Source organism: Phyllobates terribilis, unplaced genomic scaffold (assembly GCF_046119375.1).
Source record: "Phyllobates terribilis strain yellow unplaced genomic scaffold, ASM4611937v1 Scaffold_11__3_contigs__length_659146591, whole genome shotgun sequence".
Classification (NCBI taxonomy): Eukaryota; Metazoa; Chordata; class Amphibia; order Anura; family Dendrobatidae; genus Phyllobates; species Phyllobates terribilis.
This window is the reverse complement of record NW_027362771.1, coordinates 398,366,529-398,438,617: the sequence shown is the minus strand read 5'-3', so window position 1 is coordinate 398,438,617 and position 72,089 is coordinate 398,366,529. Positions and strand designations below refer to the sequence as shown.

At 43.1% G+C, this 72,089-nt stretch overlaps 1 protein-coding gene across 2 annotated transcripts; it reads left to right on the top strand.

Moving 5' to 3' along the window:
- Window positions 1-13,774: 13,774 nt before the first annotated feature.
- On the top strand, window positions 13,775-69,297 carry GLDN (gliomedin). Of its 2 annotated transcripts, none has more exons than XM_073653049.1 (10): window positions 13,775-14,358; window positions 18,591-18,642; window positions 27,547-27,564; window positions 30,438-30,545; window positions 48,081-48,197; window positions 48,434-48,565; window positions 66,632-66,715; window positions 66,790-66,918; window positions 67,245-67,395; window positions 68,667-69,297. In XM_073653049.1, the coding sequence occupies exons 1-10, from the start codon at window positions 13,984-13,986 to the stop codon at window positions 69,130-69,132; spliced, it is 1,632 nt and encodes a 543-aa protein (XP_073509150.1). In that variant the 5' UTR covers window positions 13,775-13,983; the 3' UTR covers window positions 69,133-69,297. The 2 variants fall into 2 exon arrangements, with proteins under 2 accessions (XP_073509150.1, XP_073509149.1); XM_073653048.1 differs by having other exon boundaries at window positions 13,776-14,358; window positions 48,081-48,227.
- The last annotated feature ends 2,792 nt before the right edge of the window (window positions 69,298-72,089 follow it).

Genomic DNA, 72,089 nt, shown 5'->3' with positions numbered 1-72,089 from the left:
ATGTTGTTGAGAAGGCTTAGAAATATCCCACAGAGAGAAAATCATCTCCTCTCCTATCATCTGGTAGTTCAAGTGGCTGCTGTGCGTCTGTTTTTTGGGTTGTTTGTGTCACTCTGTTTTTCACTAGAGCACAGCTTGTTCCCTTGGCTGCCTGAATCACATGTGTCACAGACAAAGGAAGCCAGAAAGATCATAATGAAAAGCAACTGTATAATGAAATATTGCAACCATCCGACGAGCTTTTATTGACATAGATCAGACCGAGCTGCTCCTGTGCAGAAAGCATTATAAACTTCTATCCATTTTAATAGTATAAAAACTAGACAATGTCATGACTCATTATGAAAGGGAATGCCATTAAAATAAAAGTGGGTTGTTTTTTTATGATGCTCTACTGCAAAATAAGAATAAAAAAAATATACTCTTATTAGATATAGAGCTTATCTGTATCATATTATTTCTCTAAAAATAGACTAAATTGGAGCAAGTATAATCAAAATGGGAACAAAATGTTCTGTTCATGTATATAAACTGTTTATAAATAATTTACAGATAGGATAAAAAGCAGTACAAATACTTTTACTTGGAAAAATAAAAAAAAAGTTATAGAAACATTAGACTTTATAAAAATATTAAAAATAAATGCCTTCAAATAATTGAATTAATGTATGAAGTTTTATATTTTAATTTTTTTTATTGAAAAAAAAAATAAAATTGCATACTGGGGTTGTCTTTGCTGTGATATTTTGCTCTATTCACATATAAAGATAGCAATTGAAAAACAAAAAGATAATTTTTTTTTTTACACCATGTAGCATGAAGATGCCGTTTACCATAGAATTAGAGCTCAAAATAGTTCTCATGCTGTAAAGAAAAAACATAAATGTGGGTGCTATTTCTATTACTGGTGTCAAACCAAGCTCCAATTAATACGTGGAACTACTGGAAAAAAAAAGATGATATTTTATTCATTTTTATCAATATGCGGAAAAATATTGCAAGTGAACTTGTGCTATACCGCTGTATAGGCGAGCCATTCATGTCTATTGTGAAAAAACTGTATACCATAATACTTTTTGTATAGTATTGATGTATTTCAATACAATGATGATGAAATATTATACTACAATGCACATAACAAGCGCAAACATCACTGTAAGTATTACCATTGATGTTCCAAAATACACCTTGGGTTTCTGCTTTATGTATAATTTGTGACTATTAAGTTATTAAGGGTATTGCTACCTTAGGACCGCTTTCTGCTCCAAATTTATTTTGAAGTTTGTAAAAAACATGGCTTGTTATTGTTCATTTACAATATAGAAACTGGGTCAGATGTACGGCTGGGGAGAACCCTAAGGCAGAGTGGGCTTTAGCCGTAATCCAATAATTGCTCATTCCTCTTAGACATCTGTCAAGTGCAATCATTTAAGGTGTCTGTATATAAACATTCATTGGCAGCGTCATATAAAGCCAAACCCCACATAGGGCCATGTAATAACAAATTACAGTGCTGCTGAAATATATTGTGATTATTACATTTATTGGTTTCTTTAACTATAGCATCTCCCAGAGCGATGCACAGAAGAGCAAGTAGGATAGGACAGTAAAATAACATGTATAGGATAGTTACTGGATTCCCCATAGACACATAGCTAATGGACATGTGCGCTTAACAGTAGTATGAGATATATTTTTTGCATCTAATTTTTATAAATTTCAATAATTCCTACGCAAATTGCCTCTTCAGAGAAAAAGAGGACTTGTACTCTATAGCGCCACCTATTGGAAGCAGCAATCCTATAAGTCACAATCAACCCTTTAACGAGTCGTGCAATATGACTTAGGATAAAAGCCAAATCAGAATCTCAATTTGCAGACACGGTGTTTCGGGCTGTAGGCCCTCGTCAGTGCAAAGCATGAGATCTGATTTGGCTAGGTGATAATAATAATAATTCCTACTAAATATTATGCTCTCCTTTATGCCAATCCAAAGGGCAAAATCATTTAAATACAATTATTCTATAAGTGTCCCAGGAGGAGTCTCCCTTAGGATCAGTGCATGTGAGCAATAGGTTTATGAAAGTTGAAGGCCTGTAACGGAAAATCAGCTAACAATATCGGTGGTAGCTGATTAACTGACTTTTAAGGCTATGTTTACACACGTGTTTTTTTATGCTGAAAATCTGCTGCTAACTTTTCGGCTATGTTCAGACACATGTTTTTTTTCTGCTGCAAATCTGCTGACAACTTTTCTCTGGCAGGAAAACAGCTGTGTCAAAAAAGCAGGCTTTCCTGCGTTTTTTTCTGCGTTTTTGCAGCATTTTTTCACTTTCCTTCTGTCTCTATTTAGGCATGTACATAAAGTTCTGTGAAAAAAAAAGAATCCCATTCTATTTTGCCATCAAAAACGCTGAAAATACGCATCAAAAAACGCATGTGCGTTTTTCGCTGCGTTTTTGGTGCATATTTGCAGCATTTTTTTCACCACCCATTACTTCCTATGGGTGAAAAACGCTGAAAAAACGGTGACGGAAGTGACATGCTCTATTTTCCAAATACGCAAGCAAGGCAGAAAACAAATACGCAGCAAACAAAAAGCAACAAGTGTGAACAGTGAATTCTGGTTTCTCATAGACTTTGCTGGTACTGCAAAACGCAGCTGAAATTTGCATAAAAATCTGCTGCAATTACGCAGCAAAACACAACGTGTGTGAACATAGCCTTGTCTGGCAGGAAAACAGCTGCGTACAAAACGCAGGTTTTGTTGCATTTTTTATTGCATATTTTGCTGCATTTTTGCTGCGTTTTTTGACCACCCATTACTTCCTATGGCTATCTTTACACACGTTGTGTTTTGCTGCAGATTTTGCAGGAGATTTTTATGCAAATTTTCAGCTGCGCTTTGCAGTACCAGCAAAGTCTATGAGAAACCAGAATTCTCTGTTCACACATGTTGCTTTTTGTTTGCTGCATACATTCTGCCTTGCTTGCGTATTTGCAAAATAGAGCAGGTCACTTCTTTCACCGTTTTTGCAGCAGAAAATGCACCTGCATTTTTGGTGCATATTTGCAGCATTTTTTCACTTATAGGAAGTAATGGGTGGTCAAAAAAATGCAGCAAAAAACGCACCCGAACCTGCATTTTTAATGCATCTGTTTTCCTGAAAAAGAATAGTTAGCAGCAGATTCGCAGCAGAAAAAAAACACAACATGTGCGAACATAGCCTTAGGGTGAAAAAACGCAGTAAATATGCAGCAAAAACGCAGGCGCGTTTTTTGATGCAAAAACGCTGAAAGAAGTGACATGCTGTATTTTCCAAATACGCAAGCAAGGCAAAAAGTGCGCAGCAAACAAAAAGCAACATGTGTGAACAGAGAATTCTGCTTATTCCAAGACGCAGCTGAAAATTTGCATAAAAATCTGCTGCAACATACGCAGCAAACACAACGTGTGTGAACATAGCCTAATTTTTCTCTGGCAGGAAAACACAACCAAGTCACAAAATACGCAGCAAAAAAAAAAACAACATGTGTGAACAGAGAATTCTGGTTTCTCATACACTTTGCTGGTACTGCAAAACACAGCTGAAAATTTAAATAAAGATCTGCAGCAAAATATGCTGCAAAACCCAACGTGTGTGAACATAGCCTAAGAGCTAATAAAGAACCCCAATCAAAAAAGCCCATAATGCAGAGAATTTTCTCAATGTAAACACAATTTGGTATTACCCTGACCACTTCAAATCTCAATCCTGGTTGTAATGTCAAAACAGTATAATACTGTGTTCTTTGATTGCTTAATATTAGTAACAGCATTGACTCTGTTACATTTTATCAATTGTTCTGAAGCCAAAATACAGCTTCATTAGTGATGTGAGCTTTTAAATATTCCATTGCAAGATACAGTGAAGGCACAACACTACCACCCATACTTAAATGCCCAAAGCATTAAGTTCTCATAAAGAATTACCTATAAAAAACAAAGAAATGCCTATAATGTAGGAACGGAACTATGACAGCTGAGCCCATTGAAAGACATAATGGTCTTTTGAAGGGAACTTATCACATTGAACTTGGTGTCTAAATTGCAAGCAGCATGTTACAGAGTGGAAAAAGATTTAGGTTTGTATTTTCTTCATTTAAACCCAAGCTCTTTCTCGGCTTAGGAGTCCAAAAGGTAGTCCTACTCAGGGCTGCCACCAAGAATTTCAGGGCCCCATACTGGAAACATTTTTGTGCCCCCTTGAGACTCCACCTCCACCCCAGAACCGTTTCCACCCCTTGAACCTTCCACAGTCTCACCGCCCACTCTTGGAAAAACTCCACTTCTGCACCACGTCCTCACCAATCACACATTAACAGTTCCCACCGAACACCATATCACATAGCCAGCAGCTTTTGTTTTGGCCAAAAGATTTTTTAAGCTGCCAACACGACAAGGTAGACTCTTCTGGCCGGGCCCTACTCTACTCTAACCTATTAAACATTTCTTAAAATATCCAGTACTCTTTTTAGGTATATTTTTATTCATTTTTTTTTTAGGTAATGAGTCACATAAATGTTTTAAAATGACCAATAATATCACATACAAGAGATAAATACTGCCACACCATGATCCGACCACATATTACCACCACATAGTGACCAAATAATACCACATACAAGGAACAAATACCGCCACACCTTGACCAGACTACATATTGCCACCACATAGTGACCAAATAATGCCACATACAAGGAACAAACACCGCCACACCATGACCAGACCACATATTATCACCACATAGTGACCGTATACTACAATACTGATCATTAATAAAAAACAAAACAGAATACTAATATTACCATAAGTGGCATTAAACACAGGAGCTCTGTAAATAGTATACAGTATATAGGTTCACAGGAGCTCTGTATATGGTGTCAGTGTACAGATAATACAGGGATCACCAGTAACATTATACAGAGGAGCCCTGTGTATAGTGTCAGTGTACAGGTAATACAGTGATCACCAGTGACATTATACACAGGAGCTCTGTTTATAGTGTCAGTGTACAGATAATACAGGGATCACCAGTGACATTATACACAGGAGCCCTGTGTATAGTGTCAGTGTACAGGTAATACAGTGATCATCAGTGACATTAAACACAGGAGCTCTGTAAATAGTGTACAGGTAATACAGTGATCACCAGTGACATTATACACAGGATCTCTGTGTATAGTGTCAGTGTACAGATAATACAGGGATCATCAGTGACATTATACACAGGAGCCCTGTGTATAGTATATAGTGTATAGTGTCAGTGTACAGGTAACACACTGACTCACCGGTGATGTCTCTAGATGAAGTCCTTCATCTTCGCTTTTCCTCTTCATCCAGCGCAAGACTGCCATCACTTCTTTCAGCCAGGACTCGTCTCTGCATAAAATAAGACACAGTTATCTAGAACAACTTCTACACTACGCAGCTGAATACAGATGTGCACCCACCATTAATATATAATTATCTATTATGCAACCCACCATTCCAAATATAAATTGTAATCCACCATTGTGCCCCCAGTAACTGTAAATAGCCACTTTCCCTACCCAATAAATATATCAATTAATTAGCACCTGTACTCTTTCCCCCAATTCATTACCAGTCACACTCCATCATCCTCAACGCCCCCTCTCCCAATTCATTATATTTACATGTTCCCCTCCGCCCCAATTCATTTTGTCATGTCCTCTCTTTCTCCTACCCCCACTGCATCATCAATTACTCTCCCCCATCCCAATTCATCATCATTTGTCGTCCCGCTCCGTCAATTCATTATCATTTGCTCTCCCCACCCCCACACTCAATTCATCATTATTTGTGCTACCCCACCCTCAACTTCAATTCATTATTTGCTCTCCCCATCCCCACTCCCAATTAATTTTCTATCCCCATCCCCCATTTATTATTTGCTGTCCCCACCTCCCACTTCCAGTTCACCATAAGCTCTGCCCACTCCCCAGTCCCAGTTCATCAGATGCTCTGCCCACCCCCCAGTCCCAGTTGATAATATGCTCTGCCCACTCCCCAGTCCCAGTTCATCATATGCTCTGCCCACTCCCCAGTCCCAGTTCATCATATGCTCTGCCCACCCCCCACTCCCAGTTCATCATATGCTTTGGCCTCCTCCCACTCCCAGTTCATCATATGCACTGTCCTCCCCCACTCCCAGGTCATCATATGCTCTGTCCACTCCCCAGTCCCAGTTCATCATATGCTCTGCCCACACTCCAGTCCCAGTTCATCATATGTTCTTCCCACACCCCAGTCCCAGTTCATAATATTCTCTGCCCACACCCCAGTCCCAGTTCATTATATGCTCTTCCCACTCCCCAGTACCAGATCACCATATGCTCTACCCCACTCCCCAGTCCCAGGTCACCATATGCTCTGCCCACTTCCCAGTCCCCATATGCTCTGCCACTCTCCAGTCCCAGGTCATCATATGCTCTGCCCACTCCCCAGTCACCATATGCTCTGCCCACTCCCAGTCCCAGGTCATCATATGCTCTGCCCACTCCGTAAGTCACCATTTGCTCTGCCCACTCCCCAGTCTGAGGTCATCATATGCTCTGCCCACTCCCCAGACACCATATGCTCTGCCCACTCCCCAGTCACCATATGCTCTTCTCACTCCCCAGTCCCAGGTCACCATATTCTCTGCCCACTCCCCAGTCTCAGGTAACCATATGCTCTGTCCACTCCCCAGTCCCAGGTCACCATATTCTCTGCCACTCCCCAGTCCCAGTTCATCATATGCTTTGCCCACTCCCCAGTCCCAGGTCGCTATATGCTCTGCCCAATCCCCAGTCCCAGGTCATCATATGCTCTGCCCGCTCCCCAGTCTCAGGTCACCATATGCTCTGCCCACTCCCCAGTCCCAGTTCATCATATGCTCTGCCCACTCCCCAGTCCCAGGTCACCATATTCTCTGCTCATTCCCCAGTCCCAGGTCACCATATGATCTGCCCACTTCCCAGTCCATTTAATTCTATTAAAAAAAATAAAAAAAAAGGTTTTTCATACTTACGGCTCATAGGATCCCTGCAGCTCCACTTCCGGACTGGCATCCCGGTGCTGGATGCCAGTGGGAATGTGATGACGTCATTGCATACGCGCCGACTCCAGCGCTTCAGAGGCAGAGGGACTGCCTTGGAGCTGCACACGTGAGAGCTCCAAGGGAGACGCTACCTGCGGCGAGATATACGGTGGCGGTGGCAGTATGCCAGCACGCGATACCCAGGTCCCGGTGAGCAGAAGCACAAGAGGGGGGGCCCCTGCTCTTTACTGTTGTTCACCGGGCCCCATACAGCAGTAAGGGCAGTAATTGCCTGATGGCGGCCCTGGTCCTACATATTGATTGACATTCTGCCCACTGTAGTAGTACATGCAGACCAGATATAGTTGACAGTCATTAAGTCACTGCACTGTCACAAGATCGCTTGGAGACAGAGTGCTCGAAGCAAACAAGCAGTGCCTGTCCAGGAGAAAAGTATGCTTTTTTCTTATTTCATTAAGCACACTGGGGGCATTTAAAAGGGGTTGTCCAGTGATTTACAACACCCTTATACCATTAATGTCATTGAGAAAAATTAAAATCCTTACAGATATCTCTTGGGAGGGGAAATATCACCCTCATATTAAACATATGGGATTAATTATAACTGGGGAAGTGAGAAAGATTCCATTGAAGATTCCATTGAGAAATTCTTCCATTGATGAAGGACTTCACTCTGAACATATTGGATTAATTATAACTGGGGAAGAGATAAACTAATTATAACTGAAGAAGTGAGAGGGAGCTGACACGTCAACCTCCTTTGCATAGGGACCCTCCTGCAGTGACCAGATAATTAACACAGGAGATCGTCTCTGGTAACCAGCCACCAGGACAGGAATTCTTTTATGCATAGGTGGGTAAGTACACTTCCCAAGAAAGCGCTCCCTCTGATCAAATCACTGTTCTGAGACTTTTTAGAGCCAGCAGTCTGATGAATATTGGGGTTTGCATAGATCTGATATCATTGGTCATCCTTTTTTCATGTTAATTTTGTTATTATTCTGCACAGTTGGGGCTATGAGATTGTCCAAATTTTGTGCTTTACGAAAGACAAATTTGGGTTTACTTGGAACCAAATCCCCAATTACAGGATCGTGCCTCAATATTGGCCAAAACCTATTCACAATTTTTCTAACGGGACCTATTTGTGAGTTGTATTGAGTGATTATGGGAATATTCACACTAGGTCTCGCATGGTTGACAAATGTCTACTCTGATTCTGTCATAGCCGTGGTCTGTCGCACTCTTGTATTGCTTTATAAGATGGTTCCAATAAAAATGTATCTCTAGGTTGGAATATAATCTCTAGGACCACCGCATCTAGGGGTCCTTGTTCATAACCTCTATTCTGGAATTGTTGCTTGAGAAAGTGAACCTCATCATAGAAGTCCTTATCATGGGTACAGTTACGACAGACCCTAGTAAACTGACTTTTGGGTATATTAGCCAGCCATGCCGGTAAATGACAGCTGGTAGTATTGATGTAACTGTTTGAATCAACAGGCTTTCAGTAACACCTAGTACAGAGCACATTCTTGTCAATAAAAATGTTCAAGTCTAAAAAATTAACCTCTGAAAAACTGTATGTTGGGGTGAATTTAAGATGAAATTCATTATTATTGATCTCTACTTGAAACTGCTTGAGTGTCTCTTACGAGCCTTTCTATACAAAAATGTCATCTATAAAACACCGCCACAAGGCCAGGTCGCCCCGAAGCATGCCCCCGGGTAGATGATATCGTGTTCCCACACCCCTCATGCCCCAATATACAGGTTGGCATAACTCAGGGAGAACCTGGTCCCCATGGCAGTCCCGCACACCTGGCAATACACCTGTTTATCATAAATAAAGTGATTGTGTGATAATATGAATTGTATGCTCTGAGTTATAAATTCAATTTCTTTAGGCACATACTTTCCACAGGCTGAAAGAAAATATTGCGCCACTTCGTATCCTTTGTCATGCTCAATGACTGTGCAAAGTGAGCAGACATCAAGGGTACCCAGGATATAATTTTCTTTCCATTCCAATGTTTGCAAAATCTGGATAATATGTTTTGTAGATGTTAATCCTTTTTGGAAATTATAGATTGCCCGGGAGGATTTTTACTGTCCTTATGTAATTTTAGAATACAGTAAAATATTGCCATCCTTGGTGTTTTATTATAAATATACTCAAATTAGTTTTTGTTCAAAATGCCGCTGCAACATCCTACTGAGTCCAGATTTCCTACTTCTGCAACATAAATCCTGGTAGAGTCATTCTGCAATTTCTCATATCTTCGTCCATCATTTAATAGTTGTAGACATTTCGCATGGTACAGTATCGTCCAAGACTACAATACTGCCACCTTTATCCGCTGGATGGATAACGATCTCATGGTTCTCTTGTAATGAGACAATAGCGCTGCGCCACCTCTCAATTCATTACAAGTCCCTGACAGCATCTTCTCCCATCTTTCAATTCATTACAAATTGTCCTATCCACCTTACCCCCTTTCAAATAAATTTTAAGTCTCTGATAGTGTCATAATGCATTGTAAGATGGGGAGGATGCTATCAGGGACTTAGCACCCTCCTCCACCACCTACTTAATTTTACATCCATATCTAATGTCCTCCTCCCCCTCCCCCTGTTCATAAGTCCATTATAAGTCCCCCTTACTCCCATTCCAATCCCCCACCCCCTCATTGTCATCCCCCCACCCCCTCATTGTCCTCTCCCCCACATCCATCATTGTCCTCTCCCCCACCCCATCATCATCCTCTCCCCCACATTCCTCATTGTCCTCTCCTCCACCACATCATTGACCTCTCCCCCACATCCATCATTTTCCTTACCCCCACCCCATTAATGTATTTTCCGCACCCCATCAGTGTCCTCTCCCCAACCTCATCATTGTCCTCTCCACCACCCCATGATTGTTCTCTCCATCACACCTCAGTGTACTCTCCACCACCCCATCATTGTTCTTCCTACCACACCTCACTGTCCTCTCCACAAAACGCATCATTTTCTCCCTCACCACACCTCAGTGTCCTCTCCATCACACCCATCATTTTCTCTCCCACCACACCTCAGAGTTCTCTCCACCACCCATCATTGTTATCCCCACCACACCTCAGTGTCCTCTCTACCACCCCATCATTGTTCTCCCCACCACACCTCAGTGTCCTCTCTACCACCCCATCATTGTTCTCCCCCACCACACCTCACTGTCCTCTCCACCAACCCCATCATTGTTCTCCCCCACCACACCTCAATGTCCTCTCCACCACCCCCATCATTGTCCTCTCCACCACCCACTTCATTGTTCTCCCCACCACACCTGTGTCCTCTCTGTCACCCCCATCATTGTTCTCTATCATCACACCTAAGTGTCCTCTCCACCACCCCATCATTGTTCTCCCCCACCACACCTCAGCGTCCTCTCCACCGCCAATCTTTATTCTCCCCCAGCACACTTCAGTGTCCTCTCCACCATTCTCATCATTGTTCTCCCCCACCATGCCTGTGTCCTCTCCACCACCCCATCATTGTTCTCCCCCACCACTCCTCAGTGGCCTCTCCACCACCCCTATCATTGTTCTCCCCCACCACACCTCAGTGTCCTCTCCACCACCCTCATCATTGTTCTCCCCACCACATCTCAGTGTTCCCTCCCCCACCCTCATCATTGTTCTCCCCCATCACCCCTCAGTGTCTTCCCCCAGTCTTCCCAGTGTATTGGTTAAAAAAAACACCCCCATCATTGTCCTCTCCACCACCCACTTCATTGTTCTCCCCACCACACCTGTGTCCTCTCTATCACCCCCATCATTGTTCTCCATCATCACACCTAAGTGTCCTCTCCACCACCCCATTATTGTTCTTCCCCACCACACCTCAGTGTCCTCTCCACGGCCAATCTTTATTCTCCTCCACCACACTTCAGTGTCCTCTCTACCACTCTCATCATTGTTCTCCCCACCACACCTGTGTCCTCTCCACCATCCCTATCATTGTTCTCCCACACCACACCTCAGTGCCCACTCCGCCACCCTCATCATTGTTCTCCCCCACCACATCTCAGTGTCCCCTCCACCACCCTCATCATTGTTCTCCCCCGCCACCACTCAGTGTCCTCCCCCAGTCTTCCCAGTGTATTGGTTAAAAAAAAAAAAAACACTCACCTCTCTCTTCGTTCCCCCGCAACACCATCTTTGCAGGCAACTGTTTCTCTGACACAGGCATGCATGCATGCTGACATCATCAAGCCGCGCGTGCCTGTGTCAGAGAAAAAAGCGCCAGGCAGGGAGCAAAGGACGGATTCCTGAAGCTCTGCTGCCATTTTCTCCTGTAGGCAGCGGAGGTGCAAGGATAGCTCATGGTGCTGAGTCTTTTCCCTTCTTTGTGTCACATTCAAAACTACATCTTGTCACACAAACAAATAAGCCCTCACATAGCTCCTTTGCCGGAAAATTGTAATATGTATGGCTCTCAAAATATGGCTACAAAGAAACAGATATTTTTATCCAACAGTATATTTATGGAACAAAAATAATAAACATAAATAAAACTGCACAAATTGGGTATTGCCGTAATCAGAGTAACCACAGAATGAAGTTAACACTTTATTTGTGCTGCACATGAATAGCTTTAAATGTAAAATATAAAAAAACAGCAGAATTACTGTTTTTTTTATTTCTTTCCCATAACAAGGTAATAAAACCCCAGAAATGGGCTGGACAAAATTGTTTGGCACCGTCAACTTAATATTTGGTTGCACACCCTGTGAAATAAATAACTGCAACCAATCGCTTCATATAATCATCAACAAGCTTCTTACATCTCTCAACTGGAATTTTGGACCACTCTTCTTTTGTAAAAGGCTCCAGGTCTCTCATATTTTAAGGGTGCCTTCTCCCAACACCAGTTTTAAGATATTTTCACAGCAATAGGTAACTGAATAAAGTGATAACTGGATATATGAAATCCAATGTCTTATCTCAGAGAAATCTACGTTGTTCTTTAATGGAAATGAGCAGTTCAGGACTATAGGCCGGACACTGATCTATATGAGAATTTGACTCCAAAGCTTATTTTTAATAAAATGAGGCATTACCATTGTGAGACTTGTAACTAACACAGTACAGTAGAACTGAACTTTTTCTCATTACAAAACACATTTGCTGCAGCTCTCACAGCTCTGCTGTATTACAGCACTGGCTGCCTGTGAGATGGAAGCTGAGGCACAGAGAGGAACCTGCATATGTGTCAGTTGTAACCACACACAGCCCTGCAGTGAGATCAGGAGAGCAGAGAGCAGCCATAACACATCATTGACAGCGCCCCTGTTGTTTAAAATTAGATCTGGAGGCAGAATCTCATACAGATCCGTGTTCGGCCCAGGATCCTGAACAGCTCATTTACATATAAGACATTTCTCTGGAATAAGACATTGGATCATAGATATCAAGGTGTCCATATAGACGGCTTAGGAAGGTTGATCCTACTGACAGATTCCCTTTTTAAAAAAACATTTAATAAATATTTGCTGAAAATATAATACAAGCTAGATGTAGTAAATGTAAATACACACTTCAAGGCAGAGAGATTTTTGGCTATCCTTTATATGCTCACCTCTCTGTCTTTCCTCCCACTGTATTGTTTTAGATATATCAGGATTTTAAAGTATCTAGTATGTCTTCCTTTTGGTTGCTTATGACAATGGCATTTGCTCAGTTGTGTTTGTAATAACTATACTTGGCTTGTTTTGTCTTCTGCACTATCAAATGATGTTTTAATATAGGCGATTCACCAGATTTCAAAATATAAGCTACATACATTATTTTACAGATTTCTTAGATATAGTGAGGCCAATGTACTTAGTTTTAGAATTCAGGTTGGAATGTTGGTAAATCCTTTTGAAAAGTTTAAACTCATTTCTCGCCCACCTAGCCTGTCAATTCCTAAGTGTCCCTCCGCCCTGCTGCTGCTGCTGAGATCTCACTCTGCTCACTACAAGCTGCCACTGTCAGTCATGCTGGGTGTGCTAAGAATGCATACACGTGACCTCATGAGCTCTTTTTAGCTGAATTATACAGCCATTTTTTCACGGACTTTCAAAGTAAGTACACCAGTCTCATCAAGGAAAAGTCCAGCAGTCAAGCATTAAAGAACAAGGGTGCATAAAAGTGAAAACATTTTGTTTTATTAGCTACAGTTACTCTAAAATAAATATTATTTTGTATATTAAAGATATGTTCACATGTTCACCAATGGCATCTATTTGTTTATTATTATTATTATTATTATTATTATGTATTTAATGGACTATTCATTTATATGACATTTTATACCCCCAGACAGAGCAAACAAACATGTTATTTGTAAGTGCTGAACCATGACAGATTTATTTTTCTTTAAGTGTAATGACTAGCACTGCTCTTAAAGATGAGCTTTTCCAATTTCTTGCCTTATACAAACATTCGATCTTCACCTCAGGGCTGAAGTTTGTGCCTAATAGGCTTATTGTCTATAATATTTCTATACAATGTCAGTGTCCTTGTCAAGTCATCTGACATTTTCTGGTAATTGACTGCTTCTCTTTACAATAGAAGCTGAGCCTATGACTGCTGTTTCCAAGACACCCTCCATTCCCTTATAGGGCCCCTCCTTGCCTCTCCCGGACACACGCCTCTGCAATCACTTCCACATCATTAATTTGGATCTGAAAGTATAATCTTTGTTAAACAGCCCACGGCAAGTCAAGACATTTAAACAGACTCCAGCCCATAAAAAGCACTTTGTTATCCAAGAGAAGACGGTTTTCTTCTTCTGGAGATTCTTAAGAAGAAGACACTGATTAGAGTGTGCTTGTTTGAAAACGACCATTGGCATGGGGACAGAAAGGGTTGTGAGTTTGGTGGCTTGTTCTGAAAGAGGAAGCTATAGTGTGGTCCTCAGAGGTGTGATAGCTGTCCTGGCCATTGTCACACTACTCAATGTAGGTGGAACCTTATTTATTCTACTGCAATGGAGAGATCTTGCCTCTAGGGTTAAGGAACTGGAATCCTCTCAAAGACCTTCCCAGGAGGACATGTTGACCGCTCACCTGAACCAGTTAGTATCAGAAATTAAGGATAAAGATTTGGAAGAAACAAGAACGCAGTTCTCCAGAAACAAAAGGAGCCATCGCCACAGGCAGCAAGAATCCTACATCCGAGCTGAGAATGAAGACATGCTTATGATGATGACATACTCAATGGTCCCGGTAATCTGCAATCATTTATTCATATGTATATCACCTTATAATCAAACTGATCTATTATTAGGCTAGATTCATCAAATGTGCCAGAGAAAAATATTGCAGTGCATTTGTAGCCTGGTAAAATGATGGACTCTACGATGGAACCAAGAAAACTCCTTTATAGTCTATAGGGTACTAATTACCCTGGCATATGATGGATCTGGCATACAGTTATTTTTGTCTTTTTTGTTCACCTGATGGGACAGAAAGCAGGAAATGTTTATAGTGCAGATGATCTTCTGTTGCTCTTTAGGCATTATTTACATGTCACTATTTTATATCAGTATTTTATAATTATTTATTCTTTATACAGAGAGAAAAGCTATAATGAAAATATTTGCACCTGTTGTATTCTGAAGCTTAGACATACTGCTGCAAAAACTAACAGGTGAATAAAGGCTAAATTACAGAAATCTTAGGCCATAATCAGTATTTGGTCAGTATTTGTAAGCCAAAATCAGGAGAGGAGCAATCAGAGGAAAAGTGTAAGACCACGGCCCCACTATCAGTATTTGGTCAGTATTTTTCACAGGAGAGGGAGCCAAAACCAGGTGAGGAACAGTCAGAGAAAAGATATAATAGAAACAAGTCACCAATTCTGCATTTATCACCCACTCCTGGTTTTGTCTCCCACTCCTGAGAAAAAATACTGACCGAATACTGATAGTGGGGCTGTGGCCTAAAAGTATAATAGAAACATATCACCACTTTTGCATTTTTTACCCACTACTGATTTTGGCTTCCAAATACTGATGTAAAATACTGAGCATGTGAACGTGGCCTTATAGTCATGCATTGAATGTGGACTTTCAGTGTATGCCTACAATTCAACATGCTTACAAATTGCAGAATAGCAGAAAATGCCCCTAACTAATATTTCATCACAAATGCATTCTTAGCTTTATTTCTAATCACACAAGTTTGTTACATCTATCTTATACTGATCTGTATAGTATAATAGTATAAGGCGAAGGTCAAATTACTGTTTTTCCCTCCTCTGGGAAAATCGATCCGATTATGCTAATCACACTCTGATCAGACTCTGATCGGAGTTTGATCAAAATGTGATCACATTCGTATCCAGCACTGCACCATTCCAGGCTGTGATTATGTCTGCTGAATTTATATAGATTCTACTCCAGTTTCAGTGTGTATAGGCAGGTTACTAGTTTTACACTTGTGTATTATTGCAGTTTTTTTTCCTCTGTAAGGCTCTTTTTAAATCTGCATTCATCATATTCCCAGAAAATATAGTGTAGTAAACAGCGCTTTTTATTCAGGGCCAACATCATTATAAGGCTATGGCCCCACTATCACTATTTGGTCAGTATTCGGTCAGTATTTTTTCTCAGGAGTGGGGAAGCCAAAACCAGGAGTGGGTGATAAATGCAGAATTGGTGACTTGTTTCTATTATACCTTTTCTCTGATTGTTCCTCACCTGGTTTTGGCTCCCACTCCTGAGAAAAATACTGACCAAATACTGATAGGGGGGCTGTGGCCTTAGTAATATTATTGCAGGGTGCTCTATTTAAGACCTATGGCAGACACTCAATGGACAGGCTAGTAATTCTAGTAATTAGGCTATTGTCTGCAATGAAAAGTTATACACAGACCTTCATTCCAACTGGTGTTTTGTACGAAGGGAGCGCTGGAGTAAGATGTGCCAAATTCATAAAGAGGTGTCCTCGTAGTTAATGAACCTAAATCATGACTCAACTGTTGTGCGCCACCGCCTGCGATGTACACAAGGCAGGAGCTTATGTATATTTCCGTCATAACTTACATCACCTTCGTGGCGTAAATAATGATGAATTTTTCGTGCGTGTTTGGTCACACCCCATCCCACCAACGTTCCTTCCACTTTTCAAAACGCCAAAAATCGCAGCATTTTTGCTCAACTTACACCTGCAAAAAAAATGTTGCAACATTTTAAGCAGTTTTGCTCCTGAATTCTTGCAAAAACTCTTCATGAGTATACCTATTATTTTGTAGTACTTTTGGAGAAACATTGCAGCATATTTTTTACTGCTACAGAAACAATAATATGTTATAAGGGCAATTATAATTATTTTACCCTTAGTTGATCAGTATAAGGCTCGGTACACATGATGCCATTTTTAGCCAGGAGACAGAACATACTGTATGTTGTCTAACGTAAACACTATGTGCTTCTTAGTGTAAGGAAGGACCGCTCGTTGTACGGATTGCAAGCCGAGGTTTTTATGTGCCTGCAAAACACTTGTATATAGTGCATTTCACATGTCAAGTGTTTAGCTTTGAGGTTTACAAATCAACATGAAATTTTGCAAAAAAAAATAAATCATGCAATCCATTGTATGCAGGGTTTATTGTGGGATTATTTCAGTCTTCTCTTATAGTGGTAGGAATATAATATGGAATGATCTATGTGCTTCTTTCTAAATTTAGTATAGAAGAATGTAAATGGAAAAGACGCATTTAAAGCAGCCTATCACACGATTCTTGCTGCTCAAACACGGGCAGCATGAATCAGAGCCTGGCTACACAAACATATACATTAAAGATCTGTCCCGGGACCAGCCTACTCCTCCATCCGACTTCTCCCGGCACTGCTAGAGGTGAGTGACAGGTCTCTTATTACGGGATAGATCTGTAATTCCATGACATAATATTCCCAGATATTGATGATTCAATTGTGAAACATTTTTGTTTTCATTTCAAAGCCATATAACAAATTCTCTCCATTGAAGGGACAACCCCCGAAACATCTAGGTGTCTAGTTGTGTTGTTCTATGTCTTCTGTGCAGCATCTCATAAAATATTTCTGAACTTGTCATTGGGCGTGTTGGGGTTAATATTTCTGCATTTGTTTGCCATGGAGAGAATTTGTGATATGGCTTTGAAAAGAAAAATATTTCAAAATTTAAACATCAGTATCCATGAATGTTTTTTATTGCATGGATTGGAGCTGGGTTTGAGGGATCTCAGTGGGCGTGATGAGTGAATACGGCAGCTAGAAGTTTGAGCTATACGTTTGTAGAGACCTGTCAATCATCTGCAGCAGCGCTGGGAAGATTCAGTCAAGGAAAGAACCAGACTAGTCTGATCTCCGGATATGGTCCCCTGTCGGATGTTTATAGTATATCTTCCTGAAGTGTCTCAGAGAAAATTATAGCTGAGTGCAATCATGCAGCCAGGCTCTGATTCATGTAGTTCGGGCAGCATGAAACGTGACTGGTTCCCTGTAAATACTCTGCACAGTTCACACCTGGCCTCTGGTGTTACATACTAACAATTCATGTAGTACTACTTTCTTTCAGGCCGGGATCACATGAGCGTATGTTTTCTCATGTGAGAGAATTGGGCAGATTATGCTAATGACACTAACCTCAAACTCTGTCAGAGTCTGATCCGAGTGTCATTTTACTGTGATCCGATTCTTTCACATGAGAGAATCGCAGCACAGGTTAGGTGAAGATGGAGAACTTTATTTCTCCATCTTCTCCATTGTCTGTGTCCTCGTAAATTGGATTGCACTCAGATGACATCCGAATGCAGTCCGATGTTTTCCTCGCACCCATAACCTTAATTGTGTGCGGGTAGAACCACTTGCAGCATACTGCAATTTTTTTCTCATGAGAACCAAATAGCAGATCTGAGCTGCCCCATAGTATAACATTGGGCTGAGTGCTATGCAATAAAACATTGGATAGCACCCATCCAAGTTATACGCTCACGCGAGCCAGCCCACAGAGTTATTTCTGTAATCAAATTAATTTAAAATATGGAATTATTTTGATATTATTTTCATATTGCAATAAGTTTTGTTGTACAGAGCCTGCACCTGCCTCCCTCACTTAACAGGCACTTATGGTCTACAAAAAAACTGTACTAACTTATGATATATGAGTGTCATCATACCATCTAATTATTAAACCTATATTGGCCTGAGCATAAAACTGAAGGCACACTATGAGAACTATCTATGGGGGCATCATAAGTTATAACAGCAATTGTGTGTGTGGGAGCTTTACACAGTTAATTCACTCAGTTCTGCTAATTGTAGCCTAATGTCGTTGTAAGTAACGACTGACATACTTTAAATGTGGAGTTGAATTCTCTATCACTTCTGCAATCTTGCTGCTTATCTGTGCTTCGTTTGCACATCTCTCAGGATGTAGTTGCATGTTATTCATAAAATGCACTTTCATCGTAGGTTCGTGTCATGCTTGGTTTGTGCAACAGTACAAGGGGACTCTGTCTAACAGGTATGTCCATAATCGTGTCCATATGTGATAGGAATTGAGTTAATCAATATGATTGAGGAGGTTTGTCAGTTCATGTGCTTAACAAAAAAAGTGTACATGCAGAAGTCAATGCATTAAAAAACATAGTAATCTTTATTAGAGAATACCTTAACCCCTTTACGACCTTGGACGTATGAGTACGTACAAGGTTGCCTCCCCCTCTTTGGTGCGGGCTCCGGCAATGAGCCTGCACCTTTCCCAGCACATATGATCAGCTGTCATGTGCCCCTAATAGCCGCGGGTGGAATCGCGATCCACCCGCAGCTGTTAACATGTTAAATGCCGCTGTCAATATCTGACAGTGGCATTTAACATGCAAGCGCCGGAAGCGCATCATAAGACCCACCCATTGGCGCGACCTTCACATGATCGCGGGTCGCCGATTGGTTGGCATGACAACCCGGGATTTGCAGGAGACCGCTGTGGTTGTCATAGTCGACCTGCTATCAGCTCTGCCCAGCGGTCGGAGTTCATAGCAGATGAGCACTTTTGTTATACATAGCACAGGCTATCAGATGATCGCAGCTTCTAGTCTCCCATGGAGACTATTAAAGCTTAAGAAAAGTAAAAAAAAATGTTTTTAAAAATATTAAAAAAATGTAAAAATTTAAAAGTACAAATCACCCCCCTTTTGCTCCATTCAAAATAAAACAATCAAAAATATTTGGTATAGTTGCGTTCAGAATCACACAATCTATCAATAAAAAAAATAATTAATTAGATCGATAAACGGAGAAACAAGAAAAAAATCTAAGTTTTTTTAGTCGCTGCAACATTGCATTAGAATGCAGTAACGAGAGATAAAAACATCATATCTACCCCAAAATGATATCAATAAAAACATCCTCTCAGCACGCAAAAAACTAAGTCCTCACCCGGCCCCAGATCACGAAAAATGGAGACTTGGAAAATGGCGGCATTTTTTTTCTTCAAACTTTGGATTTTATTTTCACCACTTAAATAAAAAAGAACCTATACATGTTTGGTGTCTACAAACTCGTAATGACCTGGAGAATCATAATGGCAGGTCAGTTTTAGCATTTAGTGAACATGGTAAAAAGAAAACCCAAAAAACAATTATGGAATTGCGCTTTTTTTGCAATTTCACCGCACTTGGAATTTTTTTCCCGTTTTCCAGTACACAATATGGTAAAATTAATGGTGTCGTTCAAAACTACAATTCGTCCCGCAAAAAACAAGCCCTCACATGGTCATAGTGACATAAAGAAAAAAAAAGTTATGGTTCTGGGAAGAAGGAGAGCAAAAAGCGAAAACGGAAAACCCAAAGTGGGGAAGGAGTTAAAGTATATAATCATATAAAATAGTAATGGCTCTCAACAGAAGAATCATGCGAGCAAAGCATGTCACTTATTCCCAGACCAGCTGGGGTCGTTTCTGGATTTTGCGCTGAAATGTTACTACCCTTGTGTAGCAATTTTAATATGATTATGCCTTTTTAGACATTCCCTCTTATTGCTTTGTATATTGTTAATGCTATCTATGGACTCATAAGCTTTGTTCTTATTTTGATGTAGCACAATTTCACTTTCCTTTTCCTTTTATCTATTCATACAATAAATCGGAGCTAACCTGGTAAATTGTCAGAAGATCTCACACAGAAGGTAGCACAACATAGTACATTTTACAGTACACAGATAATGCAGAATACAATGTAACTCATTTTCTTTCTGCTTGCTGGCGGCTGTGCACTCTCAAAGACTGAAAGTTCGAGCCAGTGGCATGGTTGTGCCGATGTAATGAACATCACACTTTATCCAGTGATTCGGCTACCCTCAGAGCAGCGCTTGCATACTCTATAGCAAAGAAATTGCAAGCGCACTCTCTTTGCCTAGGAAACAGGGCACCTTAATAGACTGCAACGGTGGCCGATAACCTAGGAAAAAAATCCCTTTGTTTTTTGAGAACAGTGAGGATTTGTAATAAGAGGTAAATTGCAAAGTTATTTATTTTTAATAGCAGTTTGCAATTTTAGCAATTAGTGATGATGAGAAAACCGCTTTAAATCCCACCTGACAAGTGTTACAAGATGCGTAGTCATATTATAGAAATTTGCTTCCAGGCTTCTCACTAGAAGCATTAAAGGGAGCTTTTCAGATGATTTATGGAGCATGGACTTGGGACGTTTCAGAGAATACAGAAAATACTTTAAAACTGCGACCATTGACAAGGTGACTAGAATTAGACATAGGTCTCTCCGGTGTTCGACTGGCCCAGCAGAGCACCAGGGGATCATCCAGTGGGCCCTCCCATTTGCTTCTGAATGTTTGGAGCAGAGACACTTTGGCTGAAGTCATCATTTAGGCCACGGCCCCACTATCAGTATTCGGTCAGTATTTTTTCTCAGGAGTGGGAGCCAAAACCAGGTGAGGAACAATCAGAGAAAAGGTATAATAGAAACAAGTCATCAACTTTGCATTTATCATCCACTCCTGGTTTTGGATCCCACTCCTGAGAAAAAATACTGACCAAATACTGATAGTGGGGCCGTGGCCTTATAAGGTAGTGCTGACATCTATCTTGGGTGGCTGCTGAGTGGTCTTTTTATAGTGTGAATGGACCACTATCCATGAAATTTCCCATCCTGATAGTAGCAGTTTGCTGCTGTCATTTTTACCTTGATCAGTTATGTAACATAAGAAGAACCCATGTTTTTCTTGTTTTCTAACTCTTCATTTATGCAAAATCAAGCAGTCTGTGTCCACTATAGTGGGGCCATTTATTTCTGTCTTTAGAAGTAGGTAATTTTTGCCTTCTTGAGCCCCTGGTTTAGTTTTAAATCTAACGGAGGATAAAATATTTACATATGAAACAATGTAATTTATTTAGTTATTCATTTTTTGGTGGGTCCGCACATTTTCATAACAAGCCAATACAAGACCAACTCCAGCAAACAGATCTTATTGGGATGGGAAAGTCCTTAGATAATAGTTACTTTCTAAACTAAAAATAATAACCTGCCGCCGTCCCAGGCGCAGAATATCACATTGGATGGTCTGTTTCTGGGGGTAACCAACTCTTTCCCAATTCTCCTGGTGCATTAGGCAGTGAAATAATAGTGAGTGGTGTCAGTTTTGAGGCAATCATGTCAATGGGTCCTTGTAAACACGTACGCACACAGATGCCATCCGTGTGACACATACCGGCTTTTGGGAATCAGTGTACAATTAGCACTGTTCCCAAGCGCCAGGTGCTGAACGCTGCCCTCATCATTGTCCCCTGCCTGCACCACGATTGAAGTAGTAGTCTTCTCCTGCAGTGTCCACCTGTAAAAATAAGAATAAAATAAAAAATCTATGTACTCACCATGATCGTATGGATTACAGCGGGGGACACTTAGGACAGGTGAGTACATGAATTTTTTTATTTTACTCTTATTTTTACAGGTGGACACTGCAGGAGCAGACTACTACTCCAATCGTGGTCCCCTGCTGGTGCTGATCACAGCGCCGGCAGGGGACAATGATGAGGGCAGCGTTTTCACCCGGCGCTTGGGAACAGCGCTAACTGTACAGTACATTGATTCCCAAACGCCGGTACGTGTGCTCCTAATGCGGCACACGGGAGGCACATGGTTGCCTCACGTGTGCCACAAAAGTGCACATGGACACATGGACATAGATATGTCCAGTACTGTTTTTTTCCAGTACCGGAAATATCAGGACGTGTGAAAGAGCCTTAGGATGTAAATTGCACTGTCTGGTTCTGCTTTAAATGGAGTTTGAAATACATGTGACTTTTATAATTTTACAAATCCACTCCCAAGAGCTGATCCACAGCAACTGGGAAAATTACTTATTGACATGTCACTTGCCCTAAGAAACCTGAGGATGTATCTTACTGCTTAGACTCTGTTCACAATGGATGGGGGGATTCCCCCTTTTTGGGCTGGGCATTTTGTCTATATAGCTTTGCATGGGCAAGACTCTGAACAATCAGGTCTGGGTACTGCTCTGTCCCCATCTATATGGAGGTTTGCTGACACATTTTGAGGTGAAATACTGGAGTTAAGGTCCATCCCGTTTGGGTACACCTTGATAGGATGGGATGGTTTTACTCTTTTTTGATCAAAATAGTGTCAACTATTACTATTAATATTTATTTATATACTTACAACATGGTATTTGCTCATTTTGCTTTCTGTCTGTTAAATGGCTACATAGTGAATGCACACCTACACATTGCATTTCTACCAACATATGTTTCTGCTCCTTTCTATTATTTTGAGTACTGTGTGGATAGTTTAGTCTCATAGTGCTACAATATTGTGTGTAAAGTATTGTCTCATTGTGCTGCAATAATGTGTGTATGTTATAGTCTCATTGTGCTACAATACTGTGTGTATAGTCTAGTCTCATAGTGCTACAATACTATGTGTATAGTCTAGTCTCATAGTGCTACCATATTGTGTGTATACAGTAGTCTATTCTCATAGTGCTATAATACTGTGTGTATAGTCTAGTCTCATAGTGCTGCAATACTATGTGTATAGTCTAGTCTCATAGTGCTACAATATTAGTACTATACGCCTCCCGAAGAAGCTAGGTGAAATATGCGCGTCGGGACAGGAAGCAGAAGCCTCCACATTACACTCTGTGCATCCTATACAATCTGACACTATTTGGGACTCCTTCTATATGTTTTCCCTATTGTTATGCAATGTGCTTGTGACCTAGAAAGCGATAGTTTATATTGAGAAGGATGTACGCCATATCTGATTAATGTTCTGGTCTGAATGCACTAAAGCACTTTGCTGATATCTATATTATATGCTGCCACCTACAGTGGGTACAGAAAGTATTCAGACCCCTTTAAATTTCTCACTCTTTGTTTCATTGCAGCCATTTGGTAAATTCTAAAAAGTTATTTTTTTTTCTCATTAAAGTACACTCTGCACCCCATCTTGACTGAAAAAAAACAGAAATGTAGAAATTTTTGCAAATTTATTAAAAAAGAAAAACTGAAATCTCACATGGTCATAAGTATTCAGACCCTTTGCTCAGTAGTGAGTAGAAGCACCCTTTTGAGCTAGTACAGCCATGAGTCTTCTTGGGAATGATGCAACAAGTTTTTCACACCTGGATTTGGGGATCCTCTGCCATTCTTCCTTGCAGATCCTCTCCAGTTCCGTCAGGTTGGATGGTGAACGTTGGTGGACAGCCATTTTCAGGTCTCTACAGAGATGCCCAATTGGGTTTAGGTCAGGGCTCTGGCTGGGTCAAAAATGGTCACAGAGTTGTTCTGAAGCAACTCCTTTGTTATTTTAGCTGTGTGCTTAGGGTCATTGTCTTGTTGGAAGGTGAACCTTCGGCCAAGTCTGAGGTCCAGAGCTCTCTGGAAGAGGTTTTCATCCAGGATATCTCTGTACTTGGCCGCATTCATGTTTCTTTCAATTGCAACCAATTGTCCTGTCCCTGCAGCTGAAAAACACCCCCATAGCTTGATGCTGCCACCACCATGTTTCACTGTTGGGATTGTATTGGGCAGGTGATGAGCAGTGCCTGGTTTTCTCCACACATACCGCTTAGAATTATCACCAAAAAGTTCTATCCTCGTCTCATCAGACCAGAGAATCTTATTTCTCATAGTCTGGGAATCCTTCATGTATTTTTGAGCAAACTCTATACGGGCTTTCATATGTCTTGCACTGAGGAGAGGCTTCCGTCAGACCACTCTGCCATAAAGGCCCGACTGGTGGAGGGCTGCAGTGATAGTTGACTTTGTGGAACTTTCTCCCATCTCCCTACTGCATCTCTGAAGCTCAGCCACTGTGATCTTGGGGTTCTTCTTTACCTCTCTGACCAAGGTTCTTCTCCCACGTTTGACTAGACGGCCAGGTCTAGGAAGACTTCTGGGGGTCCCAAACTTCTTCCATTTAAGGATTATGTCGGCCACTGTGCTCTTAGGAACCTTGAGTAATGCAGAAATTCTTTTGTAACCTTGGCCAGATCTGTGCCTTGCCACAATTCTGTCTCTGAGCTCGTTGGGCAGTTCCTTTGAGCTTATGATTCTCATTTGGTCTGACATGCACTGTGAGCTGTGAGGTCTTATATAGACAGGTTGGGGCCTTTCCAAATCAAGTCCTATCAGTTTAATTAAACATAGCTGGACTCCAATGAAAGAGTAGAACCATCTCAAGGATGATCACAAGGAAATGAACAGCATGTGACTTAAATATGAATGTATGAGCAAAGGGTCTGAATACTTATGACCATGTGATATTTCAGTTTTTCTTTTTTAATAAATTTGCAAAAATGTCTACATTTCTGTTTTTTTCAGTCAAGTAGTGTACTTTAATGAGAAAAAAAATGAACTTTTCAGAATTTACCAAATGGTTGCAATGAAACAAAGAGTGAAAAATTTAAAGGGGTCTGAATACTTTCCGTATCCACTGTTTATACCTTTATTGACTCCATATGATTCAGAAGTGTTACATGATTTTGATATTAATTTCTGTATAGTTGCATGCCATATCTGATTAATTTTGTGGTCTAAATGCACTAAAGCACTTTACTGATATTATATGCTGCTATCTATATACCTTTATTGGTTTTTTTATGACTTGGAGGTGTTGAATGATTTTGATATTAATTTCAGTATAGGATCATTATAGTTAACAATTGAAGTATTCTTATGACACATTTACAGTCCTTTTCATATTCATTAGCTACGCTTGTTGTACAAAACAGGCTTCCTTGGTCTTCCATTTTTTTTTGGTACCTTGTTCCCTTTTAATTGTATTTTATTATGTCTAAATAAAATAGTAATTTTTATACATTCTATTGTGGTTACTTCTATTTATTACTGGGTGACTAACCAATCTCCTTGTAAAGTGTTGTGTAGAATTCAATTTAGAAGTACAATTCAGTTTTGATATACGTATGGACTTTCAGTGTAAAGGCCCCGTCTCACATAGCGATATCGCTAGCGAGATCGCTGCTGTGTCACGGTTTTGGTGACGCAACAGCGACCTCACCAGTGATTTCGCTATGTGTGACACTTTGCAACGATCAGGCCCCTGCTGTGAGGTCGCTGATCGCTGCAAAGTGTCCTGGACCATTTTTTGGTCGTTGGCCTCCCGCTGGCCAGCACACATCGCTGTGTGTGACCAGTGGGACCAATGATCAGTCTGGTATCCATGGTAAACATCGGGTTACTAGGGGCACGCGCGCACTTAGTAACCCGCTGTTTACCATGGATACCACTCTGCTACTGTGCACGGGAGGTTACCGCTCACGGTAGCAGAGTCGTATCCATGATAAACATCGGGTTACTAAGTGCGCGTGTGCCCCTAGTAACCCAATGTTTATCATGGATACAGCTCTGCTAAGGTGAACGGTAACCTCCCGCGCACCGTAGCAGAGTGGTATCCATGGTAAACATCGGGTTACTAGGGGCACACGCGCACTTAGTAACCCGATGTTTATCATGGTTAAGAGCCTGCTCCTGCTTCAGCAGGCTGGTAACCGGGAGCAGGACATCGTGGAACGATTCTTTCCACGATGTCGCTGCTCCCCTGATCGCTGGTGAGCCTGCCTGTTTGACAGCTCACCAGCGATGTATTAGCGACGCAGCAACGATCCCTGACAGGTCCTATCGTTGTCGGGATCGCTGCTGCATCGCTTAGTGTGACGGGGCCTTTAGAAATATTATGTGTATAGTCTAATCTCATAGTACTACAATACTGTGTGTATAGTCTAGTCTCATAGTACTACAATACTGTGTGTATAGTCTAATCTCATAGTACTACAATACTGTGTATAGTCTAGTCTCATAGTACTACAATACTATGTGTATAGTCTAGTCTCATAGTACTACAATTCAGCGTATAGTCTAGTCTCATAGTACTACAATACTATGTGTATAGTCTAGTCTCATAGTACTACAATACTGTGTGTATAGTCTAGTCTCATAGTGTTACAATACTGTGTGTATAGTCTAGTCTCATAGTACTACAATACTGTGCATAGTCTAGTCTCATAGTACAACAATACTGTGTATAGTCTAGTCTCATAGTGCTACCATACTGTGTGTATAATCTAGTCTTATAGTACTACAATACTATGTGTATAGTATAATCTCATAGTGCTACAATGTTGTGTCTAATTGTGTGTAGCTTTTGATAAATTCCTGAGACGTCAAAAAAAAAAGCCACAAAAATAGCAGCCAAAAACTCTGTGGTTTCGCACAGATGGAGTTAATTCTTTTTCTTGCCATATCTATTATACTCTCAATTGGGCATAAATCTACACCGTTTAACCCTATTATGTCTTAAAGCAATTGCAATTACAGTGGTTGTTTGAGATTTTAAAAAAAACTAGGTAAAAGCAGGAGATATGATAAAAGAATAAAATATATTTTATTTACCTATTCAAACCCCAACATGTCAGCACTACTGCTCCAGTTGTCTCTGCTACTGTGCCAGTCCTGCAATGATAATATTACAGCCATTAATCAGGTGACCACACTGCTGCCAATTGGCTGCCACAGTCATGTGACTGATGATGTTATCACTGCAGGACTGGTGAGGACAAACAAAACAGCAGCCCTGGAATAGTGGGGTTTATTCTACAGAATTTATAGTATTATTTTACACACATTTTCTGTCCTGCCTCTCAGCCAATTTAAGAACAAAATCCTAGACAACCGATTTAACTTATGAAAATTAGTGCTGAATGCAAAGTTTTTGCCTAGTAGTCCTTTCCATTTTATTATTCTTGCTCATTTTGAAGATAGTGTAATTTATTCTCTGCATGGGATGCCTGTCAATTCCAGCTGTAGAGCATATTTTAGCAATATCATTTAAAGTGCTTGGAATTTTAATAATTATAATCATTTTTTTTGCAGGTCCACCTGGGCCTCCAGGTAAGTAATATTCCACCTTCTTAATTACCAGTAATCTTATTTCATAATGTTTAAATACTATCACTTCATGAATCAAAGAAAGTATAATTCTGGCAATCCTACTTGGCATGTGGCCCATATATAGCTGGTCTAATTGTTATGTGCACTTTGAACAACTAAGGAGTTTGCCCATAGCTTTTTTTCTTTTTGGAGATGAATCATAGATGGCTTCTTTTTTTTTTTTGCTTAACTGTATTTTTATTTAAAGTCTATATATAGTATAATAAAGTCAAAATAAATCAGTACAATGTGTTGCTATGGTTATTAGAAGGTGATCAAACATAGTACATATATTGGCCCCAATTAGTGATGAGCGAGCATGCTCGTTTAACCTTTTCACCGAGCATGCTCGGGTGCTTACCGAGTATCTTCGGCGTGTTCGTATATTTTGATTTAGTCCCTGCGTCTGCATGATTTACAGCTGTAAGACAGCCTGAGCACATGCAGGGACTGCCTATTTGTTAGGAAATCCTCACATGTGTTGAGGCTGTCTTACAGCTGTAAATCATGCAGACGGAGGTATTTGAACAAAAATATACGAGCATGCTTGGTGAAAGGGTTAAACGAGCATGCTCACTCATCACTAGCCCCAAATCATCAAAGCAAATTAGTCAGAATCCTGGCATAAATTGCTCTGAAAAGCCGTTAAATTATGTCGCAACTCAGAGTTGCTAAAAATTTTGTGAATTTTTGCAGTTTCCCAGCCATGCAAAATGGGGGTGGCTGGGGTGAGATGGAGGCGTGATGCCACAATTCGTGTAATTCATGATGAGCTGTGGCGTTCCTTACACCAGAAATCTTACTCTAGCCACTTGTCAGATGCTCCAGATTCATGAAGAAGCGTGCAAACAAAACCAGATCCACTAACTCCACCACACCCCTTTACCAATTCTGGCAAGAAAATAGCCAGTCTTGATGAATGCGGGCCATTGACTATAACCTGGCAGCCAAAGGAAGTATAACACAACATAACATATCTAAAATATAATTGAAATATCATTACACATTCCAAGCTTACATAAAATTACATTAAAGGGAATATTAGCAGTGTGCAAACTCAACGCAGACCTCAAAGATAACAAATTAAAAAAAAAGAAATAGGGCAAAAAATTGTGGTTTTGTTCCAATTCCATTGCACATTACCTACATAAAACAGGACTAAACACATAGGGGAGGGGATCGGTTGATATAGAAAGGAAAAGCGAGAAAAGATGGGCCTCAAAATCCGATGAGACTAAAAATTAGGGTTGGTGCATGATCCAGTATGTAGCCCACAGAGACCAAATGCAGTTAAAGAGATCCAGTTTATCATTAATTAATGTAGTGAAATATTACATACATCCAACATCTTTGACTTGTGTATAAAGGTAATTTACATACCGGGGAAAGGTTGCTTCCAAACTCTGTCAATGAGACAGTGAGTGTGCTGCCTTTACAATGTAGAGGAGCAGTCTGGTGGAGAGACCTTTAGCAAGTAAGATAATGAATCCAAAGGGAGGTCAATTCAAAAAACCCTTTAAAACAGCTGTCTAACCTGAAATCTGAAAGGCAAAAGGCAATCCCAAAACTGATCAATCCCTGATTAATCCCTGATCAAAAGGCAATCCCAAAACTGATCAATCTCTGATCAAAAGGCAATCCCAAAACTGATCAATCCCTGATCAAAAGGCAATCCCAAAAACTATGGTAAATAGTACCTTGGGAAACCCCATATTAGCAACAGATAGACTGAATCCTATCCAACCATATCACCTATATAGCTGTTCTAGGACATGGCACCATTGCATGAACAGTTTGTGTTGATTTTCCTCTATATGTTACACACATGAAAGTGTTGGCTGTTCTGTTCCATATAAGCCGCTGTGTGCTATCTAATAAGTTGTCACCCTAAATATCAACATGAATAAGTAGTATTTTTAGCTTAATAAACAATGTATTAACTATACAACGATGCAGAAAAATATTGTGATGCTGGAAATTGAAACATAACTCAGCACAATTCATCCTGGCCAAAACCATGGGCAGCTTGAATCGCAGCCTGGCTGCCAAATTGCTCCAGTGTTTTCAGAGAAAATATACTTTGAAGATCTTAACAGCACTGGTGCAGCTGATTGACAGATCTTCCTTATGTACATGTGAGAGAGAAACCTGTCAATCAGATGCAGCTGCTTTGTTGAGAGCCAGCCAGGGGTGGAGCCGGACTAGTCTGCTCTCAGGCTATAGTCTCCTGCCCTAATCTGCAAAATACATTTTCTCTAAATCCCTGGAGCATTTCAGAGAGTAATATACTTTGCTGCAATCATATAGCCGGGCTGTGATTTGCCCACAGTTTGGACAGCATGGATTGCCTGACAGGTTCCCTTTAAACAAGTCAAGTTAGAAGAGATGTTTGACTTTGCAAAAGTGCAGTCTTCTGTATCAAGATATCTTGCTGCATCCTGTCATGTGTGTCAAATTAGAAAATGTTACATAGTTATTCAAGGACATTGCTCGAACAGACCTCCTCTTTGAGTAAACCAACCTCTTTTTCAGACTTGATTTTTTACATACAGATTTTAAGGTCCAACACTTGTATACTGAACCCATTTTGTTCACAACAATTTTTAAATCAACTTTGCATGGTTTTCTCAGGGAGGTTATACATTGAAACGTATAGCATTTAGGTCAACTGCCATATTTATAAAATCCTTGTGCCACTTTTGTTGACACACGCTCCTTTGTCAGAAAAATTGTGATATAAGGCTATAAGACTTTGAATTTGATACTAAGCATTGTATAGCAAGTGTTGTATGATTGGCTGTTTTTTTTTTACTGATTTGACATGTTTGTTGTAGGACTTGATGGAATGGATGGGATGTCAGGATTTAATGGTTCTGATGGGGTTCCTGGTATCCCAGGACAAAAAGGTGAACCAGGTGCTCATGGAAAAAGAGGAAAAATTGGTAAAGTATTTCCTTTTCTCTGTTGTGTTCCAATACAGATGATTGTTGCAACAAACTGTCCGTTATTAACCATACTAATTATGTATCTATTTTATGCACTATTTAAATGTGTCAGCAGTTTTTTGCCATTTCATCTTAGATCATCAGATAATGTAGGGTAAAAGAGTCTGATTCCAGGGATTTTTCACTTATTCGGCTGTGTGCCGAAGTTTTTATACAATCAGCATTTTATCAGTAGGAGATTATCACTAATGGACTAAGTGTCTTGTGCAGGACCAGCTAATCTGTGAAACCCTGCCCTCACTTGCTGAACAATTTACAGTGTACACAGGAAGCTGCCAATCACGGGTTTGAGCGAGGTTATACACAGCTCAATATTCTGACCACTGCTACATTCACAGCAGAGAAAACATGGAATCTATCAAAACTGCACCAATCAGTCCAGTAAGTGATACATTACTGGAATCAGGCTCTCTATCCCTATCTCATGCTGTTCTCATAGTACATAGCAAAACCCTGCTTTAAAGAGGACCTGTGTCCAAGTCAAAAGTATATCGTTTTTGCTATTGTTTTATTCCTAATGTTCCACTGAGTATTGCCTATTTTTAAATCCACCATATGGTTCCAGAGATATGGGTCTTTATTTGTGCTACGTTTTATGTTTTTTTTTTACCAGGGGGTTAACTCACAGTGTAATAATGCAGAGCAGTCTAAGGACATTATCATAGAATCTTGTGAGCCACTCCCTCTTGGTAAAAAACATAAAACTCAGCAGTAACAACTAAAAAGGTTCCTGAACCAAATGGTGGATTTAAAAAAATAAAAACTGGAATACTTAGGGGAGCAGCAGGAGTAAAATAGGAGCAAAATCTCATCATTTTTCACTTGATGGCAGGTTCTCCTTAAAGAGATAACCCCGAAACAGATGTACGCAATTATGGGGGCGGACATATTGCCTGATCCACTGCTCTCTTTTGTTCACATCAGTTCTGAAAAATGCTTTACAGCAGCCATATTGACAAAGTAAATTCAAAATTGAATTCTCAAATTTTGCAAAAATAAGTATTTCCAAAATACAGATTTTTCTTCACGCAAATTAAGCCAAATGGCATACAGCTCCTGCCACTATTGTGCTGAACCATAGAGGGCCAGCAAATGGTTAAAAAAATATGGATACTCTCTTTACTGCTCACCTGTTCCGCCGCCCCTACAGCTAGTCGGGTCCTCAGCGCCTCTTCTTTTCCTCTTCTCCGGTCCTGCACATTCTCTTCAGAATCTTTACTCCAGGTCAGGTCTTCCGGCTGGACAAGGCCTTAGAAGTGACTGTGCACTATGCTAATGCAGCTTGTGTTGTTATGACGCGCATCACCCGAGTGATTGCACAACATGCGGTGATACAGAAGCCCGGGCCTGGAGTCAAGAAGGCCAACGGGGCAAGGAGAAAAGAAAAAGCGCCCAGGACCGTAAGGCAGGACAGTTGACTGATGAGATAAGTATTGTTTTTACATCCTATGTTTATTATGCTCTGTGGTCAGAGTATAATAAGGAACATTGAATTCAGAGACAACTTCCCTGCCAATCAAATTTCCCTGTAAAATCTGCATGATTTACCAAATTTAAATGTCTACAGATCCATGTGACGCGCCCCTGGGCCTGTGTCGCGCTGCGTTGCGCACGCGGGAGCCTACCCGGAGCCGGATCAGTGGAGGGTTGTAGTCTCGTGGCGGTGACCCGGTCCGTGCCCAGGGAGTCAAACTAGACGGCAGTCTATTAGTAGTAAATAGTTGATGACTACGCCACCCGTTGAGTGCAGCCAGGAAGCTGCTGCTGCAGGGCAGACCGCTGAGGCCGGTGGTAGGATTGTGCAGTGACGCGCCCCCTGGGACATATTCCTTTTTGAGGGGAATACCCGGCACCGGATCAGATGGGGGGGAGTTGTAGTCTCCGAGCGGCTGTGACCCGGTCCCGTGCCCAGGGCGTCAAGCTAAGTGTTATGTGGCAGTCCTACAGATGTTATTAAAGTTCTTTTGTGTCGACTACGCCACCCGTTGTGATGCGGTCACTGTGGCCGCCGCTGCTGCAGGGTCCGCTGAGGCTGATGGTGGGTGCGCAGCTTGGTGAGATAACCCCCAACGGGAGGGGTATAGCCTCAGAGGGGACAGGCGCAGAGGATGGGGGTTGTGGTGGTGCGATGCAGCCGGCAATGAAGACAGACTCGGGTTGTGCAGTTAAGGGTGTTTACTTACTGCTGATGTTGTACTGGTCACTCCAGCTGCTAGTGACCACCCGAGCCGTGCTGCGTCCACCAGGTCCTGGATCCGGCCAACCCCCAAACAAGTCCAGAGCGTGGCCCTGAGCTCTCCCTCTGTCCTTTCTTCAGCCGTCCCCACCAGGGATTCACCTAGGTCCAGCTCCCTCGGGCCTTCTTTTGGGACACCCTTGGCCCTGGGTTCCCTGACCCTTCATGTGGTGTGTCTTCGGGGTGAATGTGGTGGGTGACCGTGACAGACACTGCCCACGGTCTCCGGTCTCTGGCTGGGGAATGTCTTTGCCCCCACCAGCTTGGGTTCCGGTACCCTCTTGCTGACTCCTCACCCGGTGCTCTAATTTGGGTTCTTGGGTTCCTTCAGTCTTCCCCCTCTGGGTCTTTCTCTGCTCCACTCTCTCTCTCTCCAGGGCTGCTGTTTCCTTCTCTCTCCTCTCCAACTGACTTGTTCTCAGCGTCTGACCCTGATCTAAGTTGGTGCCCTCCTTATATATCCCTCTATGTGTGAGCTCAGGTGACCAGCACCCAATGAGCTCCTATCACTACCCAGACTGCTCCCCCTATCTGCCCCTACACTACATGGGATGTACCACCCCCCTCCCACCCCAGCCAGGAACAGGCTCGGTTGTACCTGCACATTTCTAAGTGGGAGTACCGTCGGCCTGCTCCTCTGGAATGGGATGTATGTAGTGCATGCAGTCTATCTGAGCTCAGTTCCACACTCCTTCCTTACCCGGGAGTGGAATATCACACCTCTGGGTTGAGGTGCAATACCCCTGTAGCAGCCGAATCCTCAGGGTGCTACATTCCCCCCTGGTAAATCACAGCACGTCCTCGGGCTGTAAGACATAAAACACCAAAACATACAAAATTTTTATATGAACATAGTAAAACATATAAAACATAATATATATATAAAACTTTTTATATAAACATTCTCGTAGACTTCTCTTGTCTCTGGTTCCTCCTCCGGACACTGTGCAACGTATGTCCGGGAAAAGTGCGACAGTCTCTTAGAAAACTGGTTTTACTATAAAACCGGTAGGGGGCGCTTTAGGACGCGCAACTATATACAGGGGATATGGCCGCTCTCAGTCCTCGGCCAGGTAAGGAGGGGAAAGGGAATGGCTGCTCACAGTCCTCAGCCTGTAGGATGAAGGGGTTAACGGGTAACAGTTCACTGGTCCCAACGGGGACTATTTTAGCAGCAACAGTTTCAGTTTCTATATACCCCGATTGGGTAACTATTTACAGCTCCTGCTCTGCCGCACTCAACGGCGTCTTCCTCCTGCTCTTTGCTTATAGCTGGTTGTTACTTCAGACCCGTCCGGGTCCTCTTGCTCCTCCTCCTCGCACCGCAACTCCTCCTCCGTCAGGCGGTGTACGTGGAGGGCGTAAGGTCCTTTGGCACACTTGTGCCGGGTGAAAGTGACCTCGTCTCCGACGTAGAGGTCACGGCCTTTGTGACCTTCCGGCAGGTGGGACTCGACATCTCTGCGGGTCACAAAAACGTCACCGCGGTTGTTACGGTCCCGAATAAAGCCCCACCCATGCTGCGGGTTGAACTTTATCACTGTCCCGATGGTGCGGGGACAATGCGCTGCACGGGGGTTCCTCCTAGTCCGGCTCTTCTGCTCCGCGCTCTGGATTTGGGCCTGTTGTTCTCTGACCCGCCTCTCCTCCCGTTCTCTCTTAAACTCTGCCAGCTGTTGACGGCAACACTCTGTACGTTCAGCTGCGGCTGCCCGAGTTTCTCCGGTGAACCCCATCAAATCTTCTCCCGTGGGGTCCCACACGAATTGGGCTTCTGCTAGAGGAGGCGAGACCCGAGCCACGGGCTTCGGAGCCGGGATTAGGGGCTCACACAAGGGCCCTAGTCTTTGCTGCCGCTCCAGCTCAGGGTACCCTTCGGGCCAGATGAAGGGCCGCCCGTCCGGCCATGTGAGCTGGCCGAAGAGGTCCTCCCCCAGGTGTGGCACCCTAGGTATTGCGGGCGCGGGCGCGGTGGTGGTGGCGCCCGGGTTGCCCAGGCCTTGCGGCCAGGCCTGGGGCACCTGGAAGGTGAAGGGCACCGTTAGGACGGCGGCGCCCTGGGCTACCTGGCCTTGCGGCCAGGCCGGAGGCTCCGCGGAGGTAGGGGGCGCTGTTGGTGATGCGGCGCCCGGGGGTACTAGGCCTTGCGACCAGGCTGGTGGTAATTCCTGCTTTGTCACGCTCCGGGTCGGGGCGCGTGACGTCACAGGGGTCGCTGCAGCGGCTTCCGGTCGGGGCCTAGTCCATGGCGGTGACCTGGCGGCTACGGGCACAGCAGGGGGACTTTCGGGCTCTGCGACGGGGAGCTGGGGCAGGTAAGCGGTGTCACGGCTTGGGGTATAGGCGTCCCCTTTACCTGCCTCCATGCGTTCGGCTCCCTCCTCGGCGCCGTCTCCGGCCTTGGGTCCTCCTGCGCCATCCTCAGAGGCGGTCTGCTTCCTCTTCCAGGGTAGCGTGCTCCGCTGACTGGTCTCTGCGTGCTGGGTCATCTCCCGGCCCCACTCCGCCAGTATCTCGCGCTGTACCCGGGCCATCCTCCTTGCGAGGCCCTCCAGGGCAGTTTGTGCACACTCCCGGTCTCGGGGGAGCTGCGCTAGGATCTCCGCTAGACCTAGCGGGGTTGTGGACTCCAGCAGGCTCCTGACCATCGGGTCGGTGCTGCTCTGCTCTGCTTCCGGCAGGCTCCTGGCCAGCGGGCCGGTGCTGCTCTGCCCTCCTTCCTCGGTCTCTAGCAGACTCCTGGCCAGCGGGCCGGTGCTGTTCTGCTTTCTTTCCATCTCCGGGTGAGCTTCTCCGCTACTCCTTGTTAGACCTCTTGCCTCCGGGTGCGCTCGCTCCAGACTCCTCCAAGCGACACCCATCTTTTCTCTTCTCTTTCGTCTCCTCCCACTTCGAGGGCGGTCCCGGGGCAACTCGGTGACTGTCAGCTCCAGGGGGAGTTCTTTCACGCTGACAGACACCTCCAGCATCACAGTCTCTGTTGGTGGGGGCGGTTTCCACTTTTGGCGCCATTTTCTGTCCCGGCCCACGATGGGAGGTGGCCTCTTGCCCTCCTTTGGCACGCCCATAATGGCGTCCGCTGCTCTTCCAAGGCGGGAAATCTGCGGTTTTGGCGGGAAGCGTCGCCCAGTGGCGGGAAACTCTGCAGATGGCGGGAACAAGTTGGAAATGGCGGACAATCGGCGGGAAACGACTGGTGATGGAGTCCGATGGCGTGGACCCTCCGGAACCGGCAGGAGTCTTCTTTCTGAGGTAAACTTGCACTTTTCTTCAGGCACGCAGTACCCGGGTGTTGCGGGCACGTAATCCTGCCGACTACGCCAAAGTTGACGCGCCCCCTGGGACATATTCCTTTTTGAGGGGAATACCCGGCACCGGATCAGATGGGGGGGGGTTGTAGTCTCCGAGCGGCTGTGACCCGGTCCCGTGCCCAGGGCGTCAAGCTAAGTGTTATGTGGCAGTCCTACAGATGTTATTAAAGTTCTTTTGTGTCGACTACGCCACCCGTTGTGATGCGGTCACTGTGGCCGCCGCTGCTGCAGGGTCCGCTGAGGCTGATGGTGGGTGCGCAGCTTGGTGAGATAACCCCCAACGGGAGGGGTATAGCCTCAGAGGGGACAGGCGCAGAGGATGGGGGTTGTGGTGGTGCGATGCAGCCGGCAATGAAGACAGACTCGGGTTGTGCAGTTAAGGGTGTTTACTTACTGCTGATGTTGTACTGGTCACTCCAGCTGCTAGTGACCACCCGAGCCGTGCTGCGTCCACCAGGTCCTGGATCCGGCCAACCCCCAAACAAGTCCAGAGCGTGGCCCTGAGCTCTCCCTCTGTCCTTTCTTCAGCCGTCCCCACCAGGGATTCACCTAGGTCCAGCTCCCTCGGGCCTTCTTTTGGGACACCCTTGGCCCTGGGTTCCCTGACCCTTCATGTGGTGTGTCTTCGGGGTGAATGTGGTGGGTGACCGTGACAGACACTGCCCACGGTCTCCGGTCTCTGGCTGGGGAATGTCTTTGCCCCCACCAGCTTGGGTTCCGGTACCCTCTTGCTGACTCCTCACCCGGTGCTCTAATTTGGGTTCTTGGGTTCCTTCAGTCTTCCCCCTCTGGGTCTTTCTCTGCTCCACTCTCTCTCTCTCCAGGGCTGCTGTTTCCTTCTCTCTCCTCTCCAACTGACTTGTTCTCAGCGTCTGACCCTGATCTAAGTTGGTGCCCTCCTTATATATCCCTCTATGTGTGAGCTCAGGTGACCAGCACCCAATGAGCTCCTATCACTACCCAGACTGCTCCCCCTATCTGCCCCTACACTACATGGGATGTACCACCCCCCTCCCACCCCAGCCAGGAACAGGCTCGGTTGTACCTGCACATTTCTAAGTGGGAGTACCGTCGGCCTGCTCCTCTGGAATGGGATGTATGTAGTGCATGCAGTCTATCTGAGCTCAGTTCCACACTCCTTCCTTACCCGGGAGTGGAATATCACACCTCTGGGTTGAGGTGCAATACCCCTGTAGCAGCCGAATCCTCAGGGTGCTACAGCAGCGTGATAGTATAACCCCCAACGGGAGGGGTATGGCCTCAGGGCAGCCGACGTGGATGATGGGGGTAGCAGGAACCACTCAGAGACGGTACGGTGTAGTTCAGGGTCTTTACTGGTAACAACGACAGACCCTCCCGGAGTACTTGCTAGCAAACGGGGCCTGGTCAGTCTTTGAGCAGATGGGATCTCCCCTGGCCAGGCGTAGTTGTAGGCCTCCCAAACTGACTGTACTCTTCTGGCTACCTTGCTAGAAGCTGATGTAAGTAGCCCACGTCCCTGAGTGTACCGTGTGGTGCTCACCCGTATGGCCGGTGACTCGGGGCCTTCTAATGGCTTCCGCTCCACGATGGCGGTGCTGGTCCCACGCGTGTGACCGTGCCTTCGGGCTTCTGGGCCAGAGGACCTGAAATCCCCTGCCTGACGGATTCTGCTGCTGGGTAGGAGTTAGTCCCCACAGCCTCGGACTCCGGGTCCGGTAAAGAATCTTCTTAGTCAGGGCGAGCTCTGCAGCTGCCAGCCCCTGACTCCTTGTAACTCTGCTGTTTCCTATGCTGCTTCTTGTCTCCACTCTCCTTGTCTGACTCACCCTGCCTCAGCCCCGGGTTTATACAGGGGAAGTTCTTCCCCTCCCAAGACTGGGCAGGAGGTGTGGCATGCACAGGATCCCTGACCAAAGGACCTCCCACCTGCTCTCAGACATAACATTACATTACTGTGGAAAACCAGACCCCTGGGGTGCCACACATGCATCTCTAATAATAATAATAATAATAATAATAATAAACTAGATGAATAATATAGATGATACCTTTCATAATAATCCTGCCTGTTATGATAATGAGATGACTGCTACAGATTTCTACCGGACAGGAAGTGTCTTCTCTGAGTCTCACGGACCGGAGTAAAAACTGCAGGATTTTTAAATATAATTCAGGACATCATCATCAAATATCCCAAAATATGTTTCTTTTTAAGTATCTTTATTGTAAAAACTTGCTTTAAAGTTGACTACATTTTTAGAAAATGTTTCATAGACATATGTCAGAAGTGTTGATTGCTGGGGATTTGGGTGCTGAGACATCCAGCAATCGTTAATACGAAGGAGCGAAAGTGCTCAACCAAGTGCTGATCTGCTCCGAGATATGGTCATAGACTTCAAATTGAAGCTGACACTTTTGGTCTTTCATTTTATATCAGTCAAACCTATCAAAACTTATAACATGTCCCACATTTTCTAAAAGTGCTCTGTAAACAATAGGTCATTGTACATTTAAGGAAACTTATCAAAGAATATAGCAGAAAAATGGCAGCCATATTTACCAAAACAGGTCAGAAAACGAATGCACTTTCAGGGTGCAGCAGACCCCCTTGATAAAGGTGGAGGAAATGCAGGTGCAAAATAGTGATGAAACCACCTACCGATTCATGGAAGGGGAGATCGCCTAGTAATAGAACTGCACATGGATAAGGCTTGTATAGGGTGCCAGTCACACAGATGTAGTGCACAGTGTTTGGCTTACAGCCTATTAGTGATGCCCATACTATATGATTAGGCGGGCTGCCCAGCACTCTCTAAGTGCACCGCACCAGGGCGAACACCTTCATTTACAACTCATCAAAGGTGTAACAATGTGTTTCGTTTGGTACATTTACAAATTGTCTTATTGGATATAAAGTACCTTGCTTCCATCAACTGGTATTAGTGTAAAATATAACTTTTATTATTTAATAACTAAAATAACTAGTGATCACTTCACTACTTAAAACAAGCAGTCAAATTATTAATTTTATATCCCACTAGAGAAGCCCAGCACATATTACATACTGTATGTAGTCACTGTGTCAAAGTAGTGATAAGCAGTATCAATAGTCAGGCTAGGAGTACATAACTGTAATATTACTAAAATAAGTTCTCAATATATATACAGTCATGGCCAAAAGTTTTGAGAATGACGGCAAAATTATATTTTCACGTGATCTGCTGGCCTCTGGTTTTTATTAGTGTTTGTCTGATGTTTATATCACATACAGAAATATAATTGCAATCATATTATGAGTACCAATAGGTTATATTGACAGTTAGAATGAGTTAATGCAGCAAGTCAATATTTGCAGTGTTGCCCCTTCTTCTTCAAGACCTCTGTAATTCTCCCTGGCATGCTCTCAATCAACTTTTGGACCAAATCCTGACTGTCAGCTGTCGATTCTTGCATAATCAATGCTTGCATTTTGCCAGAATTTGTTGGTTTTTGTTTGTCCACCCGTCTCTTGATGATTGACCACAAGTTGTCAATGAGATTAAGATCTGGGGAGTTTCCAGGCCATGGACCCAAAATCTCTATGTTTTGTTTCATGAGCCATTTAGTTATCACCTTTACTTTATGGCAAGGTGCTCCATCATGCTGGAAAAGGCATTGTTGGGCGCCAAACTGCTCTTGGACGGTTGGGAGAAGTTGCTCTTGGAGGACATTCTGGTACCATTCTTTATTCATGGCTGTGTTTTTAGGCAAGACTGTGAGTGAGCCGATTCCCTTGGCTGAGAAGCAACCCCACACATGAATGGTTTCAGGATGCTTTACAGTTGGCATGAGACAAGACTGGTGGTAGCGCTCACCTCTTCTTCTCCGAATAAGCTGTTTTCCAGATGTCCCAAACAATCGAAAAGGGGATTCATCAGAGAAAATGACTTTGCCCCAGTCCTCAGCAGTCCACTCCCTGTACCTTTTGCAGAATATCAGTCGGTCCCTGATGTTTTTTCTGGAGAGAAGTGGCTTCTTTGCTGCCCTCCTTGATACCAGCCCTTGCTCAAAGAGTCTCCGCCTCACAGTGCGTGCAGAAGCACTCACACCAGCCTGCTGCCATTCCTGAGCAAGCTCGGCATTGCTCGTAGTCCGATCCCGCAGCTGAAACAGTTTTAAGATACGGTCCTGGCGCTTGCTGGTCTTTCTTGCGGGCCCTGGAGCCTTTTTGACAACAATGGAAGCTCTCTCCTTGAAGTTCTTGATGATGCGATAGATTGTTGACTGAGGTGCAATCTTTGTAGCTGCGATACTCTTCCCTGTTAGGCCATTTTTGTGCAGTGCAATGATGGCTGCACGTGTTTCTTTAGAGATAACCATGGTTAACTGAAGAGAAACAATGACACCAAGAACCAGCCTCCTTTTAAAGTGTCCAGTGATGTCATTCTTACTTAATCATGACTGATTGATCGCCAGCCCTGTCCTCATCAACACCCACACTTGTGTTAATGGATCAATCACTAAAACGATGTTAGCTGCTCCTTTTAAGGCAGGACTGCAATGATGTTGAAATGTGTTTTTGGGGTTAAAGTTCATTTTCTGGGCAAATATTGATTTTGCAAGTACAGTAATTGCTGTTAAGCTGATCACTTTTTGACATTCAGGAGTATATGCAAATTGCCATTACAAAAAGTGAAGCAGGTGTGTTTGGGGTCATTGTCCTGTTGAAAAATAAATGATGGTCCAACTACATCCCCAAATCCCCAAATCTTTAAATGAGAAGGTGTGTCCAAACTTTTGGTCTGTACTGTATATATATATATATATATATATATATATATATATATACAGATGACCTGGCCTCCACAGTCACCAGACCTGAACCCAATCGAGATGGTTTGGGGTGAGCTGGACCACAGAGTGAAGGCAAAAGGGCCAACAAGTGCTAAGCATCTCTGGGAACTCCTTCAAGATTGTTGGAAGACCATTTCCGGTGACTACCTCTTGAAGCTCATCAAGAGAATGCCAAGAGTGTGCAAAGCAATCATCAAAGCAAAAGGTGGCTACTTTGAAGAACCTAGAATATAAGACATATTTTCAGTTGTTTCACACTTTTTTGTTAAGTATATAATTCCACGTGTTAATTCATAGTTTTGATGTCTTCAGTGTGTATGTACAATTTTCATAGTCATGAAAATACAGAAAAATCTTGAAATGAGAAGCTGTGTCCAAACTTTTGGTCTGTACTGTATATATATATATATATATACTGTGGAGGCCAGGTCATCTGGCGTAGCACCCCCATCACTCTCTTTCTTGGTCAAATAACCCTTACACAGCCTGGAGGTGTGTTTGGGGTCATTGTCCTGTTGAAAAATAAATGATGGTCCAACTAAACACAAACCAGATGGAATAGCATGCCGCTGCAAGATGTGTTCTTTAGCCCAAACAAGTCTCTTCTGCTTGTTGCCTGTCTTTAGCAGTGGTTTCCTAGCAGCGATTTTACCATGAAGGCCTGCTGCACAAAGTCTCCTCTTAACAGTTGTTGTAGAGATGTGGCTGCTGCTAGAACTCTGTGTGGCATTGACCTGGTCTCTAATCTGAGCTGCTGTTAACCTGCGATTTCTGAGGCTGGTGACTCGGATAAACTTATCCTCAGAAGCAGAGGTGACTCTTGGTCTTCCTTTCCTGGGGCAGTCCTCTTGTGAGCCAGTTTCTTTGTAGCGCTTGATGGTTTTTGCAACTGCACTTGGGGACACATTCAAAGTTTGCCCAATTTTTTGGACTGACTGACCTTCATTTCTTAAAGTAATGATGGCCACTCATTTTTCTTTACTTAGCTGCTTTTTTCTTGCCATAATACAAATTCTAACAGTCTATTCAGTAGGGCTATCAGCTGTGTTTCCACCTGACTTCTGCACAACACAACTGATGGTCCCAACCCCATTTATAAGGCAAGAAATCCCACTTATTAAACGTGACAGGGCTCACCTGTGAAGTGAAAACCATTTCCGGTGACTACCTCTTGAAGCTCATCAAGAGAATGCCAAGAGTATGCAAAGCAGTCATCAAAGCGAAAGGTGGCTACTTTGAAGAACCTAGAATATAAGACATATTTTCACTTGTTTCACACTTTTTTGTTAAGTATATAATTCCACATGTGTTAATTCATAGTTTTGATGCTTTCAGTGTGAATGTACAATTTCCATAGTCAAGAAAATACAGAAAAATCTTTAAATGAGCAGGTGTGTCCAAATTTTTGGTCTGTACTGTATATCAAAGCAAGCAGACCTCTAATATGGGCCATACAGGTATGTATAGATTTACATTTCTATCACCTGTATGCGCATATTAGAGGTCTGAAAAGTCCCAGGGGGTGACAGATTCCCTTTAAGGTCAGGCGAGTTTGCTGGCCAATCTAGCACAGTGATACTGTTGTTTTTAAACCAGATATTGGTACTTTTGGCAGTGTGGACAAGGTGCTAAGTCCTGCTGGAGAATGAAATTTCCATCTCCAAAAAGCTCCAAAAATACAGAAAAATCTTGAAATGAGAAGGTGTGTCCAAACTTTTGGTCTGTACTGTATATATATATATATATATATATATATATATATATATATATATATATATATATATATATATATATATTAGCCAAGCTTGGAGCTCAGGGGTCAGTATTGGGTCCCCTTCTTCTTTTTAACATATTTATTAATGACCTTATAGGGGGCATACGGAGTAATATTTCAATATTTGCAGATGACACTAAACTCTGCAGGGTAATCAATACAGAGGAGGACAATTTTATATTACAGGAGGGTCTATGTAAACTAGAAGTTTGGGCTGATAAATGGCAAATGAGCTTTAATGGGGATAAATGTAAGGTAATGCACTTGGGCAGAGGAAATAAAATGTATAATTATATGCTTAATTGTAAAACACTGGGCAAAACTGTAACTGAAAAAGACCTGGGTGTATTGGTGGACGACAAGGTCACGTTTGGTGGCCAGTGTCAGGCAGCTGCCGCAAAGGCAAATAAAATAATGGGATGCATTAAAAGAGGCATAGATGCTCATGAGGAGAACATAATTTTACCTCTATACAAGTCATTAGTGCGACCACACTTAGAATACTGTGTACAGTTCTGGTCTCCGGTGTATAAGAAAGACATAGCTGAACTAGAGAGGGTGCAGAGAAGAGCGACCAAGGTTATTAGAGGAATGGGGGGTCTGCAATACCAAGACAGGTTATTACACTTGGGGTTATTTACTGTGGAAAATCAAAGGCTTAGGGGTGATCTTATTACTATGTACAAGTATATGAGGGGACAGTACAAAGACCTGTCTACTGATCTTTTTTACTCTGAGGCTTGAGACGGGGACAAGGGGGCATCTTCTACGTCTGGAGGAAAGAAGGTTTAATCATAATCACAGACGCGGATTCTTTACTGTAAGAGCAGTGAGACTATGGAGCTCTCTGATGCATGATGTTGTAATGAGCGATTCACTACTAAAATTTAAGAAGGGCATGGATGCCTTTCTTGAAAAGTATAATATTACAGGTTATATATACTAGATTCCTTGATAGGGCGTTGATCCAGGGAACTAGTCTGATTTTCGTATGGAGTCAGGAAGGAATTTTTTTCCCCAATGTGGAGTTTGGTGTTTGCCACATGGTTTTTTTTTTTCCTTCCTCTGGATCAACATGTTAGGCTATGGGTTGAACTAGATGGACTTAGTCTTCCTTCAACCTTAAAAAACTATGTTACTATGTTACTATAAGTCTGCAGTCAGTCTGTGTGTGTTATCTGCAGACTTGTGAATCCTCACAGCGCGCACAGTGCGCTCTGTCAGGATTCTCTGGTGCAGGCAGGGAGACTGAGTGGTCATGTGACCGCAAGTATGCGATTTGCACACTTCCAGCCAAATTCTGACTAGACGTGTCCAGCCTCGCTCAATACATTTTTATTGAGCCAGGTTTCACACATCTAGTCAACATGGGACGGCATGTATGCAAATCGCATACTTGCAGTCACGCACCCACCCGCTTCTGACGCCATCACCGGAGAATTCTGACAGCGCTCACTATGCTCGCTGTGATGATTAACAAGTCTGCAGATAAAACACGTAGAGTGATTGCAGATTTAAGCCTCAAGCCTGGACAACCCCTTTAATAATTTGACTGCTTGTTTTAAGTAGCGAAGTGAACACTAGTTATTTTAGTTATTAACCCTGTCATGACATCCTCTGTACACGTGCGGTGCATGTCGAAAGCCGGTATATGGAGCGGGCTCATGGGGTGAGCTCACTCCATATCCGGCAGAACATGGCTGTGCATTACAGTCAGGACTTGCCTCTAACAATCATTGATGAAGCAGAGCTCCGCCTGCAATTGTTAACCTGTTAAACTGTTAAATGCTGCTGTCAAACTCTGACAGCTACATTTAACACGCTGTAGCATTGCTGTATATAGCACAAGCAATCAGACGATTGCAGATTCAAGTGACCTAAGGGGACTAATAAGAACAATGAAAAGTAAAAAAAAAATGTTTTAAAATTTTCAAATTACCCCCCTTTTGCCTCATCATTAAAAATAAAGATATTAAAAAAATACACATATATGGTATCGCCTTACACTGTGTTCCAAATTATTATGCAAATAATATTTTCTTAGATTTTCCCAAATTACCTATATGAATTGCAGTCATTGTAATTTTCCAGTCAAATAACTATTAGAGTACAATTGAAAGGTTTTTGTACAAACTGCTTATGATAACAGTATATTTTTAAAAAAATAAAAAACTCAAACTGCACTCAAAATTCATGTTCCAAATTATTATGCACAGCAGAGTTTTCAACCTTTTCATTTTAATAAAGAACAAAAAAATGGTCATTTTTGAAATTATAAGCATTAGCAGGTTATTACAAACTGAAATCAAACAGTTTTCAACTCAAAACTTTATTCTAGGTGATGTTACATTTTCACATAGGACCCCTTGTTCGAAAGGAGCTTCTGAACTCTCTCGTCCATTGAATTTGTCAGCTTTTGGATGGTTTCTGCTTCAATTGTTTTGCATGAGGACAGAATACCCTCCCAGAGCTGTTGCTTAGATGTGAACTGCCTCCCGCCATCATAGACACTCCATTTGATGATGCTCCAGAGGTTCTCAATGGGGTTGAGGTCAGGGGAGCATGGGTGCCACGCCATAAGTTTGTCCCCTTTTATGCCCATAGCAGCCAGAGATGCAGATGTGTTATGTGCAGCATGAGATGGTGCATTATCATGCATGAAAACGATCTTGCTGCGGAATTCACGGTTTTTCTTCTTGAACCATGGAAGGAAGTGCTGTTTAAGAAACTCAACATACATTATGGAGTTCATCTTTACCCCTTCAGGGATCCTAAAGGGGCCGACAATCTCTCTCCCCATGATTCCAGCCCAAAACATTACTCCACCTCCTCCTTGTTAGCGCCGTAGCTGTGTTTGCATGGGGTGTCCATCAACCAGCCATCCTCCACTCCATCCATCTGGACCATCGAGATCATTTCTTGCATGATAATGCCCCTTCTCATGCTGCACATAACACATCTGCATCTCTGGCTGCTGTGGGCATTAAAGGGGACAAACTTATGGTGTGGCCCCCATGCTCCCATGACCTCAACCCCATTGAGAACCTCTGGAGCATCATCAAAAGGAGTGTCTATGATGGCGGGAGGCAGTTCACATCTAAACAACAGCTCTGGGAGGGTATTCTATCCTCATGCAAAACAATTAAAGCAGAAACCATCCAAAACCTGACAAATTCAATGGACGAGAGAGTTCAGAAGCTCCTTTCGAACAAGGGGTCCTATGTGCAAATGTAACATCACCTAGAATAAAGTTTTGAGTTGAAAACTGTTTGATTTCAACTTGTAATAACCTGCTAATGCTTATAATTTCAAAAATGACAATTTTTTTGTTCTTTATTAAAATGAAAAGGTTGAAAACTCTGCTGTGCATAATAATTTGGAACATGCATTTTGAGTGCAGTTTGAGTTTATTTTTTTAAAAATATACTGTTATCATAGGCAGTTTGTACAAAAACCTTTCAATTGTACTCTAATAGTTATTTGACTGGAAAATTACAATGACTGCAATTCATATAGGTAATTTGTGAAAATCTGAGAAAATATTATTTGCATAATAATTTGGAATACAGTGTATTCAGAAAGTTCAGATCTATCAAAATATAAAAATAATTAACCCGTTCGATAAACACAATAAATGAAAAAAAAATCAAGAACGCCAAAATTCAGCTTTTGTGATTGCTGCAATTTTACAAAAAAAATGTAACAAGTGATTAAAACGTCATATGTATCCAAAAATGGTATAAATAAAACATTGTCTCATCCGACAAAAAATAAGCTCCATCGACCAAATAATAAAAATGTTATGGGTCTCGGAAAATGGTGACACAACCCCAAAAATTTTTTTTGAAAACTTTCAGATTTTTTTTTACTGATAAAATAATAAAAAAAACCGGACATGTTTGGTATTTCCATAATTGTACTGATGAGCAAAATCCTATTTTGGTAATCTTTACCTGAAAATGTACATTGTAAAAATAATTCCCAAAAATCTTCTCAGAATTGCGTTTTTTTCACAATTTCTCCCCACTTGGATTTTTTTTCCCATTTTCTAGTACACTGTGCGGTCAAATATGTCTATGTGGACAGAAAAATAAAAGAGCTGTGGCTCTGGGAAGAAGTGGAGGGAAAAACAAAAACGCAAAAATGGAAATTATCCCATTGTGAAGGGGTTAAATAATAAGTTAGATTTTACAATATTACCAGTGGATGGAAGCAAGGTACTTCATGTCCAATAGGGCAATTTGTAAATAGCCTCCAATATGTACTGAACCATCCTCTATAGGTCCTACTTTTTTGTATTTAGTACATTAGGACTGAAAAATGACAAATATGCTTCAAGCTTTTTTTCTCAGCTGTTCATCAAAATTCAAAGTACGGTATCTATATTTTATAGTACCAATATGTAAAAAAACCTCTGCTATGGTAGACCATGCCATGACTTATAGCTACAAGATGGTAACATAATTTTTTTTAGCAGGTTTTTATGATTTTTTAAAATGTAACGCAATTTAGTATTTGAAGAACATGATCTTGTTAACTTATTGAAAGTTCTCAAAAAATATAAAAGTTTTTTTAATGTCCTTTGATGGTATCGCTGCAGTAATGAAGTAAATATATTGGGCTTTTACGGATGCCACTGTTGAAGGGGACCTCAATATTATTACTCATCTGCTTTGTATGCAGGACATTATTTAGACCGATGTTTACATGAAAGGGTAATATATCAGAAGAATAATTCTCTCTCTCGGGCAGATTGCCATTTCTCCTGTAGAGTAAATAAGACGTGTTCAACCATAAAAAGGAATCCATCTCGTAGTCTTTGGCAGACGCGTATTCCTTTCTAAATTCAGGCCAATCAATTTTACCATGTCCCAGTATCTATGGAAGCTCATGTGCATAACAAGGTAAACTGCCATGACACATAATTCGTAATTTGTTTTTACATTCAGCAAAAGACAAGTTCTATATGACCTGCATGAATTAAAAATCAATGCCAAGGACATCGAGTGCTTTACTTTCTATGGAATCAGCAAACAACCTTCATATTACTCAACACGAATATGCAGGTTTTCTGCAAACCAGAGGTGGTTATGATGCGCCCCCTGGGGCCATGGGGTACTGGGAAGCCGGGCCGATCGGTTCTATTTGGGGTAGTCACGGTGGCAGTGACCCGGTCCGTGGCCCAGGGCGGTCAATAAGAAAAGTCAGTTGGGGAATAAAGAAAGATGGAATAAAGTTTGTGACGCCACCCGTGGTATGCGGCTATATGTGGCCGCCGCAGTTACATAAAATGTTGTTACATTACATGGAGCGTTTTGTTTTTCTTTATTATTTAGGCGAACCAGGAATGAAAGGTGAACAAGGTGAAAAAGGAGAGAAAGGAGATTCTGGTGAAATTGGAAAGGAAGGCATGCCGGGGAAAAGGGGTGAAAAAGGGGAGAAGGGAGACCAAGGTGACACTTCTAATGACGTCCTTAGTGAAGGTAGATGAGAATTGGGAAAAAAATGTGATTTCTTGAATACTGAACACCCCTTACAATACCTGCTCCTTCATTCCATATGCAATAAAGTATGTTCATTTTTATGTATTCTCACACGAGTTTACATTTCACGGGTTCTAGGAGCAAAACTCCAAAGGGATGCAATTTACAATGTCTGCCATTCTGATCATATATAAACAATACTGCAGGTATGAAAGGAGAAATGGGACCTCCGGGCCCACCAGGTCCACCTGGCCCTCCTGGTCCCATGGGTCCTCCACGCAAGAAGAAAGACAAAGCTCAGCCAGTTGTCCAGCAGGAGTTTAGTACTAAGTGCACAGGTACGTTATTACCTTAATAATACACTGAATATACTTTTTGCCACATTGTCCCCTAAACAGGTCAATCAAGATAATTTAACTGAGAGCTGTTTTATGCAATTGCACTAAGTAACCTTTTCCTCTTTTCACGCTTGATTTCATTAATCAGGCAATTTACATATCTTCCCTATCATTAAGAACACTTATTGTTATAGTTCCTGCATGGGGCAAACTGTGATAGATACCTATGCATCTGCACGTCGTATGTGCTTATTTTATAATGGTTCAACAATATGCTGTATCAATTCATCTCTACAAAATATTACAAGGATTCTTCCCGTACAGACATATCAGAAGGTAATTACAGCCATAGCAGCTGCTGGGGGCAGAGATTGAAAGACCCTACTCATCTGCAAGAACATTGTACCTTTTGGAAGGGAATAACAAGTTTGTGATATTTGGCCATTTAGGACTACTATCTGGCTTCTCTTATATACTGTATATAAAGTCACTTATATGCTGTTTATAGTTTTAGGTACTATCTTACTTTCCTGTCATTAGGTGGGGTGGGTCCATGTCATTTAGCTATGGGGCCCTATGAATTCTAGTTAATTACATGGGGAAGTCATGGCGGGATGGTAGCAGGCACCTCATCAATGTTTGGTAAAATCAATTAGCATCAGAAAAAGGTCCCTGTGCTGCTAAATGGCTGTACAATTATGCTGCTTATATATTGTACATAATAAGAAAAGAGCCTGGCTGTATTTACATGTGCATCTCACTAAATTAGAATATCATCAAAAAGTTAATTTATTTCAGTTCTTCAATACAAAAAGCAAAACTCATATATTATATTGAGTCATTACACACAGAGGGATCTATTTCAAGTGTTTATTTCTGTTAATATTGATTATTATGGCTTACAGCCAATGAAAACACAAAAGTCATTATCTCAGTAAATTAGAATGATTAAAAAAAAAACACCTGCAAAGGCTTCCTAAGCATTTAAAAAGGTCCCTTAGTCTGTTTCAGCAGGCTCCACAATCATGTCCAGAAGTCAGTCATTGACACACTCCACAAGGTCCCAGAGTCTGGAGGAAGAGTGGAGAGGCCACAATCCAAGCTGCTTGAGGTTTAGTGTGAAGTTTCCACAGTATGTGATGGTTTGGGGAGCCATGTCATCTGCTGGTGTAGATCCACTGTGTTTTATCAAGACCAAAGTCAGCACAGCCGTCTACCAGGAAATTTTAGAGCACTTCATGCTTCCCTCTGCCAACAAGCTTTTTGGAGATGGAAATTTCATTCTCCAGCAGGACTTGGCACCTGTCCACACTGCCAAAAGTACCAATACCTGGTTTAAAAACAACAGTATCACTGTGCTTGGGTGGCCAGCAAACTCGTCTGACCTTAACCCCATAGAGAATCTATGGGGTATTGTCAAGAGGAAGATGAAAGACACCAGACCCAACAATGCAGACGAGCTGAAGGCTGCTATCAAAGCAACCTGGGCTTCCATAACACCTCAGCAGTGCCACAGGCTGATCGCCTCCATGCCACGCCGCATTGATGCAAAAGGAGCCCCGACCAAGTATTGAGTGCATTTACTGAACATACATTTCAGTAGGCCATCATTTCGGATTTTAAAAACATTTTTCAAGCTGTTGTTATAAAGTATTCTAATTTACTGAGATAATGACTTTTGTGTCTTCATTGGCTGTAAGTAGTGTTGAGCGAACATGCTCGACACTGCTCGGTACTCGCCCGAGCTTCACGCTACTCGGGATGTTCGGCGAGCACCGAGCATTTCCGGGTTACTCGGACGGGAGCTCGGGTCCCCACCCTGCATGTTTGGCGCTCTTTACAGAGCCAATGAACATGCAGGGATTGCCAGCCAGTCACTGTAATGCCGCAGCCATGTTGTTTGTGGGCATTACAGTGATTGGCTGGCCGCACAGCGTCACCTCGAATATTTAAAACCGGGCGCCGCCATCTTGGACACAGTCGCTCCGGATCAGACAGTATAGGGACAGCGCTGCTGATTTAGGGAGAGATATATCCTGCAAAATAGTTAGTGTAGGGACTGTAAAGGCTGCCAGATCAAACAAACAGTCCTTCTCAGGACTAATATCCATCCCAGGTATATCAGGCAGGCAGGCAGGCTGTATAGGAGACGCAGTGGTTATACCAGCAAACGCTGCATTACAGTCCTGTGTGCTGCTCCTGTTGCTGAAATTGCTGGACTTAGCTCCAGGTCCCGGGGGCCAGGAAAAATCCTTTTTTTTTTTATCTAAATCCTCTTTTTTTTTTCCTCCTTCACAATGTACAAATACCCATCTTATTAACCTTTTGGTGTCCCGCCCCCCCCCCCCCCCCCCAAAAAAAAGTGTGCCTCTGATTTTTCAGACACAAATATATCTGTTGAAAATAGTCTGGTGTAGGCCAGAGAAATAGAAGTGTGGTTTTGCAGTTCTATGGGCCATTTGTATCTAAAAAAAATAGTTTGAGTGTGTCGCTCACTGTTCAGCCGCAAATATATATATTTAAAAAAGTCTGGTATACACCAGTAAATTATTACTGTGGTTTTGATGTTCCACAGTAAAACATCTCTATTATCCTGTTTTTGTCATTTTTTGCTGTATAAAAATAATAATAGTGTCTCCCTGCTTTTTCAGACACAAATATATCTGTTGAAAATAGTCTGGTGTAGGCCAGAGAGACAGAAGTGTGCTTTTGCTGTTCCACGGTAAAAAATCTCTATTATCCTGCTTTTTGCATTTTTTGCTGTTAAAAAAAAAAAATATAGTGTCTCCCTGATTTTTCAGACACAAATATATCTGTTGAAAATAGTCTGGTGTAGGCCCGAGAAATACAAGTATGGTTTTGCAGTTCCACGGTACAAACCTCTGTATTATCCACTTTTGGGCCATTTGTATCTAAAAAAAACAGTTTGAGTGTGTCGCTCACTGTTCAGCCGCAAATATATATATATTTTAAAAAGCCTGGTATACACCAGTAAATTATAACTGTGGTTTTGCTGTTCCACAGTGAAAAATCTCTATTATCCTGCTTTTGGCATTTTTTGCCGTAAAAAATAAATAGTGTCTCCTGATTGTTCAGACACAAATATATCTGTTGAAAATAGTCTGGTGTAGGCCCGAGAAATACAAGTGTGGCTTTGCAGTTTCACGGTTCAAACCTCTGTATTATCCACTTTTGGGCCATTTGTATCTAAAAAAAACAGTTTGAGTGTGTCGCTCACTGTTCAGCCGCAAATATCTCTATTTAAAAAAGTGTGGTATACCCCAGTAAACAATAACTGTGGTTTTCCTCTTCCACGGTTCTAATCTACTCTTTATTACCCTTTTTCCATTGATAGTGCAAGTGTAAGCTATTTTACTTCATTTACAATGGGCAAGGCGCATGGCAAGGGACGTGGAAGTGGACGTTCTGGTGATGGTTCGGCCAGAGGACGGGGCCGTGGCCAAGGTGAAAATGTGCCACAACCAACAGCCACATCTTCTCGCTCCCACTTCTTGACCGAATTACTAGGAAGCACAGAACAACACCAGTATTGGGAACTGATCAGTGTGAACAGGTTATTAATTGGATAGCAAACAATACTTCCAGTTACCTGGGCACCACCATCTCCGGTCTGTCTTCCACACGGTCAACTCTTAGTAGCCGTGAGTCTCGACCGCATACTCCTCCTCACCCTGATGCTCCTTCCTCCCACCATGCCGAGTGTCGTCAGACAGCAAGTGATCCCACACTTGGACACTCTGAAGAGCTGTTCACTGGTCCATTTCCATATTTGGGCCCCTCGCCTGATACGCTTGAAGAGGGGGAAGAGGAGATCCCATGTTGCGATGCCCAAATATTTGAACAGCCACGGCCACAGGAAGTCGACGTTGGCAATCTGTCACAAGAGGTGGACGATGACGAGACACAATTGCCAGGAAGTGAAGAGGAGGATCGTGGTGCGCAAGTGGAAGAGGAGGAGGTGGTGGATGATCTAGTAACTGACCCAACGTGGAAGGAGGACATGCAGAGTGAGGCCAGCAGCACACAGGGGGAGGGAGTCAGAGTACCCCAATAGGCAGGAAGAAGCAGTGTGGTGGCCGCAGACAGAAGGCAGGCAACCGTTCCCCGTAACACCAACACGAGGGACGTTGCCAGTACAAGCGGTAGGTCTTCCAGAGTCTGGAATTTTTTTTAAAGACTCTGCTGATAACCCCAAAAAGGCCATATGTTCCACCTGCCATGCCAGCATCAGCAGGGGTGACAAAACTACCAGCCTGACCACCACCAGCATGATCAGGCACATGGCAGCAAAGCACCCAACTTTGTGGGGCGAAACCCAGGGTCCACGACCAGTGTCAGCAGGTGTCACCACTGCTTCTTCCATTGTTGTGCGTGCAATAGAACCCCATGTTGTGTGTGCAAGGCAATCCCCTGTCCATACTGCATGTAAAGATGCCCCCTCCTCTCAGTCTTCACTTGTTATGGCAGTTTCTCAAGAAACAGCATCAACGTCCACGTCCACGTCCCACCGCAGCGTTCAATTGTCCATATCCCAGACCTTTGAACGAAAGCGGAAATTCGCAGCTAACGCCCCACAGGCCACAGTCCTAAATTCGCATATTTCACGACTGCTTGCATTGGAAATGCTGCCTTTTAGGCTGGTGGAGATGGAATCCTTCCGCAATCTTATGGCGGTGGCCGTCCCTCGGTACTCGGTCCCCAGCCGACACTATTTTGCCCGGTGTGCCATCCCCGCACTACACAAGCAAATGTCCCAAAGCATCTGCCGTGCCCTCAACAACGCAGTTACTGGGAGAGTCCACCTGACAACGGACACGTGGACAAGTGCTTGTGGCCAGGGACGGTACATCTCTCTGACGGCACACTGGGTAAACATAGTGGAAGCCGGGACCCAGTCGGACCTTGGGACGGAACACATCCTCCCCACACCGAGGATTGCGGGCCCTATGTCAGTCAGAGTTGCCCCCACAGTGTACAGCTCTTGCGCATCCTCCTCCTCCTCCTCATGTTCAGCCTCCATCTCAGATATCACCACATCAGTTACAAGCTGGAAGCATTGCAGTACTGCCTCCGCCAAGCGGCAACAGGCTGTGCTGAAACTCATAAGCTTAGGTGATAAACCTCACACTGCTTGTGAGTTGTGGACAGCTGTGAAAGAGCAGGCAGATCTGTGGCTGAGACCGCTGAACCTACATCCCGGCATGGTCGTGTGTGACAATGGCCGTAACCTGGTGGCGGCTCTGAGGCGAGGTGAGATCACACACGTACCATGCCTGGCTCATGTGCTTAACCTCGTGGTTCAGCGGTTTCTTAAATCGTACCCCGAGTTGCCAGATCTGCTCGTGAAAGTACGCCGCCTGTCAGCTCATTTTCGCAAGTCGGCTACAGCTTCCGCCGCCCTTGCTGTGTTGCAGCAGCGTTTGCAGCTTCCGGCACACCGACTGGTGTGTGATGTCCCCACACGTTGGAACTCTACCCTCCACATGTTGCAAAGGATTTGTGAGCAGAAGAGAGCAGTTGTGGAGTACCAGCTGCAACAAGGCCGTCGATATTCAGGTCAGACTCCACACATAAGACCTCAGGAGTGGACCTGGATGTCTGACATATGTACCATCCTGACAAACTTTGAGGAGGCCACCAAGATGGTGAGTGGCGATGATGCCATCATTAGTGTCAGCATACCACTTGTCTGTCTTTTGCAACGCTCTCTGCAGAGAATTAAAGAGGAGGCATTGCAGCCAGAGTATGATGAGATGGATCAAGAAGCCGTAGCGGGCGATTACACACAGCCCAGCCTCATCTCATCCCAACGTGCATTGGGGGACAATGAGGGAGAGGAGGAGGAGGAGGAGGAGGAGGAAGAACAGGAGCTGCTATCATGCGTTGTAGACGGTAGTACCTGTGCAAGTGTCATACCGTCGGTTCAGCGTGGGTGGCCTGAGGACAGGGGGGAGGAGGAGAGCATGGTCAGTCGTCATCTTGGTGAGGACACGGAAATCTTGCCCGTTACCAGTCTGGCACGCATGGCTGACTTTATGTTACGCTGCCTTAACCGTGACCCTCGCGTTGTCAAAATGTTGGGTGACAGTCATTACTGTTTGGTGACACTTGTAGACCCCCGCTACAAGGAAAACTTTCACTCACTTATTCCTGAGGTGGAGAGGTCTACAAAAATGGGGCAATACCAGAAGGCCCTTGCTGCAGAACTCTTAAAAAAATTCCCATCTGAACACGCTAGCGGCAGAGGTCACAGTTCGTTGCCCAACCAAGGCGTACAGGCGAGAGAGATGCAACTCCAATCCAGCAGAGGCAGGGGAACACTGTCAACGTTCTGGGACAGTTTTCTGACACCCGCCCAGCTTACAGGCCCTGAGGCGCGGGGTACTCTCACAAGGAGTGGAAAGTTTCAAAAGATGGTGAGGGAGTACCTTGCCGATCGTACCAGCGTCCTCTGTGATTCCTCTGTGCCTTTTAATTATTGGGTATCCAAGCTGGACACTTGGAAAGAACTCGCTCTGTACGCCTTGGAGGTCCTGGCCTGCCCTGCCGCTAGCGTGTTATCGGAGCGTGTTTTTAGTGCACCTGGGGGAATTATAACTGATAAGCGCACTCGCCTGTCAACTGACAATGCTGACAAGCTGACCCTTATCAAAATGAACAAGGGCTGGATTGGGCCAGACTTCTCATCACCACCAAATGACAGCAGAGTAACATAAAGTCAAATCCACTGTGTTATTTCGGGAGGTGTATTCACATGCACCGCTTCACACCCACACATGGGTATACGCTTCCTCGTTTCGGCTGTTTAATCTTCTTCTCCTTATCCTCAGCCTCCACCACCACTATACCACCAGGGTGCCAGCATTGCAAGTTCCTCCGTCCTAATTTTTGGCAGCTTTTGCTGGGAAAGCATAAGCAAATACCATGGGACACCCACTCCCCAATAATGGGACTTATGTTTGTAATATGCTGTACTGCATGGCTCTTGTAAGGGGCATTGCAAGTTGCTCCGTCCTAATTTTTGGCAGCTTTTGCTGGGAAAGCATAAGCAAATACTATGGGAGACCCACTCCCCAATAATGGGACTTATGTTTGTAATATGCTGTACTCCATGGCTCTTGTAAGGGGCATTGCAAGTTGCTCCGTCCTAATTTTTGGCAGCTTTTGCTTGCAAGGCATAAGCAAATACTATGGGACACCCACTCCCCAATAATGGGACTTATGTTTGTAATATGCTGTATCCATGGCTCTTGTAAGGGGCATTGCAAGTTTCTCCGTCCTAATTTTTGGCAGCTTTTGCTGGGAAAGCATAAGCAAATACTATGGGAGACCCACTCCCCAATAATGGGACTTATGTTTGTAATATGCTGTACTGCATGGCTCTTGTAAGGGGCATTGCAAGTTGCTCCGTCCTAATTTTTGGCAGATTTTGCTTGGAAGGCATAGGCAAAGACTATGGGAGAGCCACTCCCAAATAATGGGAATAATGTTTTTAATATGCTGTACTGCATGGCTCTTGTAAGGGGCATTAAAATCGTCTTGTTAAGCTACTGTGACCTCCACGTCTCTTCCAAGGGTCGTTAATATTGTCTTTTTATTCCACTGCGACCTCCACCACTCTTCCAAGGGGCATTAAAAGCGTCTTGTTAAGCTACTGTGACCTCCACGTCTCTTCCACAGGGCGTTGATATTGTCTTTTTATTCCACTGTAACCTCCACCACTCTTCCAAGGGGCATTGATATTGTCTTTTTATTCCACTGCGACCTCCACCACTCTTCCAAGGGGCATTAAAACCGTCTTTGTTAAGCTACTGTGACCTCCACGTCTCTTCCACGGGGCATTGATATTGTCTTTTTATTCCACTATAACCTCCACCACTCTTCCAAGGGGCATTAAAACTGTCTTGTTAAACCACTCTGAACTCCACGTCTCTTCCAAGGGGCATTAAAACCATCTTGTTAAGCTACTGTGACCTCCACATCTTTTCCAAGGGGCATTAAAACTGTCTTGTTAAACCACTCTGAACTCCACGTCTCTTCTAAGGGGCATTAAAACCGTCTTGTTAAACCACTCTGAACTCCACGACTCTTGCAACGGGCATTGCATTTCCTCCTAATTTTTGTCAGCTTTTGCTTTTCAATGCATAGGCGAACACTAAGGGAGACCCACTCCCCAATAATGGGTAGAAGGTTTTTAATACGCTGTAATCCACGTCTGTTTCAAGGGGCATTGCAGTGCCTAATAATTTTTGGAAAGCCTTCCATTCCCTGCTTAGTCCAACAGTGTACAGGAGACCCAGTTGCTATAAATGGAAAAAACGGTTTAGTTAAGGCCCTCTGACCTCCATGTCACTTCCAAGGGGCATTGGAGTGCCTCGAAATTTTTGGTAGGCATTGCATTCACTGTATGCCTTATAACTGTGTAGCTGAACCGCTCCTTTTGGTACAGAAACATATCCTACAAGACATGTGTGGTTGGCTGGCCTGATATTGATGTGAATGGTCCCTGTTCCTCCTGCTCTTTCTCCTTTGCCACCACCTCATCCATCATTCATCACCTGAAGCTTTGTTTTAACGGGAGTCATAGAACTGGGATAGTAGCAGGAAAACATCCAGCAATCCTCGAAGGAGGTAGAATATGCGCCAAAACGCTGACCACCTCAGGCCTAGCTGCTACTACATACATGCACTTGCATTCCAAGGAACAGAAAGCTAAGGAGGTGGATGGCCTCATGATCATGAATAATTTACTCGTTGTGTAGGAGGCCAACCACTGCTGCTGTCTACCTTCTGAACTTTGTGTTGAAGCCTGATTGACCCAGGACCCGCAATCCTCTATGTCTGGAGGACGTGTTGCATCCCAGTGTCCAACTGTGTCCCGGCTTCCACAATATTAACCCAGTGTGAAGGCGTCAGTGAGATGGACCATTCCTGGCCACATTCACTTGTCCACGTGTTTGTGGTTAGGCTGTCCTTCCCACTAAATGCACTGGGGAGGGCACAGGTAATGTTTTGGTATGCGCGCTTGTGTATAAGGCGCACTGGGACAAATAGGGGCGGTTGGGGACCGTTTATGGACACCCGGCCACCCCCACGCGGCTGGGGACTGTGTGTGGGCACCCGGCCGTGGGGCGGCTGGGGACTGAGTATGGACACCCGGCCGCCCCCTGGCGGCTGGGGACCAAGCGTGGACACCCGGCCGCCGGGCGGCTGGGGACTGTGTATGAATACCAGGCTACCGACGCAGCCATGACGTGGTGGCCAGATTCCACCTCCACATGCCTGAAAGGCCCAATTTCAAGTGCAAGCAAGGTAGCAGTATGGTATTGCAGCCTGGGGGTGGGTGGGTGGCAGGCTGCATACTTGCGCTTGTATTGCAAGTTATGGGGGAGGTACAATTGAACACTGCCCTGGGACAAAGACTTGCACGGGGATAGTTGCAAGTCTGCATCTTCTGATGCGGCAAGGATCACTTCTGATGGGCACACTTTTAGGCAGTGACCTGGGTGTCAGAGATGCTTCCAGGGGTCTTCCCCATGCTGTTCCCATGTCTTTTTAGCACTGTATGCATGTGTCACACAGCACATGGCCAGATAAGGTTGCAAAATGTTAAAATGACATTTCCCGGTGAATGCATTTGTCACGGTTGAAAGCAATACAAACGTGCGAAAACGCATAAAAAATGCTACTTGTGAACATAGCCCAAGGTGTGGAGGAGTATTTTTGTTTTTGGTTATTTATTTTACCTTATACACAAGTCTTTACCCTGGAAAGGATGTTCCTTAACCCCTTTCCGACCTGGTCAGTAATAGTACGCACCAGGTCGGGAAGGCCGGTTCAGCGGGGGCTCCGGCGGTGAGGCCGCACTGAAGCGAGCACATGTCAGCTGATTATTGGAATCGCAATCCACCCGCGGCTGTTAACATGTTAAATCTCTGACAGTGGCATTTAACTCGCGCTTCCGGGAGTCCTAAGCCCCGCCCATCAGTGACCCCGTCACGTGATCACGGGTCACCAATGGGTGGGCATGACAACTCAGGGTCTGCAGCAGACGCCTGTAGTTGTCATGTCTCAATTGCTATGAGCGCCACCTAGTGGTCAGCGCTCATAGCAAGTGAGCATTTCTCCTGCATACAAGCGATCTGCTCATCGCTTGTATGCAGTAGAAGCAATCAGACAACTGCTGCTTCTAGTCTCCTCTGGAGACTATAGAAGCAAGCAGAAAGTGTAAAAAAAAAGTTTAAAAAAAAAAAAAAAAAAAAAAAATATAAAAGTTTAAGTCACCCCCCTTTCGCCCTATTCAAAATAAAATATATATATATAAAAAAAAACCACATACACATATTTGGTATCGCCGCGTTCAGAATCGCCCGATCTATCAATATAAAAGAAGAATTAATACAATCAGTAAACGGCGTAACGAGAAAAAAATTTTAAACGCCAGAATTACGTTTTTTTGGTCGCTACAACTTTGCAATAAAATGCAATAACGGGCGATCAAAACATCGGATCTACCCCAAAATGGTATCAATAAAAACGTCAGCCCAGCATGCAAAAAATAAGCCCTCACCTGGCCCCAGATCCTGAAAAATGGAGAAGCTAAGGGTCTCGGAAAATGGCGTCATTTTTTTTGTTTTTTTTAGCAAGCTTTGGATTTTTTTTTCACCACTTAAATAAAAAAGAACCTATACATGTTTGGTGTCTATGAACTCGTAACGACCTGGAAAATAATGATGGCAGGTCAGTTTTAGCAATCTGTTAACGTGGTAAAAAAAGGACCCAAAAAACAACTGTGGAATTGCATTTTTTTTGCAGTTTCACTGCACTTGGAATTTTTTTCCCATTTTCCAGCACACGATATGGTAAAACCAGTGATGGTGTTTAAAAGTACAACTCGTCCCGCAAAAAATAAACCCTCACATGGCCATATTGAACGAAAATTAAAAAAGTTCTGGCTCTGGGAAGAAGGGGAGCAAAAAAGGAAAACACAAAAACAGAAAGACCCATGGTCGTTAAGGGGTTAACATATTTCACAGGAAAGCACTTTCACTTTCGTTTTTGAACGTTTTATTGTGAGACTGTAAAAGTGGCTTAATACCTCTGACCATGTTTTTGACAACAGTGACCTGGGGGTCAGAAATGCTTCCAGGGGCGATCCCCATGCTGTCCCCATGTCATTTGAGCACTGTCACTATCGTTTTGGGCACTTTTTAGGCTTTCTACAGACTGCCGGGGGAGCCGCCGCAAAAATGTTCGGGTCTCCCATAGACTAACATTGGGCTCGTTGCTCGGGTCGAGCACCCGAGTATCACAGTGAGCTCGGCCCGAGCTTCGAGCACCCGAGCATTTTAGTGCTCGCTCAACACTAGCTGTAAACCATAATTATCAACATTACCAGAAATAAACACTTGAAATAGATCACTCTGTTTGTAATGACTCTATATAATATATGAGTTTCTCTTTTTGTATTGAAGAACTGAAATAAATGAAGTTTTTGATGATATTCTAATTTTGTGAGATGCATCTATATCTAATTTCATAGTGTGTTATTTTCTACCTATGTTACTTCCAGGGAACCCTCAAAATATAAATGTACAGTATATTATATTATATAGGGCGGCACGGTGGCTCAGTGGTTAGCACTGCAGCCTTGCAGCGCTGGGGTCCTGGGTTGAAATGCCACCAAGGACAACATCTGCAAGGAGTTTGTGTGTTTATGACATGTTTGCATGGGTTTCCTTCGGGTTCTCCAGTTTCCTCCTCCAAAGAGATACTCATAGGGAAATGAGATTGTGAGCCCCAATGGGGACAGTGATAATGATGAGTGTACAGCGCTGCAGAATATGATGGTGCTAAATACTAATTATATTTCTCTGCAGTTGTGATTTTCTCATAAATGTTTTACTGAGATGCTTGGAATCAATATTACTGTACATGGACACATGGAGTTAACATAACTACTACGGTGTTATGTTAGAAAACTTATCATTTACTTAGCAGAACCCAAATACGCACTGATGACTTTTCATGTGCTGCTGTCATGGTCCTTGACACTTTTGCTGGGACAGATAACGTCTTGAGAGAGTAATTTTGGATTACTTCCAATGTTAATGTGTACGTTAGTAATTAAGAAGACAGCGCTCATGTATCCGTCAGCTAGATATCATCATGTATTACCAGTAGTGTTGAGCGATACCTTCCGATATCAGGAAATATCGTATCGGATTGGATCGGACCGATACCCAAAAAGTATCGGATATCGCCGATTCCGATACCGGAAACCAATGCAAGTCAATGGGACACAAATATCGGAATGAAAATAAACCCTTTCTTTCCTTGTAGGTTAATTCTACATGAAGTAAAACAACTAAGAATAATGTAGAATGTATTACACGAAAAGCCGGCAATTCATCAGCGGCATACACCGGTACCCGACAATTTACAACAGAAAGAATAGAGCTTCACACATAGATTAGATAGATAGAAACATGTCAGTCACATATATATGAAGTACAGTGACAGTGTTGCTTACTGTACTTGTCATTTAGTGTAAAGGATTTATTTAAAAAAATAATAGTGTTTTCATGCACCGTCTCTTTAAAAATGCCGGCCGGCAATTCAGCAGCGGTACCCGACAATTTATAACAGACAGAATAGAGCTTCACACATAGATTAGATAGATAGAAACATGTCAGTCACATATATATGAAGTACAGTGACAGTGTTGATTACTGTACTTGTCATTTAGTGTTAAAATAAAGGATTTCTTAAAAAAAAATTGTCGTGGTGTTCCCCGTAATTTTAGGCTCTAGCGGAGGTTAAGCAGACGGCTGGGGCAGATGTTTGAAGCCTGGGAAGGGGGTAATACCCACGGAGCTTCCCAGGCTACTAATATCAGCCCCCAGCGGAATACCTAGCCTTTACTAGCTATTAAAATGGGGGACCCCCCAAAAAAATGACGTGGGGTCCCCCCTAATTTAATAGCTAGCAAAGGCTAGGCAGACAGCTGGGGGCTGATATTAATAGCCCAGGAAGGGTGCCATGAATATTGGCCCCCTCCCAGGCTAGAAACACCAGCCGTCAGCCGCCCCAGAAATGGCGCATCCATAGGATGCGCCAATTCTGGCACTTAGCCTCGCTCTTCCCACTGCCCTGTAGCGGTGGCAGTGGGGTAATAGGGTTGGGGTTGATGTCAGCTTATAATGCCAGCTGACATCAAGCCCAGGTTAGTAATGGAGAGGCGTCTATAAGACACCCCCATTACTAACCCCATAGTCAAAGTTAAAAAAAAAACACAAACACCCAGAATAAACTCCTTTAATTGAAATAAACACACAATTCTTTATTGTTCTAAATTAAACTATACTTACCATCACGCCCATTCCAGGTGAAGCCAACGATCTCCTGCAATAAAAGAAAAATAATAAAGCAACCTCATCCTTACCTTTCCATGGTTCCCAGGACAGCTTCAGCTCTGCTACATCGAGATGACAGGCTGGACCGCAGCAGAACGCTGCCATCCAGCCTGTCATCCCGCAGACACTGAGAAGCGCAGGCATGCTTGCGCTCCTCAGTGTCTCTCTGTGACGGCATCCAGATGAGCCGAGTTCATGTCCAATGAACTCAGCTCACCTCATGCACGTCACTGACAGCGTGGGAGAATTCTCCTGCACTCAGCGCTTCAGCGTGAGAATTTTCCCACGCTGTCAGTGACGTGCATGAGGTGAGCTGAGTTCATTGGACATGACCTCACCTCATTCACGTCACTGACAGCGTGGGAAAATTCTCACGCTGAAGCACTGAGTGCAGGAGAATTTTCCCACGCTGTCAGTGACGTGCATGAGGTGAGCAGAGTTCATTGGACATGACCTCGGCTCATCTTTATGCCGTCACAGAGAGACACTGAGGAGCGCAGGCATGCCTGCGCTTCTCAGTGTCTGCGGGATGACAGGCTGGATGGCAGCGTTCTGCTGCGGTCCAGCCGGTCATCTCGATGTAGCAGAGCTGAAGCTGTCGTGGGAACCATGGAAAGGTAAGGATGAGGTTGCTTTATTATTTTACTTTTATTGCAGGAGATCGTTGGCTTCAGCTGGAATGGACGTGATGGTAAGTATAGTTTAATTTAGAACAATAAAGAATTGTGTGTTTATTTCAATTAAAGGACTTTTTTTCTGGGTGTTGTGTTTTTTTTAAATACTTTACTAGAAATTCATGGTGGTCATGTCTAATATTGGCGTGACCCCATGAATTTCGGGCTTAGGGCCAGCTGATAATGCCAAGCTGGCCTTAACCCCTTTATTACCCAGTGAGCCACCGCACCAGGGCCCTGGATGAGTTGGGTACAGCGCCAGAAGATAGCGCTTCTATGAACGCGCCATTTTCCGGGGTGGCTGCGGACTGCAATTTGCACCGGGTGGGGCCCAGAAAGCTTGGGACTCCCTGCGCTGCGGATTCCAGCCCCCAGCTGCCTAGATGTACCTGGCTGGACACAAAAATAGGGCGAAGCCCCACGTATTTTTTTTTTTAATTATTTCATGAAATTCATGAAATAATTAAGAAAAAAAGGGCTTCCCTATATTGTTGTGTCCAACCAGGTACAAATAGGCAGCTGGTGGTTGGGGGCAGCCCGTTCCTGCCTGCTGTACCTGGCTGGACACAAATATAGTGCGAAGCCCCACGTCAATTTTTTTTTAATTATTTCATGAAATAATTTTTTAAAAAAAGGGCTTCCCTACATTGTTGTGTCCGGCCAGGTACAAATAGGCAGCTGGTGGTTGGGCGCAGCCCGTTCCTGCCTGCTGTACCTGGCTGGACACAAATATAGGGCGAAGCCCCACATCAATTTTTTTTTTAATTATTTCCTGAATTTCCTGAAATAATTTAAAAAAAATTGACGTGGAGCTTCGCACTATATTTGTGTCCAGCCAGGTACAGCAGGCAGGAACGGGCTGCCCCCAACCACCAGCTGCCTATTTGTACCTGGCCGGACACAACAATATAGGGAAGCCCTTTTTTTCTTTATTATTTCATGAATTTCATGAAATAATTAAAAAAAAAAATACGTGGGGTTTCTCCCTATTTGTGTGTCCAGCCAGGTACAACTAGGCAGCTGGGGGATGGAATCTGCAGCGCAGGGAGGCCCAAGCTTTCTGCCCCCCCCCCCCGGTGCAAATTGCAGTCCGCAGCCACCCCGGAAAATGGCGCGTTCATAGAAGCTGGATGCTGTACCTGGCTGGCATACAAAAATATGGCAAAGCCCACGTCAAAATTTTTGGAAAAATTAATTAAAAAATAAATAATAATTTAAGGACTGCATCTTTATTAACTCCTCAAATGTCATTTAGTGTTAAAATAAAGGATTTATTTAAAAAAAAATTGGCGTGGGATCCCCCATAATTTTAGGCTCTAGCAGAGGTTAAGCAGACGGCTGGGGCAGATGTTTGAAGCCTGGGAAGTGGGTAATACCCACGGAGCTTCCCAGACTACTAATATCAGCCCCCAGTTGAATACCTAGCCTTTACTAGCTATTAAAATGGGGGACCCCCCCAAAAAAATGACGTGGGGTACCCCCTATTTAATAGCTAGCAAAGGCTAGGCAGACAGCTGGGGGCTGATATTAATAGCCCAGGAAGGGTGCCATGAATATTGGCCCCCTCCCAGGCTAGAAACACCAGCCGTCAGCCGCCCCAGAAATGGCGCATCCATAGGATGCGCCAACTCTGGCACTTAGCCTCGCTCTTCCACGCTGCCCTGGTGCGGTGGCAGGGGGTAATAGGGTTGGGGTTCATGTCAGCGCCAGCTGCCATGAAGCCCAGGTTAGTAATGATGGGCATCTATAAGACACTCCCATTACTAACCTACAAAGTGTTAAAAAGAAAAAACACACACTACACCCAGAAAAAAATAATTTATTTGAAATAAAACACACCATTTTATTTAATTCTTAGTTTACTAAAAAAAATAGTTACCTGTCCACGTTCCTGCGCTGATCTCCCATGCACAGCTGTCACATCTGGAGATGGTGACAGCTGTGCATGGCTGCTGTAAGCTCACGCTGCCGGGAACACGTCCGCTCCCGGCAGCGGGAGCCACTGACTGAGGTCACCGGAGTGCATTCAGGCAGCGCAGCTCCGGAGACCTCCTTTACGGCACTGCTGTACCGTGGGAATTTCTCACGATACAGCAGGGCCGTAAAGGAGCTAACCGGAGCAGCGCTGCCTGAACTCCGGCGAACCCGCTTATGCAATGACGGGGCTGCTTTACGGCCTCATCATTCTAGCGGCGGCAGGAGTTCAGAGCGGTCACATTCTATGTGGCTGCTCTAAACTGGAGATCTTTGTGGGACACTCGTGGACTACTACGGAGGGGTAAGGATAAGGTTGTGGTTTATTATTTTATATTTTATTACAGGAGATCGATGGCTTCGGGGAATTAGGTGTCTAGGTGAGTATAGGTGTAGTTTTTTATTTTTTACTTTATTTTAGGTGGCGATCGGCGGGGACAGGTAATGTATGAACTAATTTATTGTAGGCAACCACTGGCCACCAATGACATGTATTTAAAATTTATTGGGGACACAGTAGGGCAATTTAAATAGCAGGATCAGGCTGATGGGAACTACTGCTCCCATCGAGCTGATCCTGCTGGCACGAGTGGACGGGGGACAGACATAGGCCGATGGGAGTAGTAGTGTCACTTCGGCCTATGTCTGCCTGCACGCACACACCCGCAGACATCGCACAGACACCCCGCACACACTCGCAGACACATGCACAGACACCCACACACACCAATCATGACGGGCTGATCGTCTGGGAGGTGAGGCTGACCTGTGCGGCCGTGGGAAAGTTCATGTGAGTTCATGCAATGCAGTCAAGCATGAACTCATATGAACCCTCTGAGGGCACCGCGGCTACTTCAAATGAACAGCTGATCGGCATCACCTGATACCTCAGCTGTTCATTTGAAATAACCGGCGGGAAAGCGCAGCACAGAACGGGAAAGCCGGCGGTGAAGTCTTTTCACTGCCGGCTTCCCCGCCCGGGTCCTTCGCTCCCCGCTCCTTGGTGCTGCGCTCCCCGCCCGGTCCTAACTTATGATCGGGATGGGAGGTGGCGAGGGGAGCGGGGGAGCGGAGGATCGGGGTGGGAGGCTGCGGGGAAGCAGTATGGGGCTGTGTGATTGTTTAAAAGCCGGCGGGCGGTAAGCCCGCCGGCTTTTAAACAATCAGGAGAATTCTCCCACGCTGGGATGGCATTCTGATGATAGGCTGGATCTCAGCTGAGCGCTGCCATCCAGCTTGTCATACTTCAGAGACACTGCAGAGCGCAGGCATTATGGGAACTTCCGATTCCGGTATTCGATATTGTAAAAGTATCGGAATTAAGTATCGGAATTCCGATACCGCGAATATCGGCCGATACCCGATATTTCAGTATCGAAATGCTCAACACTAATTACCAGTAGACATCTCCAAACATATACAAAATATTAAGACTTATTCAAAAAGAGAGAGACCCACAATAAACGTTTCCACGTACGTGTGTCTCATTGTGGCCCCATGCACTGTCATTGTCAAGTTACAGTCTACTGAAGCTTGAATACAACGTGATACAGGTATTATTACATTACATTATTACAGTTGTTATTCCACCATGGAGGAATGTCACCTAACAATACATGGGAACAAGTTGACTCATTGTGTGCTATAGACCTGAATCTGTTTTTGTCTACTTATCCCGATAGTGAGCGCAGTATCTAATATAAATAGTAAATCAAATATTAATCCTTTAACTGCAGGAGTGTTCTCCATAATGCAGAAGGTTGTTATATTATGGCACTAGAGATCCATATAGGAAGCATTTTCTGGAAATTGTTATGTAAATTGTTGTGTAGTAGAGTATTATCTCATCCAACTCACAGACAACTTACTGCTTTAGGATAAATCTACTCTCCTGATGAAGGCTTTTTTTTTCCTAATAAGAAATATATAAGCTAGCTGAATTTTGTTATATGTACTAACCTGATTTCATGTTGAATTGTAAGGTGAGACTTGTGCCGTTCCTAATGATGACACCATGGCTGGTAAATCCGGTGACAAGACCAATGGCATTCTTCCAAAGAAAGATGGTAAATAAGTGTCTTATGTTATTTAATACTATTAATGTCCTGCTGATATCTAATAACATGTGTTTGTTAACCAGATTGCACCATAAACGCCATAGAGGAACCAATTCACATTGCCAAAGGAACAGTGACATTTGGAGCTTGGATGACGGATTTTTCAAACCAAACCAGTGATGAAAGAATTTGGGTCGTGCCACATTTCTCAGGTGCAATAAAACAAGATATGGAGAGGGTTAAAAAATCCATGGGAATGTTCAGCACTGCTGTGAACATTGTTATATTCTTTCTTCATTTAGTAGAGGTTCATTTCCCTTGCTTGTGAACTACATTTGACATATGCACCTGGAAAGCACTAAGCACATCTATTACAGTGCGGAAAGAGCCTTTCTATACAATGGTTCCGTCAAAAGAGGCTCCAGTTATCAGGGGGTGCAAAGACGACCCCAGGATTGCAAAAAACTGCCTGCTTCTCATGAGGAAACAGGGTTATGTCACCTACATGTGTTATTTGTTTATTCCTTTTTCTTTCCAGGATTAATAGTAAATGAATATGAAAATAGAACTACTCTGCTGAGTGATGATTACAAGACTACAAAACTGCGCTGGTTCTACTATGGTTGCGGGCATCTAGTGTATGACAATTATCTGTATTACCACAAGGGAGGATCTAATAAAATTGTAAGGTAAAGTATTCCTTCACCCACATTTACAATAATGTTCTTCACTTCACAACCAGTCATCATGACGTACCCTAATGACCAAGAATTGGTTTCCCTATTCAATTTGGAAGACAGCATTAGGCTATGTTCACACACATTGGGTTTTGCTGCGTATTTGCTGCAGATTTTTATGTAAATTTTCAGCTGCGTCTGGCTGCACCAGCAAAGTGTATGAGAAACCAGAATTCACTGTTCCCACATGTTACTTTTTGTTTGCTGCGTATTTTCATTGATTAGAAAAATGCTGAAAGGGTAAGTGCACACACGTTGTGTTTTTTCTGCACGTTTTCTGCACCAAAATCTGCGCGAAATCTGCTGATATCTTTTCTCTGGCATCAAAAACGCAGGTTTAGCTGCGTTTTTTGCTGCATTTTTTTGTTGAATTCTGTCTCATGTTCATGCTAATTTTAGAAAGTTTAGTGACTACAGGGAAAAAAAATGTTGTCTCTGTCATTTCTGGCCCAAAAACACTGCAAATACACAGCAAAATGTGCAGGTGCGTTTTTTGGTGCATTTATGCTGCATATTTGTTGCGTTTTTCATCCCCCCCATTACTTCCTATGGGTGAAAAAACGCAGAAGAAAGGTATTTGTCCAGTCTTCCGATGAAAGTCTGCAGTCACTTGATGTGACTGCGGACTTCTGAATCCTTACAATGTGGGCACCGCATGCTGTCATAATTCTCCAGTATTGCTAGTCAGAGCGGTCGGTCACGTGACTGTAAGTATAAGATTTATCTACTTCCTGTCACATTCTCACTAGACTTGCTTGGCTTCACTTGAGTGAGGCTGAGCATGTCTAGTTGGCACGTGACCGCGTGTATGCAAATCACATATTTGCTCTCACCAGCAACACTGGAGAATCCTGACAGGATGTAATGCGCCTACTGTAAAGATTCAGAAGTCTGTAGTCACTTAGAGTGCCTGCAGACCTTCATCAGAAGTATAGACAACCCCTTTAAATAATAATAATAATTATCATTATTATTATAGAAAATAAATTAGAAATTAGCCAATGGGGTATAATAGAAATTGCACACACAGCATAAAGTGTATCGAACAGCAGTTTTTGCTTGCGGTTCTGGGATCATTGATCTATCAGCACATGTTTTTGGAGTGTGAAAGGTAAACCACACAAACATGTGGAGAACATACAAGTTGTCTTTGGACAGACTAATAATAAATACTGAAAACTTGGGAAATAAGCATGACTATTGTTTTGTTTTTCTTCTCTTAGGTATGAACTTGACACTGGAGACTTCCGGTTTCTTGGCATTGACAATGCAGCTTATCACAATCATAGCTATCTCTTCTCAAATTCTAAATCTTACTTCAAACTGGCAGCCGATGAGAAAGATCTCTGGATCATCTACTCCTCTGACACAGATAAAAGTATCATGGTTGCTCACCTGGATGACAAAACCTTCTCCGTCACTCAGCACATTAACACAACATACCCAAAGTCCAAAGCAGGCAATGCCTTTATTGCATGTGGAATTCTTTATGTTACAGACACCAAAGATTTGAGGGTGACCTTTGCATTTGATCTCCTGAAACAGAGGCAGGTTGATGCTAGTTTTGATCTTAGGTCATCAACATCAGTTCTCTCTATGCTATCCTACAGCCCTAAGGATCAGCAATTATATGCATGGGAAGATGGATATCTGATGTTATATCCTGTGCGCTTTGTATCCAGCACTTAGTTAAGGGACACTGCAACCAAGGTACCTACAAGATGTACTAAATGGGTTCACATTTCATGTATAAATGGACATCTCATGAACCTTTAGCTCTGGTTAATAATTGTGGAATCATCAGTTTACGTTTTTAAATAAATATTTTAATAAAAAGATACAATTGATAAGAGATGCTGTTTACTTGTTTCTGCCTTGCTGTAAGTATTTGCTTTGGCACGCAATATCTTTGTAGACAGAATAAAGTATACAGTCATTTTGTTGTCAGTATCAATCAATGAAGCAAAGGATTATGTTACCTAGAGCATGAAGAAAGTAGGTAAACAGATTTGTAATGGTAGTTATTATACAGTCCTCCAAAACTTCTGTGAATAGATTTTGCAGGAAAAGTGTCAAACTTTCTAATTTACAGTGGCATGTAAAAGTTTGGGCACCCCTGGTCAAAATAAGCAAGTTGAAGATGAAATGATCTCTAAAAGGCCTAAAAAGTTAAAGACGACACACTTCCTTTGTATTTTATGCAAAAAATATATATTGCCATTTTTTACATGTTAAAAATTACAAAAAGGAAAATGGGCCGATGAAAAAGTTTGGGCACCCTGTATGGTTAGTAACTAGTAGCACCTCATTTTGAAAGTATCACAGCTTGTAAACTCTTTATAACCAGAAAAAAGTCTTTCAATTCTTGTTTGAGGAATTTTCATCCATTTTTCCTTTGAAAATTCTTCTAGTTCTGTGAGACTCCTGGGTCGTCTTGCATGCACTGTTATTTTGAGGTCTAGCCACAGATTTTCAATGATGTTCAGATCAGGGAACTGTGAGGGTCATTGTAAAACCTTCAGCTTGTGCCTTTTGAGGTAGCCTATTGTGGATATTGACGTGTGTTTAGGATCATTATCCATTTGTAGAAGCCATCCTCTTTTCAACTTCAGCTTTTTTACAGATGGTGCTATGTTTGCATCAAGAATTTGTTGAAATTTAATTGAATTCATTCTTCCCACTACCCATGAAATGTTCCCTGTGTCGTTGGCTGCACCACAACCCCAAAGCATGATTGATCCAACCCCATACTTAATGGTTGGCGAGATATTCTTTTCCTGAAATCCTATGCCCTTTTTTATCCATACGTAACTTTGATCGTTGTGGTCAAAGAGTTCTATTTTAACTTCATCGGTCCACAGGACTGGTTTCCAAAATGCATCAGGCTTGTTTAGATCTTCTTTTGCATACTTCTGATGCTGAATTTTATGGTGAGGGGATGCAGGAGATGTTTTCTTCTGATGACTCTTCTATGAAGGCCATATTTGTGCAGGTGACTCTGAACAGTAGAACAATGTACCACAACTTCAGAGTCTGCTACATCTTTCTGAAGGTCTTTTGCAGTCAAGCAGGGGATCTGATTTGCTTCTCTAGCAATCCTGTGTTAGGTTGCTCTCTGTTACTATTTTACAAGAAACACTCCTTTACTAAAAGTGTGACAGTTGTTGGAAAGTTAACAACACTTTCTCTTTCTCTACGTTCTAAGGATTGGTGGAATTCTAGAGGAAAAAAATAAAATGGGAAAACCCATTAATACTATTTTTTTACATAATTATGCCAGGAATCTGTCATAATAAATGTTCCTCAGTGTTCACAGACAGAGAGATGTATGGTGCATTAGGAAACACATGTCACTATAGTGCAGCCTTGAAGATCTCAATTACTGAAATGTAAATTACACATTTCTGTTAAAGCACCACTCCAGCATTTTTTTTTTTATTTTACCGTTGGAGTGGAGTCATAAAGCTAAGTTCCCTGCCTCCAGTATTATACCTACCAGCCGTCTTCTTCATCTTTTATCAGCTCCGCTCTGGTCGGTCTTCTGCAGGTTGTGACCTGCTGGATTACTCTAGTGTTTGCTGGACAAGTCAGAGGTCACTTCTCAATGTAAGTCTATGAGAGCTGGAGCGAGGCCAGAACTAGGGTCTCATATATTTACATTGAGATCTTGTGACTGTTACCTCTGACTTCCTGACAGTCAAAAGTAGCTGTCACAAGATGGCGGGCAGGACATCTGGAAACAGCTGAAGACAGCGGCTGGTGAGTATAATACCAGGCTGAGGGCATTTAGATTAGTTGCACCACTTGACTGATGAAATAAGAAAAAGCTTTAAATGCTGAATTTAAGGAAAACACTTTTGGAGCTCTATGGAATTGCATCATTGCTAAATGTTTTCAGAAAAATATTTAGAAGTAACATCTTTATGAACAACACAGTTTATTAACCCACCGTCCTAAAGCTGTATGCTAAATAAGGTGGTAATAGTTCACCTAATACCAGGAGTCATGTATTATTAATAAGCTAGGCAAATGATCAAATTCAGCAAACTTGAATTCAAGTATCAGAAAATATGGCAAAAACACAGCATTTTTATGAGAATTTCTACAAGCTCAAATTGAAGTATATTTATGGATCTACCTCAGTTAGCTTTTAGATTTGTGCATTAAGTTTATTACATAAGAAAATCTTTTATATAACAAATGACAATGTTGCTGATTATCAGCCTAATCCACAGAAGATAACAGACTGGGGAAAATGTATCAAAACTTTTTCAAAGCAAATCGGAGTGGTTTCCCATGGTAACAAATTAGGTCACTGTTTTCATTTTTAAAGGGTCTCTTAAAAATGAAAGGAATCTGATTGTTTGCTGTGAGCAGTTATTCTATCTTTCCTTCGCACCAGTTTGGATACATCTCCCCATATACTACAAATTGTGATCAGTTTCTTTGTGTACAATTGCTAATTAATTTATATTATTGTAGTTTATTATCATCTCCATCTAATTTCATCATCTTTAGGACGTAATTTATAGAAAAGTTATTTCTCTGAATTTGAATTAAATACATTCCTGCAGGCAGTATTTTCTCCATGGTGTATAGCAATCACAATGTGAAATATTGTACCTTAATGTGTCTTTGCTAACAGC

Excerpts from the sequence above, each read along its gene's own strand:
- GLDN (XM_073653048.1), top strand. The coding sequence starts at position 13,984 with ATGGGGACAGAAAGGGTTGTGAGTTTGGTGGCTTGTTCTGAAAGAGGA. Across the intron at positions 14,359-18,590 it reads TGACATACTCAATGGTCCCG|GTTCGTGTCATGCTTGGTTT; the intron begins GTAATCTGCAAT and ends CTTTCATCGTAG. Across the intron at positions 30,546-48,080 it reads TGGAAAAAGAGGAAAAATTG|GCGAACCAGGAATGAAAGGT; the intron begins GTAAAGTATTTC and ends TTTATTATTTAG.